This window comes from Aegilops tauschii, chromosome 3, assembly GCF_002575655.3.
Source record: "Aegilops tauschii subsp. strangulata cultivar AL8/78 chromosome 3, Aet v6.0, whole genome shotgun sequence".
Lineage (NCBI taxonomy): Eukaryota > Viridiplantae > Streptophyta > Magnoliopsida > Poales > Poaceae > Aegilops > Aegilops tauschii.
In genome coordinates, this window is record NC_053037.3 from 429310127 (window position 1) to 429380418 (window position 70292).

Below are 70292 nucleotides of genomic sequence, written 5' to 3' on the forward strand. Positions count from 1 at the left end.
CTACATCCGTTTGTCTTCTTCGTGGACTCGTTCTTCTTCCTAACGGGATTTTAGGCAAGATGACCATACCCTCGAAATCACTTCTATCTTTGCTTGCTAGTTGTTCGCTCTATTGCTATGCCGCGTTACCTACCACTTGCTTATCAAGCCTCCCAAATTGCCATGAACCTCTAACCTTTTTTTCACCCTTCCTAGCAAACCGTTGTTTGGCTATGTTACCGCTTTTGCTCAGCCCCTCTTATAGCGTGTTAGTTGCACATGAAGTTGAAGATTGCTCCATGTTGGAACATGTTTATGTTGGGATATCACAATATATCTTATTTTAATTAATGCATCTATATACTTGGTAAAGGGTGGAAGGCTCGGCCTTATGCCTGGTGTTTTGTTCCACTCTTGCCGCCCTAGTTTCCATCATACCGGTGTTATGTTCCTTGATTTTGCGTTCCTTACGCGGTTGGGTGATTTATGGGACCCCCTTGACAGTTCGCTTTGAATAAAACTCCTCCAGCAAGGCCCAACCTTGGTTTTACCATTTGCTACCACCTATCCCCTTTTCCCTTGGGTTCTGCAGACTCAAGGGTCATCTTTATTTTAGACCCCCCCGGGCCAGTGCTCCTTCGAGTGTTGGTCCGAACCGAGCAGCCTGCGGGGCCACCTCGGGGAAACTCGAGGCCTGGTTTTACTCGTAGCTTGACTTATCCGGTGTGCCCTGAGAACGAGATATGTGCATCTCCTATCGGGATTTGTCGACACATCGGGCGGCTTTGCTGGTCTTGTTTTACCATTGTCGAAATGTCTTGTAAACCGGGATTCCGAGACTGACCGGGTCTTCCCGGGAGAAGGTTTATCCTTCGTTGACCGTGAGAGCTTATAATGGGCTAAGTTGGGACACCCCTGCAGGGTATTATCTTTCGAAAGCCGTGCCCGCGGTTATGTGGCAGATGGGAATTTGTTAATGTCCGGTTGTAGAGAACTTGACACTTGACTTAATTAAAATACATCAACCGTGTGTGTAACCGTGATGGTCTCTTTTCGGCGGAGTCCGGGAAGTGAACACGGTTTTTGGGTTATGTTTGACGTAAGTAGGAGTTCAGGATCACTTCTTGATCATTGCTAGCTTCACGACCGTTCCATTGCTTCTCTTCTCGCTCTTATTTGCGTATGTTAGCCACCATATATGCTTAGTGCTTGCTACAACTCCACCTCACTACCCCTTTCCTACCCTTAAGCTTAAATAGTCTTGATCTCGCGGGTGTGAGATTGCTGAGTCCTCGTGACTCACAGATTCTACAAAAACAGTTGCAGGTGCCGATGAGACCAGTGCAGGTGATGCCAGCAAGCTCAAGTGGGAGTTCGACGAAGACCTTGGCCATTACTGTGTTTCGTTTCCTATTGATCAGTAGTGGAGTCCAGTTGGGACGATCAGGGATCTACCATTTGGGTTGTCTTCTTTTATTTTGGTTCTGTAGTCGGACCTATGTGTGTACTCTGATTGATGTATGATTTATTTATGTATTGTGTGAAGTGGCGATTGTAAGCCAACTCCTTATCCCATTCTTGTTCATTACATGGGATTGTGTGAAGATGACCATTCTTGCGACAAAACCACAATGCGGTTATGCCTCTAAGTCGTGCCTCGACACGTGGGAGATATAGCCGCATCGTGGGCGTTACAAGTTGGTAATCAGAGCCATCCCCGACTTAGGAGCCCCCTGCTTGATCGAATCGCTGGCGTTGTTGAGTCTAGAACAAAAAATTGTTTTGAGTCTTAGGATTATATATATCGGAGAGTAGGATTCTTTTTACTCCTCAGTCCCTTCGTCTTTCTGGTGAGGCCTCCTGACGTAGAAGTTTTGACTCTCCTCAAATTTCACTAAAAAAATTTAGGATCCCGCGGGTATCTTGGAATCGTTCCGATGGTTTTGTGACGAGAACATTGTTCTTGGTGCCTCCTGACATTTAGGGGTTGTGGCAGTGTCCCGGGGAGTTGAGCTCCGAGGTGTTGTCGTCACAATTTTATCGTTGCAGTTCTGGAATACCTGAGTTTCGCCGACATCGAAAATCTCTTTTATGCAGTAGTTGGTGAGATCACCTCGACGCCACCCAGTACTGGGGCGGGAGTTCGGAAGTATTGCCATAACTCGTATAACGGATGCTTTTCGAAGGTTGAGGTAAATGATTTCCGAAGGTTTCTTGGTTATGTGTTGAAGGATGGATACAGCTGGATCTAGGTATTGTTAGTTTGGGTGAGATATATTGTGTCCCCTGTATCCCCAACACCCGATTGCATAACCAGAAAGTTTCGGGAGTTTATAAGTGGGAATTCAAGTAGCTCCTAGGATATCTTTCCGGCAGATGCATGATATGAAATTGGGGTTCGACGTCTAGTGGTCCGCCTTTCCACGGTTGGTTTTATAGTGGTCTCGTAGTGTCTTAAAGAGTCCTTGGCTATGCCGACTCGGGGACGCTTCGTATGTCATGTGCACTGCCTTGTACATGATGGTGTTGTACGATCGAGCCCGTGTGGGCCCCACCACGAAAACTTCGGACGAAATCTCTATCATATGTTTGTTCCGACTTATTTCCTAAGCCAATCCTTTGTTTTTGTTTTAAGTTGTGGTATTCGAGTTGCTTCATTGTCAAGTGTTGATCCATACCTTCCCTAAACGGTGTTCTCATATTTCTATGGGAGTGCTAATCCTTCTTGATCTTTGAGGTTGTCATGTCAACTCTTTTTCCAACCGGCGTGCTTCTCTTCAAGTGGATCCGATCATGTCAACATTCGCGAGATTAATTCTAAGTTTTTTCTCAATGGTGTTTATTCCATCTGCCCCAAGTTGCCTTTGTTTTCCCGCCCTCCCACCCTTTTTCGTCAAGGACTCAGATTTCTTAATCAAGTATACATTTTATTCATGTGAAGTCCCTTCATTCTTTTCAATCAATGTTCTTACCCGGTGCTTCTCATGAAGATGTTCTTCAAGTTTATCATTCTTCATTCTCGTATTCTTTTCCGGTGGATTCAATTGAAGCTTTCAGTGTTGATTATAGCCATTTTCTCCTTTCAAATGCTTTCTCATGCCGGTATACCTCTTAATCATCCACCTCTTGCTATTCATGTTTATCTGGAGTGCTGAAGGTATCCCAGAGGATTCATGTTTCTATTCTTAATCCTTTCTAGCTATTTCGAGGTCTTACCTTATTCAAGCCATTTAATTGAACCGGCGCAATCTCTCTTTTAAATCGTTCAATGGTGTATCTTTTGAGTGGGCCCTAACCCACAGGTCTTTTCCCAGGATCTTACCTAACTCTTCTAATTCTTTCCGGAGTTATTCTCAAATTCATTGCAAAGTTTGACGTAAGAATCAATTATCATCATTCATATTCCTTCTCCAAGATCGCTTTAAAATTCTTTTCATTGTTGATTCAACCTTTCTATTCTTCATGGTTCCGGAGTGCCTCAACAATTCATGGTGGTGTTTCTCATCATCATTCTCAACATTTCAAGATCAAGGTAGATATTTCTCCTAAATCTTGGACCGTTCTCTTGAAGATTCATGGTTCTAGCTTGATGCCATCCTCTCATAATTGTTTTCGATTGTGAGAATTCTTTTCACCTACTCGGAGCATTTCAGAAGTCTTTTCAGTTTGATTCTCCGGAGCCCATCATCTCAGAATTATTCATTCCAGCTTTCAGCTCTCGTTCTCCAAATCTTACCGGTGCATCATTCAAATATCCTCTAATCAGTTCATGATCTCTTCGTTCTCATGTATCTAAATTCTGTCAAGTATCTTTATTCGTTTTCTAATTCTTCCCGATGAATTGCGCCTTTGCTACTTTCATTTTCTCAATTCTTACGGTGGTTTGTTCAAGAAGTCTCTTCCGTTGTTATCGTATCAATTCATTCGTTCTTTTCCAAATTCTCTTCCGTTGTTACCGGTGGTTCGTTGAAGTCCTTCTCAAGTTTGCGCTATATCTATCTTAATCTTTTCTACGAGAATAAGTAGTATGCCAAATCCGTTGCTTGTCATCAATCTAAATTGGTGAAGGATACGCGTAATGTAATTCTTATTCTTGTTTCCTCCAAGTGATTAATTCCTTCTTCCGGAGTTCGTTCATGATATCAAATTCTCGGTTCCAAGTTGTTCATCTTTTCTTTCCGGAGTTCCAAGTTTTCCGCACTATCTCGTCGCGAAGATCCATCTAAATCATCGCAAGGCTTCACCTTGTGTTATCAACTTCTCTTTCATTTTATCATCCTTTTTACCGGAGTTCTTCATGGAGGCTCTACATGATGGTTCATCAAGGATGCCTTTCATTCTCGAATTGTTCTTCAAGATTTTTCTCGAAGTTATGACCCGCCAAGCTATACTCTAAAATAAACATGGTGCTCAACACATGTTTTGTTTTGTGGAGTCCAAGCATTCTTCATCTTGCATTCTAGAGTGCAATTCGTTCTACCTTATCATTTGAGGTGGTGTTATGTCATTCTTGACAATTTGAGTTCGTGTTTCATGATTCACATGTTGTCAAGAATGAGATATTTTAAATCCACCAATCTCTTCGTTGGATTTATCTTGTGTCATGTTTCACCTAAAGCCTTCCCTAAGGAATGTTGCTAATTGTGGTGTCTAACAATGATCCAAGTTTTCTCCTATCCTCTCGGCGAGAGAAGATTTCATCTCTTCGTTGATCTCAAGCAAGCAATTGTTTTCGTTAGTGGCAAAATTTCACCTCATAATTTTGAGAAGTTTTTCCATAAGTCCACTACAAGCTTACTCGTTTCGTTGTTGGTTTTCCAACAACTCCGTTCAATCCTACTTCGTAAGGATGCTCTTTAAAATTCATTTATGGTAGGAGATGTTGGTTTCATTCTTTGTTCTATTCACTCCAACTATCTAACTATCATGCATTGTTTCCGGAGGCTTTGTGATGTTGCTCTCTTCGACCAATCATCTTGTTTTGTCAAGATCATGTAATTTTTCCTTTCTTATCCGTTTAGCCGGAGTGTCGTGTTTTCATTCGAGTTCTCTCATCTTATCAAGTTTTGTCTCCTTCCTCAACCGGAGTGCTATCTGAAATTTTTCTTACCCCTTGTGCCATTCTTTCATTAGTTCCGGAGGCAATGTGTTGTTAATTTCATCGAGTATCCTCTCATCTTGTCAAGATCATGTTCAATTCCTTCCATTTACAGTCGGAGTGCTGTCCAAATTATATCACTCTTATTCCTTCTCTATCTTGTTTTAACCGGAGTGTTGTCATAATTGATCTTTATCGTTCCTTGTACATCTCGTTTCAACCGGAGTGCTTGCATGTACTTCTCGTCCATTATTCTCGTCATTCATAGCTTTGCAAACTCCAAGGTTCACATGGAGTTCCTTGTTTCTCTTTCCTACCGGTGTGCTTTCATATTCCTTTTGATCCGTTAAGCTCTTGTTTCATATTCTTCAACCTACAAAGGTTCTCGCAATGTTCCTTGTTCCTCTTTGATAACGGAGTGTTTTCAATCTCGTTCATCTCCCTTGTATTCTCTCTTTTCGTTCGTTCAATCTCTCAAGGTTCGTGGTTTCACTCGTTTGTCAAGAAGCAATTTGTTTTACCTCTTCCTCTCCCGCTTCTCTCCGGTGCCATCCTAGATCTCGGGACGAGATCCTCTTGTAGTGGTTGAGTGTTGTAACGCCCCGAGACCGACGCTTCAGAAGACTTCCATATTTTTGTGATCACTGTGTGTTTCATTTGTGCTTGCTCTTTTATTTTTTGCATTGCATCATGTCATCATGCCATCATGTCATTTAATTTTTAAAACTCAACTAAATAAATTGCATAGATTTTTGATCTATTTAAATCGAGGGAATTCACATGGTGATTTCTCCTTATAACGTATCCTCCCATTATTAGGGAGCTATGATAAATATTCCATCCTTTAGGAATAAACCATAAAACACTTACAGTTTAAGTTCCATGCATTTTCTACCTCAATTCCTTGCCTCAAACTTTGCCAACAATTCTTATCTCATTTATCGAGGCTCTTCCAAAACTCTCAACATTTTTGGATCTACCAAATACCCACTTCCTTCCTACACTCATTTGAAAATAATTCAAATGAGTTTGAAGTCAACTTCACGCCCATGCTCACTTTCTATTTTTCTTGGAACAAGCACATTTTTATGAGTCCGGGAAAATTATCCCCTTGCCCAAACTCTCCTCCTAGCCTTTCTTTTCTTCTCCTTTTTTTTGCTTTGCTAAGAGATTAGAGAGAGAGAGATGCAGCCAGCCCACCAGTCTGCAGCTCGGCCGAGTCCGCAACGCCGGCCCACCTAAGCCCAACCACACCGATAACCCTAGCCTGATCCCACCTTGCTCCCATCGATCTCCATCTCCTCTCGTTCTCCCACACCGCCGCCACTCACACACACACACGCATCGAGCTAGGGGAGGAGCCCCTCGATCCGCCCCTTCGGCCCCAACCCCGGATCCTGCAGCCCCGCGCTGTCCATCTCGTGAACCGCGCCGCCCCATCGACCTGCCTCGTCCTCGCGTCTCCCTTCCTCGTCCAGCACCCGAGCTCCTGGAGCCCGAGCCGTCCCCGGGCGCCTCCTCCTTGCCGCTTCGTCTGTCGCCGAGCAGGAGGTCCGCCGCCTCGACTCCTGGTCCGGCCGCCATCGGCCGCTCCCTCCCCGACCTCTGGCCTTGTCCAGGCCATCCCTGCCGTCACCTCTCCAGCCGCGTCGACCCGCTGTCAGGCCCGTGCTCGACCCCAGCCTCCTCTGCTTCGCCTTCTCGCCGGAGATCGCGTCCCTGCCATCTTCTTCACCTCCTGCCCGAGACCCACGTTCGGCCTCGCCATGGTTTGCCTGCACCGTCCGACAAGGACGTCGCCCCGCTGCCTTCTTTTGTCGCGACCAGGATCCCCCTCCTCGCGCCTCTGGTCACCTCGCCACCCCTTCACCCGTCTTGTGCCCGCGTCCACGCAACACCATCTCTGCCACCTCTACGCACCTCCGGTGACCTCTCGAGGCAGGGCCTTGACAAGTACCTCGATGCCCCTCCAGATGTGTCAATGCCTCTGTTTGACCCATGTACAACTACACGGTGATGCACCAAGTACCCCCTCGGATCGTCAAGTTCGACTACACGGAACCGCCAAGTACCACTACGATTGCCGTGTACATCTACGGACGCCAAGACCGGAAGAACAAGTACCCCGACAACGTGTGTAACTCTATCGTCGACCCCGTGGACGTCAAGTTCCTCGCCGTGACCCCGATCCTCTATGGAGTGTGTACGACTACGAAACGTGAACCACTACTTCCACTACCGTCGCCGTGTGCCACTACTTCCACGACGACCACCCCGAGAACGTCTACTTCCTCTACATCGCACCCACTCGATCTGCCCCGAAAACGCACGCTTCGAAGGTATAACCCCGAGGCGACGCTCGTGAACGAATGCATGTGTGTTGTATGAGATGCTCGTGTTTGCACCGTGTCCGAGAGAGGTCTTTGAACGTTCCTCGTTTGCCATGCCGCCGTCCCGTGGGAACCCGGAATACGGGAGCACCCCCCCCCCATCCTTGCATGACACGCTCACACCCACTTCTTTTGCACCGGTATCTCCATGAGCTACCGGAACCGATATGTTGCCGTGGCATCATTTTTGGATTCGTTGCCGTGGCACCCCTTTTCTTCCACCACGGTGACAAATGCTTCATAACATGCTTATGTCACCATTTTCATAAATTGCATAAAAACTTGTAAATGTCATCTGCATCATGATAACAACATTTAAAATGTTTATATTTGTTGTTTCCATTAAATTGCTAAATATGCATATGGGGATTTTCCGGAATTGTTGTTTGTTGTTCCGGCCTCAATTAAACTTGCCTAAATAGTTAGTTTACTTATGCTTCACCTCTTGCCATGTTTAATAACATTTAATATTGTTGGGTACATAAATGAGAGAGAACTAAATAATTGATGTGGTGTTTCTTCAATATGCAACTCGTTGCATATTGAGCTCCACTTAACTTGTAGTATTGTTTGTGCACTTTGCCATGCCATGCCTCTTTAAACCGGACATGCATCATACTTGATTGTGCATCATGACATGTGTATGTGGTGGTTGTTTACTATGCTGTTTGTTTCTTTCCGGGTTGCTTCTCTCGCTAGCTTCGGTTTCGTTCCGGAGTTGTGAGGATTCGTTCGACTACATCCGTTTGTCTTCTTCGTGGACTCGTTCTTCTTCCTAGCGGGATTTCAGGCAAGATGACCATACCCTCGAAATCACTTCTATCTTTGCTTGCTAGTTGTTTGCTCTATTGCTATGCCGCGTTACCTACCACTTGCTTATCAAGCCTCCCAAATTTCCATGAACCTCTAACCTTTTTTTCACCCTTCCTAGCAAACCGTTGTTTGGCTATGTTACCGCTTTTGCTCAGCCCCTCTTATAGCGTGTTAGTTGCACATGAAGTTGAAGATTGCTCCATGTTGGAACATGTTTATGTTGGGATATCACAATATATCTTATTTTAATTAATGCATCTATATACTTGGTAAAGGGTGGAAGGCTCGGCCTTATGCCTGGTGTTTTGTTCCACTCTTGCCGCCCTAGTTTCCATCATACCGGTGTTATGTTCCTTGATTTTGCGTTCCTTACGCGGTTGGGTGATTTATGGGACCCCCTTGACAGTTCGCTTTGAATAAAACTCCTCCAGCAAGGCCCAACCTTGGTTTTACCCTTTGCTACCACCTATCCCCTTTTCCCTTGGGTTCTGCAGACTCAAGGGTCATCTTTATTTTAGACCCCCCCGGGCCAGTGCTCCTTCGAGTGTTGGTCCGAACCGAGCAGCCTGCGGGGCCACCTCGGGGAAACTCGAGGCCTGGTTTTACTCGTAGCTTGACTTATTCGGTGTGCCCTGAGAACGAGATATGTGCATCTCCTATCGGGATTTGTCGACACATCGGGCGGCTTTGCTGGTCTTGTTTTACCATTGTCGAAATGTCTTGTAAACCGGGATTCCGAGACTGACCGGGTCTTCCCGGGAGAAGGTTTATCCTTCGTTGACCGTGAGAGCTTATAATGGGCTAAGTTGGGACACCCCTGCAGGGTATTATCTTTCGAAAGCCGTGCCCGCGGTTATGTGGCAGATGGGAATTTGTTAATGTCCGGTTGTAGAGAACTTGACACTTGACTTAATTAAAATACATCAACCGTGTGTGTAACCGTGATGGTCTCTTTTCGGCGGAGTCCGGGAAGTGAACACGGTTTTTGGGTTATGTTTGACGTAAGTAGGAGTTCAGGATCACTTCTTGATCATTGCTAGCTTCACGACCGTTCCATTGCTTCTCTTCTCGCTCTTATTTGCGTATGTTAGCCACCATATATGCTTAGTGCTTGCTACAACTCCACCTCACTACCCCTTTCCTACCCTTAAGCTTAAATAGTCTTGATCTCGCGGGTGTGAGATTGCTGAGTCCTCGTGACTCACAGATTCTACAAAAATAGTTGCTGGTGCCGATGAGACCAGTGCAGGTGATGCCACCGAGCTCAAGTGGGAGTTCGACGAAGACCTTGGCCATTACTGTGTTTCGTTTCCTGTTGATCGGTAGTGGAGCCCAGTTGGGACGATCAGGGATCTAGCATTTGGGGTTGTCTTCTTTTATTTTTGTTCCGTAGTCGGACCTATGTGTGTACTCTGATTGATGTATGATTTATTTATGTATTGTGTGAAGTGGCGATTGTAAGCCAACTCCTTATCCCATTCTTGTTCGTTACATGGGATTGTGTGAAGATGACCCTTCTTGCGATAAAACCACAATGCGGTTATGCCTCTAAGTCGTGCCTCGACACGTGGGAGATATAGCCGCATCGTGGGCGTTACATGTAATCCTTGTATTTCTTCTTCTTTGATTCCTTTTCCCACTGAGGACAATCTTGAATGTAGTGTCCGGGTTTCTTGCATTTGTGACAAAGCCTCTTCTTGTAGTCACTGGATGAGGAGTCATTGCTCCTTGAGGGTCTTCCAAAGCGACCACGTCTTGAGAACTTCTGGAATTTCTTCACGAGCAGTGCTAGATCATGGCTCAGTTCTTCAGGATCACCAAGGCTGCTGTCAGAGTCTTCATCTTCAGACTCAGAAACTACCTTGGCCTTCAGTGCACGTGATCTGCCATAGCTCGAGCCATAGAGATCTCTCTTTTCAGCAAGCTGGAACTCATGAGTATTTAGCCTCTCAAGGATATCAGCGGGATCAAGTGACTTGTAATCAGCACGCTCTTGTATCATCAATGCCAGAGTATCAAATGAGGAATCAAGCGATCTCAGCAGGTTCTTCATCACCTCGTGGTCGATGATGTCAGTGGCACCAAGCGCTTGAAGCTCGTTTGAGATGTCAGTGAGGCGATCGAAGCTTTGTTGAACATTTTCATTGTCGAGTCTTTTGAAGCGGTTGAAGAGATTGCGAAGAACATCAACTCGAGAGTCACGCTGTGTTGAGACTCCTTCATTTACTTTGGACAGCCTATCCCAGATAAGCTTAGCAGTTTCCAAAGCACTCACTCTTCCATACTGTCCTTTGCTCAGATGGCCACATATGATATTCTTCGCTTGAGAATCGAGTTGCTTGAATCTCTTCACATCAGTAGCGTTCAGTGAGGGTGAGACAGAGGGAACACCATTTTCCACAACATACCAGAGATCGTTATCAATTGCCTCAAGATGCATTCGCATCTTATTCTTCCCGTAGGGGTAGTCCGTCCCATCGAAGGTAGGACACCCAGCAGAGACCTTGATCATACCTGCGGTCGACATAACTAAAACTCCAGGCGGTTAAACCAAAATCACACAGAACAAGGGAGTACCTTGCTCTGATACCAATTGAAAGTGCGTTATATCGACTAGAGGGGGGTGAATAGGCAATTTTTACGAATTCTTCACTGAGGAATTTGTGGATGAGTAAATTCCTTAGCGAAGAACTACTTGCAGCGGAATAAGTACTCAAAAGTATGCATAGCAGAACACAAGCATAGTCATCATGATGAAATGAAGACAAGCACAGAGTACAGAAAGCGTAAACACAGGATAACACAGGATGAAGACAAACAGACTGAGGAAATTGAACTGAGGAAATTAAGAAAGTCTTCAGTCAAAGTCTTCAAACACAGATATGAACAAGCATACAACACAGTAATGAGGAAATGAAAGAGTTGAGAAAAATAGAACCAGTAAGCTTGGTGAAGACAATGATTTGGTAGACCAGTTCCAACTGCTGTCTCAGTTGTACGTCTGGTTGGAGCGGCTAGGTATTTAAACCTGAGGACACACAGTCCTCACCGTATTCTCCTTCAGCTAAGGTCACACAGACCTCACCCAATAACTCGTGGTAAGTCTTCAGGTGACTTCCAAACCTTCACAAACTCGGTCACTCGGCTATCCACAATTTCCTCTTGGATGCTCTAGACCATGACGCCTAACCATCTGGAAGAAGCACAGTCTTCAAAGGTAACAAGCGTCGGATCCACGCAGGATCAATCTCTTCAGTGATGCTCAATCACTTGGGGTTTGTACGTGTTTGGGTTTGGGTTTTCCTCACTTGATGATTTTCGCTCAAAGTCCTCGGAGGATGGGATGCTCTCAATTGACAAGTGTCAGTTTCTCTCGAAGCAGCCAACCAGCTAGTGGTTGTAGGGGGCGACTATTTATAGCCTAGGGAGCAGCCCGTCATGATAAGACATAAATGCCCTTCAATGATATGACCGTTAGGTGGGTAGATATTTTGGGACAGCTGGCGCATAGCATAGCAACGTCGGAAATTTGAGTATCAAATTCCTCAGGGCTATCATGTTCCTCACTGTGTAGGCAATCCGCACTGGCGAATTCCTAACTCCTCAGTCAGAACAAATTCCTCAGCGACCAGAAGAACTTCGTCTCTGTCACTGACGAATATGACTGAACTGTATGAGATTTCCAATGGCTTCACTCGAAGGGATAAGTAGGTGTAGGATTTTGAGTTGAGCATCACATGGAGATCTTTCCTTAGTATTTCCTCGACCCCCTTTAACAGTACGATGTTTTCTATGACTCAAGAAAGAGAAAATGAAACTACGAAAACAAAAAGTCTTCACGCTTCATGTTCCTCAAGTGAATACCAAGTCTTCAAGGTCACACCAATTTCTTCACTTTTAAAGTCTTCAGAAAGTCTTCAGAAATCCAAAGTCTTCAGCCGAAGAACCTCATTTTTAGGGGTCGACTTTCTCTGTAAATACCAAACTCCTCATAGACTTATAGACCTGTGTACACTCACAAACGCATCAGTCCCTTAACCTATAAGTCTTCAATACACCAAAATCACTAAGGGGCACTAGATGCACTTACAGTCGACGAGAAGAATACTTCAGGGGCCCATGGTCCTTCTGGTAGCGCAAATACTCCGGCAGTAGTATATCTCTTGCATCTCTAGTCCATCGCTTGAGCACATGTTTCGGAGGGAGCTCATGCAGTTTTAGGTGTATCATGACCTGGCGAACCAGCAACCAAAAAATGTCAGTTTCATGACCTGACCAGCAACACATGTTTTCGGAGGGGAGCTCACACAGAAAATGGTTTGTAAAATACCGAAGAGGAGATATGACACGCACCTTAAGCGCATGACTGCAAACCATTCCATAGTGCTCAAATGTTCCACACTCGCACCTGAACTCATCGATTGTCTCACTCACGGAGATGACAAACTCATTCTTGCACCACTTTTCCCTTGACTGGAATTTTATGTGCCTAGCAATGTACTCCAATTGGGGCTTGACTTCTACTAGATCATACGACCCACACACATACAATGCTTCACCAAATTTCTCAAACATTGTTCTGGTGTAAACCTGCGATGCATGTACCTCGACTGGGATATTTTGCTTCAGGACAATCCCCCAACAAGTGACAACCTCAACAAGACGAATTTAGATTCTAAAAATCTGAGCATTTCAAAAGCAGATAGATTGATAGAAGACTAATCCAAACTCACTAGTTTTGTCCTTTTCTCCTGGTAACTTTCTTCTGAGTTGTCGTCAAATTGCATCTTCTCATATTGCCGGATGAACAAATGCATGGGGCAGCCTGGTGGTACATACCCTTTCAGAAGGTGGTTTGCGCTCTCGCTTCGCTGCATACTTGTCATCTTTGCACAGAACACACCCATGAAGTATGGCTTCACCCACTTCCCCCTCACTTCATAAAGCTGGGTTAGGAATGCATTGGTCTGGAGGCCATATTTTTCAATCATGCATGCCCAACCCTTCTCAAATTCATCAATACTAACTATGTGGTGGACTAGCTTGCTGAATTCTGGCTTGAATTCACTTCCCTTTGCAAAGCAGTGCCCCAAGGCTCTCTTTTGCCTTCTTCAGCACGTGCCATTTGCACCACCGATGTGCAGTCCGCGGCATGACATCGCCTATTGCAATTTCCATCGCGCGAGCTTGATCTGTCCCAGCCACAAAGAAATCAAGTAAGATCATTACAATTTTATACATCAAGCACTCTAACAAATTATATCAATGACAATGTTTTTTTTTCTTTTTTTGTATCCAATCATGCATTACCTGTTAAGATAGTTTTTGGCTGTGACACACCAACTTTGACCCTGCGAACAAATGACACACCAACTCATCAGCGGATTAAATCCACTGAAGGACACAAAATAAAGTGTTGTCCATGGGCACACTGCCCACACAACTTGCTGGTATACATAGCAGAATCAAGAATTTTTGCTGGGGATATAACTTGCTAGACATGTATGTGTTTCTATGCTAGTAGCAGGGCCAGATTCAGAAAAAAATCATTTTAACAACCCCCAAAAACGGCAAGCTAGCATCGTCCATTTCTTTGGTGTGCGAGACCAGCGTTTTTTTGTGATCCGAGGCATCAGACATGTCTCGAAAAATCGTCATAGCATGTTCTTTTTTATTCCTTTATTCTGAACATGAAATCGCCCCTGCTGTGACTGATCGCTCATGTGCTACACAACACAGGTAACCCTCCCAAAAACGCTTTTCAACGTTCATGTTGCTTACTAATTTTCAACATGATGAACTGGCTAGAAAATTCAAAACCGACCAGACGAACAACTTTTGTGCAACAAAACTACGAGCAAAAGCTGATGATGCATATACTTCAGCAGAAAATTAATCGACATTATCTAAAACACAAATTCACCTCCTGGTCCAAGAAGATTGGTTTGCACTCGACACTCCCACGCCATCTTCGTCTGGATCCTGGTCCGCGGCATCAGGGACTATATTTGCACCGCCTATCTCGCAGGAATCGCCCACCCTTCGTTGCCAAGATCATACGACGCGCACCCCCCATACCAGCTCCTTCGCCCCCTTCATAATCCATCGGTAGAGAAGAAATCAAAGCCTCCTCGCATCCTCTGTTCCACTTGTGCCGCCTTCAGTCAGTTGCTCACCGGCAACGAGATCCCTTAAGCAAACTCTGCTGTCCAACCGCGGCACGAACCTGCTCAGGCAAACGAGAGCCAGCCAGATCTGTTTGTTAGAGGAACAAGTCAAGTCCCGCAAAAAAAGAGGAACAAGTCAAGGGAAACTCCAATCGATGGAATTCTAGCTCAAAAAATACATCCCGTAGCGAGAACTTGAGCGAGATTTAGGAATATTACCCTGCTGCAGATTCCTCGAAGAAGAACTCCATGCCGTCCATGGCGGGAAGCGGCGCTGCCGCCCCCCGCCCCGCGCGGTGCCGTCCACTTTCTGGGGCCCAAACACGAACATGCGCCGCTTAATGGTCGACGCTGCTGTCGCCGAGCGGGCCCAGCAACCACACATTTATTTTTCTCACCAACCAACCTCGCCAGCGCGCGAGGTGGGCCAAATTTGAAGCCGCATGGACCGAACATCTTGTGCGTGCACGCTAGTACAGAAATCGTAGGCCCATGTACAAAGCCGAAACAGAAATAGGCAGCACCGTTGTATTTATACCAGACAGAAACCAGATAGAAACGGTAAATAGAAAAGGAGCGGAGGCCACGCATCGCGACGCCCGAACGAACGACGCAGATACCGGCCTCTATGCAGCTCGTCCACCAAAACGCCCCTCTCTGGAGTAGAAGGCTAAGAAAAAACTAGTGGAAAATAGAACACTCGAAAGAAAAATAGTGTAGAAGCCATGCAACAGACTGACATGTATATGCGGGTCTGTTTACAAGGATGCACATAATAGGATGCATTTCAACCCCGTTCTAGTTCTCAATCATTTCGTGGCATCGGATGTGGCTGAACCATCTACAAAGCTCTACCATCAATAAAAAATTGTTTCACCTGGGAAAATTCGTTTCTGAGCTCGGGCTCAGATGCTCTTGAAATCCAGGCCTTCTACTCTTCCCGAGATCAGCGCTGTATGTTGTATTATGTGCTGTATCCCTTCGGTATGTTCATTGGAAATGAATTTGGGCCAGCGCATTTATTACTGGTTGGTATCGTCATTTGCCAAAAAGAGGTTAATCCACTTCATTCGCCAAGTGATTGATCTTCGCTTCGCTTCGCGGGAACAACAAAAACCACCATACTTGTGGCCTTTTCCACACCCTACATGATATCTGACAATACTCGCCTAGACCAAATCACAGCAGTTGCTTGGTGCCTGTCCGGTGTCCAAAGGGACTTGTATATATGCCAGTGAGCTGAAAATTTGCAATTGAGCCGTTCCAACAGGATGGAACTGGAACAGATGGGGAGCCGGTATAGCCTCCTCCAAGCAACGAGAGCCAAATCCGTGATAGTCATCGTCACCATTTGCGTTGATAAAGATAGGCTACCAACGATTTAATTGAAGAAACAGGAATACAGGATACAACACAAGATCAATGTATTTGTATAACTAGTCTTAGCTCTAATCCAGGTGAAGTAACAATCAACCTGCAGGTGTTCTAGTGACGCCAATAAGGTGCACACGCATAGAAAAACTGGTAACTTGACAAGAAATGAAAGCACATGTGTGGTATGACAGGACCTACACAGTGAACAGCTATGTACCAACACAGCAGAGAACAACAACGAACAATGAAGACGAAGGACAACATCTGCAACGTCGCAAATCTACATATTGGATACCTGCGGCAACATCACATCCATAACATGGCACCGGGTACAAGGCCCCCCAATATGTAACTTGACTGAAGAGGGAACTTTCTCCACGATGTATCTCTTGACGGCACCGAGTGCTTTATGTGCTTCCAAGATAATACGCCGGCTTGTGGGCATGCATTTACCGGATTCTGGGGCAGAACACCTAACAGACTCACCAACTGCATCCGCACCAAATATGCAGTCCAGTGTGAGGCTTTCAAGTGACGTTGCATTCTTGAGGATATGACATGTTAGCTCAACTATGCTCTTTGCGGAGCAAAAGCCATCGATTTGCACCTTCTTGAGCCTCTCATGCCGCCTGTGTTCAGGAATCTGCCTCAGATGTGAGGAGGGATCCTCAAAAACCGAATCATGCCGCATGTCACTCTGATCTACCTGCATAGCATCGAATAAATGCCAGTCAAATTAAATGTCTCCACGGCAGATACTAGACACCTTTGCAGCGTGAACAGTTAACTCACACTTAAGATGAAACTCTCCAAGACAGGACAAGCATCCAGAAATGAAGCCAAGGATAAATAATCATAGGCAGGGGTAACAGCCCCCTCACCATCCTCACCAAAGTAGATATTCAAGTGCTTTATGTGGATGAATTTGTCAGCTACCATTGGGGTACTAACCCTCTGCACAAAGATATCTCGAATTAATCATATTCCTTCCTACGAGTCATAAACACTGGAATCTAATGATGTGAAGCTTCAGAGTATACCTCACAAAACGAGTATACAGTAAGAGTCTCAAGATGTGGTGCGATGAAAGGTAGCTTAGTGATAGCATAACTCACAGCATTGGGCGCAAATGAATACCCCACCCTTAAGTCTTTTACCTTTGATGATTCTCCAAGCACGAGTTGTACTGGTTCACCAAAGAAGTCAAAAATGGAGAGGTGCGGAGCTGTGCTCTTTATCACTCTCAGCTTGTCGCACTGAGACACAGTCAAGCAACTAAGCCGCTCCAGCCAGAATGGTATCTCCAGGCAGATTAGCTTCATGCAACAGCTGACTTCTAACTCCTCCAAAGCAAAACAATTGGAAATAAGATGCCCCAACTCATCCCCCGTGATACAAACTCCATACAGATGCAGCTTTGCCAGGCTTCTCAAGCAATCAAATCCAACCGGGGGGCGGAAGGCACAATTGGTGAGGTAAAGATACCAGATTGAGTTTCCACGCCCATCAAGTAGAGCTGAACACGGGAATTCATACATTTTCCTATGTTTCGTAGGCAGCAAAAGTGTGACTTCTTCAATCCCTGGTGTGACAGCTTTCTGGAGCCAACTATTTAGATGACAAGTGTCGACATTGTAATGATCACGGATTACAAACTTGAGTATCTTCACACCGGTGTCTGAGTGATTTTTCAGAATATGATCAACTCTGCTAGTGAAACCCCTTGCTATATCGATATTTTGGCCTTCCTTCTGTTTCAAGCCTAGTGTTTCCTCACTGAATATAAGCTTGGGGTGGCATCTCCAGGAACATAGAAATGTGCGAGATACACAGGCAGAACGGGCAGAATCACGCAATGGCATTAGGGAATGTATAAGGCACCAGATATCCTGCACAAGCATGGAAAAAATAGTTGATCACTGGGATTGTGCATTTTTTAACAAATAATAGTGGGATCATACAGAGAAATTTTAAATCCCAAGTGATCTGCTCGCACTTGTACAAAATGTGCTGCACATGGAGGAAGGTAAGTGCATTGTAAGTGCATTGTAATGTAATTGTGGTAGATAAGTTCAGCTCGTGCCAAGGTTCCTTTTCTATGTAAGAGTAATGTAGGTGGCTTTCACACTTCGTAGCAATTTGTATGATCAACTAGTATATCACTAAGAAATCAATATTGTTGGATTTTTCCCCATAACCTATTCTTTTTTTTCGACCAATTCCATAACCTATTCTTTGAACAAAACCTAGAGTAGCCAACTACTATAGAAGGATTAACCACATCTTTCAGAAAGATCTGTAAAAGTACATTTTATCCCGTACCTCAGGTAGATTGGGCCATGACCATGTCGACGTATCACCACCCTGTGAATGATCATCTTGTTGGCAGAGCGAGTCCTGCTTATCTGGGCTGAGCTCCGGCCACATCCCTGTCGGGCTTGAAGTCGATCTGCTGATGGGCGAAACAGTAACTGTACGATCCGCCTCCGGCGATTCAGAAGGCGACAAGGGCGGCGCGGGGGGCGTGCTCTTCGGCGAAGCGAGACGGGAGGGCTCCGCTCCGACAGAGCCCAGGCCCCTCTCCACCTCACCGGAGAAGGAGGCTTTTGCCCCCGGCGGCCAGGGATCACGGTTTTCCCCGCCGGCTTTCACCTTGGGTGATGGAGGCGCTCCCAGAGACGGCCGGGGCTGGAGGTCTGGGTGCTCCGGTGTGCTCGTCGCCGTCCGAGGAGGGGCGGTCTGCGGGAGTGCTGGAGGAGATGCGGCAGCAGGAAGCTCTGCGTCTGCCGCTGGCATCCTCGCCGCCGGTGGCGCCCTAAGACTCGGGAGTTTGTCGTGGTGATGGGCCATATCCAGATGTGGACATGTTTTTTAGGTGAGAATGTGGACGTGATGTGGTCGATCCGGTGCTGGACCGTCCTAATCCTGGGCCTGGGCTTCGTAACTTTTTAAGCCCAGACTAAGTGGCCAAGTGTTTTGTCTCAATCTGTCTCGAAAAAAAAGTGTTTTGTGTCAAAGAAAACAAAAATCTCATTCTTGTTTGGATTTGCAGGCTAGCACCAGTGAGTGATTTTATTTTATTTTTGCAAGAGAAATTTTCAATCTATTCATCAATCATTTCAGTACATAGCACACTAGAGGTAAAACAAATTACAACTAGGTCCATGGAACAGCGAGTGCTATCTCGTCGAGTCAATTCGAAATGCAACTGCCTGCATGCCTTTCGCCTTTTTTCCTAAACTGTGCCGTCATGATGTTTATTGGACGGTTACCGTGGATATAATATCTTATTATTCGAGAGATGCAAAATCATGAGGTTATTCAACAGTTACCGTGCCGCAGGTGTATATTCTGTCACGTAATCACCTACAATTTGACACACGACCTGAAGCTGTCGAACCTTTTGAGGCACAAATGGCCTCATGCAGATGAATTACTCACCAATGACCACAGGTTTTAAATTCTGGCAAAGAAACATTCAGCCACTCAGTTTTGAACAGAAGCGGAACTTTCATGCTTCAACTGGGAGGAGGGGTAATGTATCACACACAAAGTATTCATACATATGCAATAATGCAAGCGACAATGCATGCTGTAAATGAAACAAAGGAGTACAACAGAACTTAAACATCAAAGTGGAGTGAAACTATTTGGAAGAAAAAAATCCCTACTTATTTCCTCGTCGATTAAAAAATCCGGTCGGTATGTCTCGGTTGATCGAATGATTATGGTATAGACATAGATAATTATGCATCTGTTCTGTAGTAAAAGTTCAATCTAGAAACATTATACTAGTCTGATACACACAAAGGTTCAACCGTTTCAGTGACATATGCCACAGCACAGCTAAAATGTGTCTGGAAATGACAGAATGTTTCAGCCTATAATTTGGTATAGAACTAGCAGAGTAACAGTGAAAAAGGGATGCTACTCGATCGAATATGTCCAATAGGCGGATAGTCAACAATGGCCAACCAACCTAAGCATCTAGAGGCTTCACTTCAGGGTACTTTTGCTGTAGAAGAGACATTCCATTCCACACAGCTGAAAAGCCCAGCACAAACAGGGTGTGTATAATCTGCATATGCGTCAGGTCCACCACTACTACATACGCTGATACGCCTGAAGGGCATCCCATCATCCTGCAAGTAGAGTGAAAATGATATCAGTGAAACATTTCAATGGATCAGCTATAATAAATAATAAAAATGGAAAAATGCAACAGACAGAGGCACGTTTTTAAGAATTGTCTCTGATGCTTCATAGTCTGGTAAAAGAACATATACGTAAGAAATGCAACGGATATCAGTGCTATTAATTGTAAATATGCAATGGTTGATTTCAATAGTAAAGAAACTACGTACTCCCTCACTCCCAAAATTCTTGTCTTAGATTTGTCTAAATACGGATGTATCAAGTCATGTTTTAGTACTAGATACATTCGTATCTAGACAAATCTAAGACAAGAATTTTGGGACGGAGGGAGTATGACATAAATAACGAGTTACAAAAAAGAAGTATGACTGGGGAAAAGCATTGTTAGTCCCTTCTAAAAGTCAAATCTTCATTTTCTTTTACAGTTGAGTGCAAAAGAAGTGCTAAGAAAGCGCCACATCATTTCAAATCCTTTGTGCCATCCAATAAGCATTCAATGAGTCAAAATGTATCCTTCAAGTTCAGAGTGTAAGGCATATAAAAAAAAATTCTAGAGAATTCTCCTTTACAGACTAGGCTATACCACAAACTTCTATAATACTCTCCTTAAGAGTCTTGCATCAAACCGCCATACGCTTTCTCTGCATATTTATGAAGTAAACACAATTCTGGGTACTAAAATTAAGCATAAATTGTCGATTGTTCTCCATTGTAGACCCGTAACATGCAAGAGGGTTCATCATTTAAGTAGTCATTCTCCATTCTAGCCATAAATGGACAGACTCGCACAGGGGCCACTATACTGAATGGTCCTAAAATTCTAGCAAACATACACCACTAGCATGACTTGCTATGAAGTGTGGCTAACCAAAAAGTTAGCAAGAAGTGTGGAAATGCTTGGCAAAATGTTGAACCTATGACATGGGCCATAGGAGTATTTAAGTGCAGCAAGCCACAGTCGTAAAGATGGCAATTGGGCCCATGGTTATGGCCGCCTGTGGGCAACCGACCCGAATGGGTAGGGTATGCGCTGTGCTCTTTCCCCATGGGTTGTATCCATGGGTAACCCGATTAGTAGTGGGTAGGGCAGGACTACGAGTATGTGCCCGTGGGTTACCCATGGGTCACCCGATTAATACTAGTGCTTAAATATTTTTATTTTAATTTTAAATGACATGTGGACATTTTGGTGAAGATTTGTTTTAGGGTAAAATGCATCTATCTTGCTTTGATTATTGCTTGAAAGAAATCAACCCATAAATGAACTAAATGCTACCTAAGTAGCTTCAACGGAGCAACACGTTGGCCAGTTGGGTTGCTCGAAAGAGATAAACCCATAAATGAACTAAATGCTACCCAAGTAGCTTCAACTGAGAAACACGTTGGCCAGTTGGGCCTCCAAAGCTAGCGTGTGCATGTGTTTTGCATGCACAACGGCAAGCAAAATATGCAGCTGGTCAGCTGCTTTAGTACCACCTCGCCTAATCGAGCACACGAGAGGTGGAGTTCTGCAGATATATTACTATATGAGACTAGAAGAAGAACCAACAATCATCTGTTCAGAAGTGCATGGCACCAAGTATTGGGCATGAAGTAAAAATTAAGAAAACTACTAAAAAAACGGTGGGTGCCCAATCAGTTTGGGTGACCAGTCGGGTTGCGACATGGGTGCCATTAAAAAATACATGGATAGGGCCGTGCATAGGCGCTGGACCTGATGATGGGTTCACGCACGGGTCTGGTGAACGTCGCCCCGACGAAGCCTCATCCGATTGCCATCTTTACACAGTTGCAGTGCAAACCAAACATGGACCTATATATGTAGTGCGCGGTGTGCCTAAAGTTAGGAGTGGCAAACATCGGCTGGGAACCAAAAGTCCCGTAAAGATGACAAGACCGCGCGAGCATTATTATCTGTCCTATCTAATCATAACACGACCTCCAAAAACCATAAAAGATTATTAATTCCCAGTAACCACCTGCCTAATACTCGAGAAATTGCATCACAGCAAACATGCCAGCAGGAACAGAAAGGAACTAAAACAGACATACGAATAGCTGTGGTAAGACCAATTCAACAACCCTGGACTTCGAAAAGAACTCATATATTGTGCCTTTACCATGCCAAAAGTGGCACATGAGCCATATCAGTGCATGGTCCAGCAAACCAACAGAATGGCAGTAAAAATAAATATTATATAAACATTAAATCCTTTCCTGTCAGTACACTAACCAAAATACGTATGCAAAACAAATGCACCCGGAAACCCTGATCACCCAAACCATTCGTCTGTGACCTGTGCCCATTACCATTACTCTCTGTTGATTAAGGAGAACAAACTAAGCATTTCAAGTTATGCTCACCATAAAGCAAGCTATGTTTGCATAATACCCATAGTTATGGTTATGTCAATCAGGCTCTTAGAACCTTCCAAACTGTGGAGAAGCAAAACATTGGTGCCAGTTGTAATACTTAGTACAAAACTACAAGTTGGGCATTAGTAATATTAATAACAATAAGAATGATACAAAATTTGCCGGTGTTAGATTCAATAACTCACTGCCAAGCCTTCAGAATTGGGACCCATTAGAACTGGAGAGGCATGGAAAACCTTGCCACGTGTTTCATAACTCTCACGAACGAGAAGAATGTCAATGAGTCAAAAATCAATAATATTGCTAACATACACCCCAATCCTTTATTATTGAATAAATCCAGAACAGCATATACGCTTCCGGACATAGGTGGCGAACTTTAGAGATAATGATAAAATATGCGCGAATCTAGGTTTCACTCTATGCACTTCGATTTTGGCAAGAAAAAAAAGGTAGTTCCACTTAAGGAAACTGCATTGATTCCTTCCAGATACTGCAATGCTACAGGACATCAGCGCTGATCTAAATAGTCTGGCAGTAATGATGTGCAATAATCATGTGAAGTGATAAATTACCTCCTAGAAAGTTAAACTCTGTGAAGCTCAGAACGAGTTCATTTCAAGGCTGTATGTCCGCCGCTTGAAAAGCACCTTTGCCGCTGTTCGATATGGCTCCTCAAAGGCATCTGAGATCCAGCTAGCTCCTGCCGGACCAGCAGCCTCAACCCCTCCCCCCTCCCTCAGCACATCGTCACTTGGTCTGATCGCCACCAGCGTGGCGCCCTTCAGCAGTACTCCCCCGGGAAGTTCAATATGTGGAGCATACCAAAGTCTCATAATAAGCGCTGGCATGAGCGTGCGGTGTGAGTTGCCAGAAACCGACACAGGCCGCACTCGCAGCTCCTGTAACTGCTTCTTGTCCATAGTGAGCACACCCTGCCCGTCAGCATCCGTTAGGTTCAAGCTATCAAGCATTTCATGATCGGCGATGATTGGCTGCAGCAAGTAATGCCGAGCCGATGCAGCAATCAGCGAGCTGATGGTCCAGACGACGCGGAGCTTAAGGCCCCCATTAGTATGAAGCGACTCAGGGATGCTCGCCAATTCTTCAGGCTCCCTGTTGTCATCGAGAGATGCAGCCTCGCTGTCCGCGGCATCAGGGGACGACATTGTTGGCAGCAGCGGCTTGGACGACACAGAGGACGCGCCGAGGATAACGCAGCTGCCGAGGGTGGAGCCAAAGTCGGCCTTCCACTTGAGGAGCACGCCGTCGTCAATGCCGAGCTCGCCGGTGGGCAGCTCGATGCGGAGGCTGCGAAGCTCCTTGAAGGAGCGGAGGACCTCGGAGGGCGAGTGGTGGGAGATGTCCCCGGCGGGCGGAGGCGGCGAGGCGGGCGGCGGGGCCACGGAGCGGCGGGAGACGATGGCCAGGGTGGGGGAGAGGATCTGGCCGAGCGCCTGGATGGGCCTGACGATGCCGCCGAGCACGAGGCGCGCGATGTGGGCGAGCGCGCCCCGGCCCCGCGACGGCGCGGCGGCCTGCGGGGAGCCGGCCGAGGCGGGGGCCGGCTCGTCGGGAATGACGCAGTCGACGCGGACGAAGACGGAGTCAACGAGCGGGACGAGGCCGTGGAAGCGGCGCGAGACGAGCGCGCAGCGGCCCAGCGCCTTGACGTCGCCGATGCGGTTGAAGACGTCCAGGAGCACCGCGTCGGGCAGGCGGTCGAACTGGTCCTCCTCCCCCTCCTCCGCCACCGCCTCCCCCGCCGCGGCCGCCGCGCACGGCCATCCCTCGCGCCCTTCCTCCATCCGCCCCAGCCAAGCCAGCCGGCAGCGCAGATCGGGATCCGGGGAGAGACGGGAGTGAGTCAGCCGCGGGTTGGGGGATTTCTGGTGGAAGCGAGCGAGCGAGTAGTCGGCACGGGGCACGGCACGGCGGCTGCGCGTGAGGCGAGGTCGGGCGCTTGGTCTTGGTTTTGGGTTGGGTAATGGGTACCCCCCTCTCCTTGGCCCTTGGGTGGTGGGTGCGGGCGACGACGCGTCACGTGTCGGGCTCGACCGCTGATCGCGGAGGTAATGCTAATGTGTGGATCACCCCACCACCCCACCGTGGTGTCTTTGTGGTGCGGGCGTTTGGACTCGCTCGGGGGAAGGGGAGCGACGCCTGACTGACCTTGCAGATAGATAGACGGTGGCTCAACCCGTCGCTCTCGCACCAAAATTCCGACGGCGACCCAATGCCAATGGGGGATGGGATCATGACGTTTCCATGGTTGTTGACCTCGCGCCGCGCCGCCCGCGGTGCCGTGCAAGGAACAACCCCGCGGCCGGCTGACGGAGACCGGGACCGATGGCCCGTCGCAGGGGCCTCCGGAGCCGTCCGATCCTGGAGAAACGGACGGATCAGATCGACCGTACGTGCGGACGTAAATGGCTTCCTAACTCATTCTCAGCCTCTCAGGTGTTTTGGGGCGATCGATGGGAACGGGATCTCAGCGGTGACCTGCGCTGATAATGACGATTAAACAAAGCGAAGAAGCGGAGGCATTGTCAGAGGAAACAGCTCGATATATGGATCGAGGAGCTTACTGACAAGATGCGCTGTGCGAGTGGCGGGAGCCAGGCTGCAGCAGCGGGCACGCGAGGAATCTGGCCGCGGAACTGACGCCGCCGCTTCGGCCCCGATCGTCGTCCCCGCTGCACGGCAGGGCGGGCAACGTGGCCTGGGCCGCTAGCTAGCGTGGCTGGTCGGTGGTACGGGGAGATCGATGGAAGCTTCGGCGTCAAGCGGAGTGGATTTTATTCCATACGCTAATCAAGTGCGGTAGTTTGGGCTTGAGTGTGTTTCAGCTTTCTTCGTGGAATGGATACACGGCTTGCATCCATGGTGTTAGGGTGTTGTGCACTCGTGTGACGCAACGCCACGGCGACCCAACAGCACGCATGTTAGGAATCCCCACGAGCAGCTATTCCTTTCCTTTTTCGTTTTTATTTGAAGAAGTACGATTAGGTATTAGGGTAAGAGTTTAGGGATGCAAGCAGTATGTTAATTTTACAGCTAAGATGAGCTAATTACAAACTTATTGATGAGTTTTGTGTTCGGAATTTAGACAGTCAGAAATAGCATCATCATAAGTACTGACATGACAAATCACGACAATTAGAAACATCTAAGCACATACATATTAACACATATGGACCAAGGACACGTGTCAACACAGAAATATTCAAGGCACATGAGGGCATCAGAAACTCCGGTGCAACAACATCTTTGGTCATGATGGTGAAGACAAGGTGGGTCGCCCGTTGTAGAGGAAGTAATCGAAGCATGCGGACGAACATCGATGATGTAGTCAAAGTTGAGCGAGCAATCACGTTGAAACGCTCCCAAAACCTTATCACCCCTCCTTCGGTGCAGGTTCTCAAGGGACGCATTTCGGAGGGCTGCTCTCCCGGACTGTTAGAGATATATTTGGGTTACATGTATTTGGTAGTTTAGGATTCCTACCTTATCTCTAGGAGAGGCGTCTTGCCCTTCAAGTCTTGTACTCAATATACTCGCCCTCGAGGCTCAATAATACATCCATCATATTTCGCAACAATCCCTCTCTCTCCCTTCTAACATGGTGCTTCGTCAACTTCGTCTTCGTCCGTCTTCGCATGCCCGGTGCTGGCAACATCGACGCGTGCCTTCGTCTACGACGTGTCCCCGGTTTTGGCACACCCGGTGGGACGCCTCGTCAACACCATCATCCTTCCGGCGCACCACTACCTCGTCACCACTGCGCCCATGACTAACTCGGCGCCTCCTTGCGCCCGCGGCTCCACGGCGACTCCCTCGACACCGGCTAACCCGACTCGACATCGACCACGGTGTTCTTCGCACGGCTACCTTGACCACAGCTACACCACCCTATGCTCTCGGCTACTTCGACATCGGCACAAAGGGCTATCATCCGCTTGAGCAACTCGTCGGCTTCCTCTACAGTCAACGCGTCCACGACGCGACACCGTCCATGACGCTCCCGCTACGACTGCGGGGGGATGTCAGCCCGTCGGCTGCTATTCTCTCCAGTCTGACTGTCCGCGACGCTCATGTTGTTCGCAACGCTACCGCTACGACTGTGGGGGATGTTAGAGACATATTTGGCTTACATGTATTTGGTAGTTTAGGATTCCTACCTTATCTCTAGGACAGGCGTCTTGCCCTCCAAGTCTTGTACTCAATATATACTCGCCCTCGAGGCTCAATAATACATCCATCATATTCCGCAACAATCCCCCTCTCTCCCTTCTAACACGGACGATTGTGCACCCAATTGTCGGGATGGAGTGATCGAAGAAGCAACTCAGCACAGAAGAAGTCGAAACGTGTGTGTTTAGTGCGGTCTATTGTGTGTTTTTCATTCTACGTAGCCTCTCTCCTCTACATAGAGAGGACGCGGTGGGAGAATGAAGAGATATAACTGCCACATGGTGGAAGAACTCTAAGGGTAGAAAGTGTGTCCACAACGAGCTCGAGTATTGACACTTTACCAGAACAAGGCAGTGCACCGTGGAGCAAAAATTTAGGTCTTCCAGCAAGGCGCATAACATTAATCCAAACTCGAACTCGATTCATAAACACGACGCGTGTTGCATGGCGTGGCGTGAAGTGAAGTGAGTGAACAGATGCATTATTGCTCTCTTTTTCTCATACTACAAGCAGTAGTAGAACAACCCACCTTTTATATTGGCATTTTTTTTTACTCCAGTAGCAGATTATGGTATTAAACTGGTTGAGATTTCTAAATTGTAACTGGTTGAGATACAAGATTAGTGAGCCGAGGTCCAGAAAATCTAACATTTTGTTGGATGAGTGAGGACGCCGTTTGCACCCCTACCACGTGAGCAGTTATTCAATCGTCTTTTTTCGGAAATAGAGACAAAAGCTTTGCCCCCATCACATTAATTAAGGAGAGTTTTACAAAGAAATAAAGTGCACGGGCTCATACATGATCTACACTCACGACATCAAATAACTCAAACACATAGTGCCCGCTATCGCTCATAATCGAACCTCCTCTTTAATCTTACAAACAACAACACATGGCATAAATGAGATATTTTCTAAATACTCTGATAAACCACAAGTGTAGGGGATCAATTGTAGCCTTTTTTTTATAAGAAAGAGTGTCAAACACAACGAAGAACTAAATGTTGGATTTATATTCTTTAAGATGCATTCAACCACTGATACAACCCTACGTATATCAAACGTTTGCTTTACTTAGAAACACAAAATAAAACTACTTTGCGTTTATAAAAGGATAGTTTGCAAGAAAGTAAATAACTCGTAAATAAAAGTTAGTTGCTACAAAATAAATGAACAAGAAAGTAAAATATAGCGAGTGTGGTGAAGGAAATATGCCCTAGAGGCAATAATAAACTTATTATTTATTTCCTTATATCATGATAAATTTAAAATTTGCCAAAAAAGTATAATGCTTGGTCGAACCGAACAAAATTTAAAATTGAAAATTCTGAGCATAAAAGCGACTTAGCTGGTTAATGTGCTCGGTGTCGATGCACGGCCCGAGCATACGGTGGGACAAGGTCCCAGCCCCCAAGCCGGTCCCGAGGTGGCGGAGCGAAGAGTTCGGCACTCCGAAGTGGCGACATAGCACGGCCAATGCAAGCCCGCAGTGTGACGCTGAAGTTCCCGCCGTGGGTGAATGAAGTGATGACGGAGCCCTTGGTCTAGCCGAGGTGACGTGGTACGTCGGTACGCAGAGGTGACAGCGCTGCCCGATCCGGATCCTTTATCTGTGCACAGAAAATAGTGCAAGCCGGAGATAATAGGAATAATAATAAATTTAAAAAAATGTTGCATAATTAATAATTTATGCAAAGTGAGTAATAAAAGACATATGGCCTGTGTGCCGAACACTCGATGAGGTAGAGCTCTCTCAACGATGCCAAAGTCCCCGAGGCAACCGAACACGTCGGTATGGCAACACGACCAACAAGGTGATCACGCGAGCCGATTTACGCCGATTGGGACGACGGCGTCGGCTTGCCGAAGAGACCACGTGACGTAGTCGAAGTCCATTACCGAACCACCATGTGACAATCGTTAATGCGGCCACCATTTGATAGACCTGCGTACAAATGATGGAACAAACCAGAGTAATAATTTCTTGGGAAAAATAAACCCAAACAAGCAAAAATTATTAGGATACATAGCACCTGGTTTATTTGTTGTAGCAATCCGAAGAAAGGTGACTCCCAAAATTGGGACTCGATCCGCACACCCATTGCCTGATGGGCGATAAAGCGACGGCATGGCGATGCTGGCGAAGATTGGCTTGCCGAGACAAAGCCCTCGGTCCAGCTAACGTGACGAAGCTGGTCGGCTGGTGACGCCGAAGTCACCGGAGTATGTTGATGAAGAAACAGCCAAGTCCCCGGTCCAGCCGAGGTGACGGAGCAGGTCGGTGAGGAGACGTTGCAGCTACCATGTCAGCCGAGGTGTTGAAGCAGGTCGGCGTGATGGACACCGGCTTGAAGAAGCAACAGTGCGGCCATGCTGACGCAGGTCATGACTTGTGACGCGGTCAATGCCGGCTTGATGAAGTGACCATGCGGCGATGCCGGTTTGCCCGCTCCGTGTAATCCGTGGGGCAGCGATGTTGGTGATGATTTATCCTTCCTGATGCCGAACTCTTGTTCGGCTTGCCGAGATAATGATCGAAAAAGTTGAGCTCGGCTCAACAAAGCGGCGACGTGTCTAGCGCAAGTCGGCAGCCGTGGAGCAATATTGCCGGACTGGTTTGACACCAGCGTGATGGTGAAGATTACCTCGGAGGAGGCTTAAAATTTTATGGCTACGTGTTTAAAAACAACGCACAATACCCTAGAAAAAAATTACTTCAAAAGGGTTGTCCAATATTCCGTTCATGAAGAAACATGAACTCGGGCCAGATTCGTATTCGCGTAGAAAACAGATCCAAAAATTGGTCCACTCATCGGAAGGTTCCCGGAGTTTGAACCGTCGGATCAAGCTAAAATTTGGAGGGGTAGTAGATATGAGAATTCCTCAGCAGATGAACGGTTGGATCTTTTAAAGGACCTCCGAGCTGGGCTCTGGAGACCACGCCCTAAACTCGTCCAGATTTGACAGGGCTCTGGTATATCGTAGATTGCCAGAGATTCCTCCATCGGAACTCGACAAAATTTGGCATGGTTGTTTTACACTTAATTTCGCACAATTCCACCGAAGGAATCGTCAAAGTGATGCTCGAGGAGGTGGTCGCAGCGGATACAAGTTTGCTGTTCGGAAAAAACAGCACGGTCGCCCGAGGGCAATGTTGACGTTGAGCCCCCGAGCTCCATGGATGATTCTTCCATGATCATGATAGAGATCGGAGTTGATGTTGATGAAGGCCCTCGTCCGAACATGATGATCGGAGGTAGGGCACAGTCCTTGGTTAAGCCAAGGTGGACAGTCGAGCCGGCGACAAAAGATGCCGACATCGACCATAAAGCTCGGCTCCGATGCGTAGATCGCGCCGAAGATGATCCGAATTCCCATCGCCCCGTGGCGACCGCCAGCAGGCTCTCAATGAAAGCACCAATGTCGGTTCAATATCCGGCGTATCTCGTAGTAGGGGTCCTAAGCTAGGCGTCTGGGGGCGATGGTAACATGGACACGGGGTTTTACCCAGCTTCGGGCTCTCTTGATGAGATAATACCCTACATGCTGCTTTTGATTGTATTCATATGGGTGTAGTATAGAGTATATGTATCTACCACGAGATTGTAGTAATGGATATGATATTGTCTATTGACTAGCCTGGCCTCGGTTTATATATACACCGTAGGCCTAGGGTTTAGAGGAGTCCTTGTGTTGGGCGCCAAGTCTTGTAGAATCCTCCTTCTATACGGCATGGGCTGTCTGAGCTGGCCCAATAGTGAACCGCCATGGGGGTCTTTGGCCCGATCCAGCTGGTCGGGAGACGACGTGGATAGTACCCCCTAGTCTAGGACACCGTTATCGGGGGCTACACCCAGTGGGTGCGCTAGCGCGCCCCCACTGAAGATTGCAAAAATGAAGAAGCAAAGTCAAGAGCGTACCCGGACAGACGTCTGCATCGCTGCCATCTTGCTCCTCGCCTTCAGGAGGGTGGCACTGTGGGTGGCAAACTTGTCCAGGACGTCCTGCACTGCGAGGTTCAGGACGGCTGTGCTGGCTCCTGACGGCCAGCCAGGCGAGGCGGAGCTCGTGGCTTCGGCGTCAGCCCCCTGGAGGCTCGCGGCCCCGGTCTCCACCGGCCTCGGCCAGAGGCCGCTCGCGCCTAGCACAGGTGCAATGGGGAGCGCGCTGTCATGACCTGGCTCGTCGCCATCCCAGCACCGGCCAGTAGCGTCTCCGACCCTTTGGGGCGGCTGTCGCTCCGTTCGCCAGCACCCGGCGCGCACTTGGTAACCTCGGCCTCCGGGACTACGGAGTCGGTAACCACCTGCTCCGGCGCCGCCTGGTCAGCTCTGGCTACTCTGGCGCCGCCTGGTCAGCTCTGGCTGCTCCAGTCGCTGCCTGGGCCTCCACCACCGGCGGCTATGGCTGCTCCAGATTGGCAGCCTCCGAGATCCCACTACCGGCCGGCTCCTCCGCAGCCTTGGCGTCGGTCTCTGCCAGCCCCTTGGTCGCTGCCTCCGCCTACAACGTCGCTGCGGCTTGGGCCTCCATCTGGGCTGACGCTGCGGCTCGGGCATCAGCCTCCGTTCGCGCTGCGGCCTCCCGCTCCTCCTGCGCCTTCTGCGCGTTCCTCTCCGTCGCCTCCTGAAGGGCGGCGGCCGGGTCCACGCGCTGGGCCTCCTTGAAGGAAATATGCCCTAGAGGCAATAATAAAGTTATTATTTATTTCCTTATATCATGATAAATGTTTATTATTCATGCTAGAATTGTATTAACCGGAAACATAATACTTGTGTGAATACATAGACAAACAGAGTGTCACTAGTATGCCTCTACTTGACTAGCTCGTTAATCAAAGATGGTTATGTTTCCTAGGCATTGACATGAGTTGTCATTTGATTAACGGGATCACATCATTAGGAGAATGATGTGATTGACTTGACCCATTCCGTTAGCTTAGCACTCGATCGTTTAGTATGTTGCTATTGCTTTCTTCATGACTTATACATGTTCCTATGACTATGAGATTATGCAACTCCCGTTTACCTGAGGAACACTTTGTGTGCTACCAAATGTCACAACGTAACTGGGTGATTATAAAGATGCTCTATAGGTGTCTCCGAAGGTACTTGTTGGGTTGGCGTATTTCGAGATTAGGATTTGTCTCTTCGATTATCGGAGAGGTATCTCTGGGCCCACTTGGTAATCCACATCACTATAAGCCTTGCAAGCATTGCAACTAATGAGTTAGTTGCAGGATGATGTATTACAGAACGAGTAAAGAGACTTGCCGGTAACGAGATTGAACTAGGTATTGAGATACCGACGATCGAATCTCTGGCAAGTAACATACCGATGACAAAGGGAACAACGTATGTTGTTATGCGGTCTGACCGATAAAGATCTTCGTAGAATATGTAGGAGCCAATATGGGCATCCAGGTCCCGCTATTGATTATTGACCAGAGAGGTGTCTCGGTCATGTCTACATAGTTCTCGAACCCGTAGGGTCCGCACGCTTAACGTTCGTTGACGATATAGTACTATGAGTTATGTATGTTGGTGACCGAATGTTGTTCGGAGTTTTGGATGAGATCACGGATATGACGAGGAACTCCGGAATGGTCCGGAAGTAAAGATTGATATGTGGATAGTAGTGTTTGATCTCCGGAAAGGTTCCGGAATCCATCGGAAGGGGTTCCGGATGTTTCCCGAAATGTTTGGGCACGAGAACACTTTATCTGGGCCAAATGGGAAAGCCCACGAGGTTTTTGAAAAGCGCAAAAGGAAGTTTTGCGGAGTCCAGGGGCCAGACGCCAGGGTCCCTTGCGTCTGGGTCCAGACGCCGGGAACCCTGGCGTCCGGCCTTGGAGTCCGAGAAGGACTCTTGCCTTTCGGGTGAAACCGACTTTGTGGAGGCTTTTACTCCAAGTTTCGACCCCAAGGCTTAACATATAAATAGAGGGGTAGGGCTAGCACCCAAGACACATCAAGAAACACCAAGCCGTGTGCCAGCTACCCCGTCCCCTCTAGTTTATCCTATGTCATAGTTTTGTAGTGCTTGGGTGAAGCCCTGCGGAGATTCTTCTTCACCAACACCGTCACCACGCCGTCGTGCTGCCGGGAACTCATCTACTACTTCGCCCCTCTTGCTGGATCGAGAAGGCGAGGACGTCATCGAGCTGAACGTGTGCTGAACGCGGAGGTGCCGTACGTTCGGTACTTGATCGGGACGGATCGTGAAGGTGTACGACTACATCAACCGCGTTGATAAACACTTCCGCTTATGGTCTACGAGGGTATGTAGACAACACTCTCCCCTCTCGTTGCTATGCATCACCATGATCCCGTGTGTGCGTAGGATTTTTTTTGAAATTACTACGTTCCCCAACATGTGGAGTAGTGGTGGTAGCACGTGCGGAATTGTCCATAGGCCATTGGTTACAATACTAGGCGATAATAATCATTTCCGTTTTATATGTGCAAGAGGTCTTTACTAACATATTGTCCATACTTGAACTCATACATACTTATGATTGAAAGGCTTAACAAGCATAGAAAATACTAAAGATTCATTAATGTAAAACCCAATCCGAGCATTATATATTGGTCCCCTTCATTCCATATATGTAACAATTCATAAATTTAATTTAGGACACGGTAATATCTGTCACTCCAGCCGTCCTATCCTAAGCAAATTAATCACATAATGCAAAACCCTTAGGCGTGATCCATACATGTGCGCAAATGGTGGATACCAAAGGACAACCATAGTAGATCACCACTTATGCCATATGACAAAAAGAATCTACTCAGACATAACGGAATGCAAGAAATCATTGGATAATAATTAATAGCATCTTGGCCGGGGGTTTTAACCTCCTTTTCAAAAAAAAATTAATAACATCAAATACCATGTTTAAGTAGGGGATTACAAAGGTTTGCGAAAGAGTGGTCCATTATATAAAGAGGGAGTAAGGTGATGGAAATGTTGATGAAGACGGTGGAGTTGATGGAGACCATGGTTCACATGGCGGCACTCCGGCCCCACCAGAAGAGAGGGGAGAGGACCCCTCCTTCTTCTTCTTCCTTGGCCTCTCCCCTAGATGGGGAGAGGTTTCCCGCTTTGGTCTCTGGTGCTCATGGCTCCCGGAGGGTGAGAGCCCCCCCTGAGATTGGATCTCTCTTCTCTCTATTTTTGATATTTTTTGTGTAGGATCGCCGTTTCTTAAATCACCTCAGGTCTATAACTTTGATTGGGTTGAAATTTTAAGGGAAATTTTGATATTTTGGGATATTTCTCGCGATCGAAGGAGAGGTCAAACCGGCCTAAGGAGATCACACGTGGTATGTGCATGTGTCGCCCCTGACCGCGCCGAGGGGGTGCATGGCCACCTAGTGGCTCCCCTCGCACCCATCTTCTGGATGGTGGAGTCTTTTGTCCTATTTTTTTTAAGTTTTTCCATATGTTTCTGGCTTTGAAAATTGTTCATCTAAAAAGCCAAAAAAATGATAGAAAACATGAACTAGCATTTGTCATCGGATTAGTAGGTAGTCCAACTAAAAATGATATAAATTGCCCCAAAAGTATGTAAAAATGGTATAAATATAGCATGAACATAACAAAAATTATAGAGACATATCACACTCTCTCATTGTGCTTATTCCAAATCTCGCGTGATATGAAGAGGAGGGATGTCATTCCATTCCTCTTGCTACTGATGCCATTTTGGCCATTGATATTGGCCATCGAGCACCACCAATCCATGGGAAGAAGGAAAATGTTCCAGTTCAGTGTAAATAACAATCATTTCGAGCCAAACTTTAATCACATCTCGAACGCGCCTTGTGGATCTATGTTTGAAGAACATGTGCACCACATATTCTAGTTCACGGTTGCACAATTGGCATAGACAACAATTTGGTCAACCGCGTTGTGACTACTCCTTTTTTGTCTAGAATGTGATCCTCTTTCCTTTCTTTGTAGACTACTGAAAAGCTTCGCCTTCTCATGAATTAGTGAGTACCCATTTTATGTTCTTGTGTTCAGACTAGCTAGCCTGAATGAGATTGCTCTCACTATTCAATGAAGTTTATATATCGATATACATGGTTTGAGGCAGATTGATGCAAATGGTTCAAGACAGAGAGAGACAAAGATGGAATTCAAACCCGATTCTCGTGATGAAACTGACACCTCCTGCACAAGGAGTTCGATAGGGTTGCATTACTTTAGTACATCCCGCTCACGGTAGCTTCATATTGAGAGCAGAGCTCCTAATTGGTGCCTTATGTGCCAGTTAAGAACTGACGCTCACGCACCTCCTACTCATGGGCCGGCCCAATAAAACATGGCGAGTGCTGGCTCCATTACTAGATCGCTAGCTGGCGGAAGCTAAATCTGCAGATCTCGAGGTAGGGGATCTAACCTAGGCGTCTAAAAGCGATGGTAACAAGAACACACTATTTTACCTAGGTTCAAGCTCTCCGAGGAGATAATACCCTACGCCCTGCTTGTGTTTATTGCGATGGGGTGTAGTACAGAATACGTATTAACCAAAAGATTGTAATGTGTCATTTACTAGCTTAGCCCCTCAGTTTATATATGTACCTGGGTCCTAGGGTTACAAGATACTAGTTGGCTACATACGAGAAGCCAAATCCAGCGTCTTGGAGTATACGTCAAGCCTTCTCGATCTTCCTTGCAACGTCATGGGCCGTCCGAAGTGGCCCAAGACGAAACCGACATGGAGGTCCTTGACCCAGCCCACCAGGTTCCGGTCATTATGATGAGAGGTCCCTTAGTCGGGACACCGTAAAGTTCCTAGTTCGCTTAGTTTTTTATTTCCATGGTTCTCGGTTTGGTCAGTTTTTAGTTGACCCGCCGCTGTTAACAGTTGACCAGGGACCACGTTGACCAATGGCTTTTCAAAAAAGTTCACGAAATTTTAAAAAAATGTGAAAAAATAATCATGAATTTGAAAAAAATGCATGCAATATTTTTCACACATTAGAAAAAATTCATAATTTTGAAAAAAATGCAAAAAAAATTAAAAACACTATATAAAGAAGTTTGTGAATCTAAAAGGTTTACTAATTTATTTATTTCTCAAAAAAACTGAGAAAAAATTCATGAAATTTGGAAAACAATTCATGGAATGTGGAAGAAAATCATGAATTTGAAAAAAGTTCATGGATTTTAAAAAATTGTGGATGTGAAGAAAGTTCACGTATTTGAAAGGGGAAAACGTTCAGGAATTTAAGGAAAAGTGTTTATCTTTTTTTAAATATTCTCAAATTTGAAGAATCTGTTTGAAGTTTAAAAAGTTCACATATTTTAAAAATAAAAAAAGTAAAATAAAATATTACCAAACAAAATTGTCCCAATCATAAAAAGAAACAAAAAACTGGTTGGAAGCTTTTAAAAGCTTACCATAACCGTTGAGGAAGCTTCCCAAAACCATTTTTTAGAGAGCTGCTTCCCCCCTTTTTTTGAGGGGTAGAAAGAGGTGCTTCCCCAAACCAGTGACCGAACTCCACTCAAACTCAAATACTTTTAAATGGGCTGGCCCACAGAGAATCGATCGAGGGGGCCTATTCTTCTACTTTTTCAGGTAGTCGATGGCTATTCACAGCTACCACCTTAACACCAAAGAAGAGTTCGACCCAATGCTTTATTTCTATCTTAGTGAATCCAGATTCGACATTAAAAGTGCCAAGTTGCATGTGTTAGAGATATACTCCTTCCGTTCTTAAATATAAGTCTTTTTAAAGATTCCACTACAAACTATATATAGTTGTATATTGACATGTTTAGAGTGAAGATTCACTCATTTTGCTCCGTATGTAGTCTGTAGTAGAATTTCTAAAAAAAATTATATTTAGGAACGGAGGGAGTATTTAGCATGTAGAGATTGCCTGGGAATAGATAGGTATTGTTTCCATCTTATCTTTAGGAGGTGTCGTACCTCCAAGTTTTGTACTCAATATATACTCGTCCTCGAGGCTCAATAATACATTCATCATATTCCGCCAATCTTCTCTCTATTCCCTTACATGAAATGTTTTTGCCAATTCATCTGAATACCCATGAATTATGCTGGGCCCGCCCCCGCGTATCATATAAGTTACTACACAAACTGTCATGTTTAAACATTGCTCGACCACAATTCAATTGAAATACAGCTTTTTTCTACAATGTTTGAAAGATTTCAAACACCACCGGTCGATGTTTTCCGAACTTATTTCTTTTTGTGTACGTACATATATACCCCAATTACTGACTTATTATTCCATTGTAGCATGAATGGGTGCTTACATGTCCATAAGGGCGAACGATTTACGAGGCAAAGGTGACGACAGGCCCGGCGACGTTGTTGCTGCGGAACTTGGAGACGGCGCAATCCGTGGAGAAAAGACTGGACGAGAGATATTTCGGCGCGCCGCCCATGATGGGCATCTTGGCGCTGATGTCCACCTTGTTGACATACTCCGGCTGGTAAGTCTGGCCGAGCACGCCGTCGACGCTCTTGGTGAGGGAATGGAACTTGAAGCCGAGGTCAAGGTGCACGAGGCTGTCGCTCCCGGTCTTGCCGTAGCTGTGGATCTGGGAGTCCTCCTCGGTGATCGGCACCGCGTTGACCGAGATGCTGAACACGCCGTCGAGCTCCACGATGACGGCGTTCACCGTGTCGGTGCGCGTGACGGACAAGGCGGGAAGGGCCTTGGAGACCCACCGGGTGTTCTTGACGGTCTCCACGTCGACGGCCTCGCCGTCCAGCATGATGTGGATGTGGTCCTCCTCCTCGTCCCAGACGGCGGTCTTGCGAGCGCCGACGTAGAGGCGGTGCTGGCCGAAGCTGACGCCGATGGCCTGGATCCACGTGAAGCTGCGCCTTATGGCAGGGTTGTGGTTACCGATGAAGTGGGCGTTGATGTGGAGGGCCTCGTCGGAGACGATGCAGAAGTCCTGGTCCTTCTTGCCGTGGAAGTAGAAGGTGTTGCCGTCCCCGCCGGTGAAGCGAGGGTCTCCGCACGAAGTGCCCGGGACGAGATCGCACACTATACATGCAACGCGTTAGCGTCTGAACTGACGTCTCATTCTCAAGATCAACGAGGCCGGCGTAATGCCGTCGGGAACAGCTAGCTTACCGCAGAATGACATGCAGTACTTGCAGTAGGCGAGGCACTTGTTGGGGCAGCGGCTTGGGCAGGACACGACGCACGGCGTTCTGCGCCTCTCGGGGCAGGTGACTGCGTACAGGCGCTTGCTGCTGTTCTTGGGGATGGTGATGGTCTGGAACGTGGCCTTGGGCGGGAGCTTGATGGGCTGACCAGTCTCCGAGGTTTGCGCCGAGGCCACGCCGCACGCCAGCGCGAGCGCCACCAGGAGGCAGCAGCCTACCGCCAGCTGCTGACCCATGCCGCCGCGCCGCGCCATTGCCGCGACGATCGAGCTCGTGAAGTGCTAGCTTCTTCGATCAAGTGTGTGTTTGTACGGCTTTCGATGGTTGTGGTGTGCGTTTGTGTGGCGCCTAGCGAGGGATTCTTATGGGAGAGATGGAAGTGGCGTGGTAACTTTAGCGAGGGAGCTTAATTGGAGGCGAAGTGGCTTACTAGCGAAGTGGCGTAGGGGAGGACAAAGTGACGCTGTGACCATACATGCTTGCTGTTGCTGAAATCAAGCAAGGGTCGTCGGCTCGGAGCGTGGGCGCGCATGCATGCATATGCATGGCACTCCGTTGTTTCGCGTGCTTTGACCAGCGCAAAGTCTTACTTTCCGGATGTATATCAAGAACGTGATAGCTGAGCTACGCTGCTGCTTTCTCCGGAAAGATTTGGACCAAAGTTACACATGGACCCAAGGATCCAGCTAGCATGCATGGTGGTCAGCTCAACCGGAAATCTAGATACCACCGGCACCAGTTTATCACTTCCGTCACCGAAAGTCCCACCCGGCGAAGGAACTCGATCAGCCGCCCGCATGCATCAATGGCCAAGGTCAACTATAACATTCCTCCATCAGAACACAAGACTTACGCGACTCAACATGTACTTGAGTACGTGGTTAGGAGGACTCTGATATCCACAGCCCACCAGAGTTCAAGTTCTAATTTAGAGGAGGGCTTGAAGACATTTTGCCACCAAAGGGATCCAGAGGAGCGAGCAGTCGAGGAGTAGATCAAGGATAACATTTTTAGGCAACATTAATCCAAGGAATGCCAACTTTTTTTAGAATTTGTAGGGGTGCTTCATAAGGAAGGCATCATTTTGAACAGAAAGATCCACAATGTCGAGCCCTGAACCTTTCAGACATGAATTTTTCCTCAAGCCTTATCTAGAGCATGTGTAAAAGTACTTGATAGGCCCTACCCAAAGAAACATGTACTCAACCATAAGCAACTGTTGAATAAGTAGAACATGGTGAACTATCGGGGAGGGGGCAAGCCCACCCCCCACCCCCACCCCCGCGCACACTTGCTAATGGTATCATATTTGAGATGGGCCCTAGGCTGCCGTACATTTTCCCATTGCCTAGGACATCCCATGTATCATAAAGGAGAGACTGTATGGACTTAATTCCAAAGAAAGTGTCCAGCTTCATCCCAATCCCAATGACCATGTCCAGTCCTTTCTACATCGGTGCTTATTACACCATCGACATGTTCATCGGGACAATTATCCCATTTGTCTGGGAGTGGCTGAATCGCAAGGAGTTGATGACTTTGTGGGAGCGATTTCTTTAGGTCTGATCTATGGTGATGGTGCCGGGACTGTTCCTTCTGCGATATTGTCGACCCTTAAGATTAACCATTCAACATGCATGATGCACGTGTACGGATTGTATATTGATGGTATTCTATATACGGATCCATAATAATTAGTGGTCATTTAGCCCTGATGGTTAAGTCCTTTACTTGGGTTTGAGATCCTCTGCATTACTACAAAGGTGACATTATTAGCTCCCATCTCAACTGGGCAACATATCTAACGGTCATAATCGTTATTGTATCCATCTAAGCTTCCTCAACACAACGACCGTTCCTTCTATCTGTCGTCTTAGTTGCCCTTCCTGACACCTCACCGTCTACGAGGCCCGCATCAGAGCTACACGACAACGCAGAAAATGCCACAGAAACCGACCTGGTGATTGAAATTGCGAGTAGATGAATGTAACCACCAGAGAGCGGTGCGCCCAATCCATGGACAGACCCAAGTGCAGGAAATGCCATTGAATGAGAGAGAGAGAGAGAGAGAGAGAGAGAGAGAGAGAATAACAAGTAGTGTTTATGATTAAATTGTTGAGACCCACTTGCAACACAGGCGCTAATGCACCCACAAATGGATCCATAGCATATCCAGGTGCTCCATGGCCACATGAATGAGGCCCTCTTTAGAATGGTCTACAGACTGCACACAACTTCTGCTCAACGAGGTGCTCTGCCACTGCATGCAGCTCCAGGTGTGCTCGTGCTTGCATCCGTTCTTTTCGCTGCTCCCGGGTTCTTCTCGTTGCACGGCCATTTGATAAGATCGATTGCCTCGGCAGCCGTTGGATGAAGCCCGAGACAACCGTTCAATCTCTCCCCCGTGAGCATGAGCGTGCCAGCCTTTGCAATAAGGCTCCTGTTGCACTCATTGCTTTGCAACATGAGCACTATTGCGCTCCCCACTGAACCATTTATTTCTTTTGAAATAATGCATATGTTGCGGTTGCACCTATGTTGCCATCACAATATACCATTCGTTTTTGTTCGCAACATGAGCCATGTTGCAGAAGCGCACTGCAGCCATGATTGCAACATCACACATGTTTCAAACACATAGCCCCCGCTACAGACCATTGCAAAAACACACATGTTTCAAAAACATAGCCCCAATTGCAAACCATTGCAACACCGCACATGTTTTAGAAATATATATACCCTTAGTTGCACATCTAATCGAGTTGATGTGTTGTCCCTTCCAACAAAGGAAGGCAGGAGGAAGGAGAGAGAGTTCGGGAGGGAGCCAGAAAGAAAGACCGAGACGTTTCTGGATAAGGCTCTGTGTCGTTTGCTTGGGGGAGAGAAGTGCTCCCAGCCACGAGATCGCTTGAGATCGGATAGCATACGATGCGGCCGATGCAGCCACAAAATTAGTCTGTTGGGTTTAAGTGTTTCCAAAAGAAAAACCTATAATGAGTTTTTTTTGACAGGATAGCCCTATGATGAGTTGTGATGGGTTGCTGTTGATCGAACGTATTTTGCTAGGGCTACCAACGCATTCCTTCGTAATATGCTAATCTCATGTATCCGATGCGTTATGGCCGAAAGGATAACCATTACTTGTTTTTATATATACTTGTTGAAATCTTGTTGCGAGGTGCATCGTGCTTTTCGTTGGATCAAATGTGGTTTGGCTGGAACATGCGCCATTGTTATCGTGCATCATTTACATCATGTTCTCATACAAAATATTTAGTTGCAAGCAAGCACATGTCTAGTTCACAAGCACACAGCGCGGCACCGACAACATGGATGGAAGAGTAATGCTACAACAAAGATGATTGACTGAGAGATAACGGCTGAAAATGGCCAATGGGAAGGAGAAAAAGCACTAGTTTACCTACGATTTACAATTACAAGTGGTGGGTTATATTCCTGTTCATTAGAAGTTACTATACTCCCTCTGATTACTAGTTTACCTATGCTCTTATATTTCTTTACGGAGGGAGTACATGATTGAGTTAATTACTGTTTTAGTACATAAAGTTGCAGCGCAGGTACAATGTTGTACAGTAACTTGCAAAATGACTCAACTGAGCTCCTAAACTTGCTCTGCGCGAACAGATAGATACTCCCTCCGTTTGGAATTACTTGTCGCAGAAATGGATTATCTAGACGTATTTTAGTTCTAGATACATCCATTTCCGAGACAGGTAATTCCGAACGGAGGGAGTACAATTTAGTCCGAAACCTGCCACGTCAGATGGGAGGCACGCGCCGATCGGTTTGGTATTATGCAGAAACCCCCACAAGTATAGCAATAACCGAACCCGCGGTCCTCTAGAGATCTGGGAGTAGAAAACTTGAAAACGACCCAGCACAAACCCCTTCACCTGTTCGGTTCTGATCGGCCTCTTGGCCTGTTTGTTTCTCATCCGCGGCGGCGACGGCGCTGCCTCGTTGGACGCCGCCGACGAGATCATCGTTTGATGGAGCCACGTCCTCGGGGCATTGGCGAGTTTCCGCCGGATTATGGTATGAAAACTCCTTCTGCTGTATTGGATTGGTCCTCTGTTTCGGCCTCCTTACCTCTAGGGTTTTGATGGTATTTGATCGGAGGTATTCCTGCCCGCGTGTGGTTGTTTACTAATGCGTATGGTTGATAATCTGGCATTTGTACATCTTTGTTTTGTGGTAGGACGATGCTTTTTGTTTACTGAAACGAGTGTTTGGTTGTGATGTTCAGAGTGGCAGGAAGTGGTTCCGCTGCTGCATTCGATTGTTGTTGTGTGCTAATATGTGATTAGTTTCATAATGTTGTGACTGAGGAATATATCCGGAAGATTTCATTACCCCGATAACATGTGAATCCAAAATTGTAGGGAAGTTTTAGAAGTCTATCACTGACGAATTGTAGGGAAAAAGTAACAACAGTTTTCAGTTTTCATATTCATCAGTAATTGGTTTGTTTCGTCAGATTTGATTAGTTTTAGAATTTTTGTTTGACAAAAGATACAATGGTTTTCAGATTCGATTTGCTTCACTAATTGGTGACTAAAATTATTGTTTAGTTTCAGAAGTTTCTTTGACAAGAGAAGCAGTAGCTTTCAGATGTGACAAAAGAAACAGCAGCTTTCAGATGTGACCCTAATGATTGCATCTATCCGATAGCTATGGGAATGGTTGAAGTAGAATCAACATTCTCATGGGAGTGGTTTCTGACAACAGTAAAAAATGATTTGAACATTGTGAACACTTCTCCATTCACCATAATGAGTGACAAACAGAAGGTATGCAATTATCATGTGTTCTTTTTGGTGCATACTTGCTGCATAAGATCACATATAAGTATTGACATGTGTGCATTGTTGTTAGGGCTTAATAAATGCTGTTGCAAAAGTGTTCCCAGATTCAGAACACAGATTCTGTGTTCGACATCTATATCAAAATTTTCATATGCTTTTCAAAGGTGAAACTTTGAAAAATGATCTGTGGGCAATTGCAAGATCTACTAATGATACAAAGTTCAAAATGAATAGAGAAAAGCTGAGAGAGGACAGCCCTAGTGCTTATGCTTGGTTGGATGGTAAAGATCCTACGCAATGGGTGAAAGCTTTCTTTAGTGTTTTCCCTAAGTGCGATATCCTGCTTAACAATATGTCAGAAGTGTACAACAGGTACATAATTTGAATTGATGCTAGAAAATTCATTTCAATTCCTATTTTTTATTCTTGTTATTTACTCACAGTGACTGTCATTGTAATGCAGCTACATATTAGAAGCAAGAGACTTTCCTGTCATTTCAATGATGGAATGCATAAAGAGTAAGATCACTGCAAGACATGAGGGCAAACAAAGGCAAGCAGTAAATAGTTGGAGCGGTAGGATCTGCCCAAAGATTAAGAAAAAATTGGAGAAGGAAATTGAGTTGTCTGCTAGCTGTTTTCCAAGTCATTCTGGACTTGGAGTATTTTCTGTGTTATCAGGGAACAACACTTATCTTGTGGATATTCATGCATGGACCTGTGATTGCAGGAGATGGCAACTGAGTGGTATACCTTGCAGCCACTCAATTGCATGCTTTAGAGAAGAGAGGATAGATCCAGAAGATATGGTCCACAAGTGCTACACCATAGAGACTTACCTGCAAGCATATGGCCACAATGTAATGCCTATGAGAGACAGAGCTCATTGGGAGCAAGTGGATGGACCTTTCATTCATCCACCAGTGTATAAGAAGAGGATGGGAAGGCCACCAAAGAACAGGAAGAAAACACCTGAAGAAAAGCTTCAGAAGGATGGCAGCATTGCTCTGAACAAGAAAGGTGTTAGTATGCATTGCTCAATTTGTGGGAAAGCAGATCACAATAAAAAGGGGCATCAGAAGTTCATGCAGAGAGAGATGGAGAGGGAAGCGCAAGAGCAAGAAGATGAAATAGAAGATCCTTCAATTTTAAATGTAACCATTTAATTTTGCATAATTTCGCCATTCATTTTCAAGAGTTAACTTATTTGGACAAGATTAATTTGCAGGACATAAGGCCACATGTGTTGGACTCAAGGATGGATCCTATGCATTTGCCTCTTAGCATGGTTTACAGAATGAGGGAAGAGGTAATTGTCGGATGCTTTACTTTGTTAACTGATGCATGTAAGTTTTCATTGTTCACTTCTGATTGCTCCTTGTGAATATTTCTTGTAGGAGAGAGTCCATGTCTCAAATGTCAGACCCCTTGGTCCATTGCCAGAAATTGCAAGATTTGTAGCTGATGCCAGGGACTCCATTCCTGAGAGAAGATCAACTACTACTGCTACAACTAGGGGTAGGATAAGGGGAAAAGGCAAAGCAAGGGCACTTGATGAGGGAGAAACTAGTGCTTCACGCGGAGGCAAAACTAAGAGGGTGAGAAGAGGATCAAGCATTGCTACTGCAGGTCCAAGTAATGCAGCAAGAGGAGGTACAAGAGGGCCAAGCAATGCGGCAACAAGGGGTGGAAGAGGTGTTGCAAGAGGACCAAACAATGCAACAAGAGGAGGTGAAAGAGTTGCTGCAACATGGCCAACCTATGCCGCAAGAGGTGGAAGAGGAGGTGCTGCAACAGGTGGAAGAGGAGGTGTTGCATCATCTACATCTGCTGGAAATGGCTGGTGGCATCTACTGCTTGGACAAGATGGAAACACAACAAACAGTGCTATTCCAGACCTTAATACAAATGTGATTCCAGAACTGAATACCCAAGAAGTAATAAATGTGACCCAGAATGCACCTATTGGTCATGTGGAGTAGGTTGTTAGCAAAGTTCATGTGTGACTTTTTAAGCCCTTCCTTTTTTTCATGTGTGAACTTTCTGTCAGATTTATCCCTTTTAGGTTTGATCTTTAAGTAAGTGTTGTGAACTATCAGTCAGTGTTGCTCTTTCATTTCAGTCAGTCAAAATACTGTGAACTTTTAGTAAGTGTTGCTGCAAATAAATGACGTACTGTTTGGTGTCCATGTTGTTTTTCTGTTCAACTACACATGTTGTTTAGTCATCTATAACTGTTCTTTATGTAGAACCGTGCAAGTTCAGTTACTGCTGATGTACGTGTTGTTGTTCATCTATGCTCTTCTTTATCTAGTCGCTCCTGCTGTTGTTCAGTCAGTGTTGTTACATGCTGATGTATGTTCATTCACTGCTGCAGTATCTACAACAGATAGCTGAGATTTTTATAAATTTTGCTCTACTTATGTAGTTTCAGTCCAAGTTGGACATCGTTCACTGTCAGCTACTATGAAAATGCAAATAGAATTGCTTATAACAAGAAACAGCATGCCATGATTATTCTTCAAAATCTGCAAAATATTAAAACTTTGTTCACACATTGGATTCGAGACAAATTCTTTATTAATACAGAATTCCTCGCAACTGCATTACAACTCTCAAACAAACACCCTACAGAGCACATACACAATGGCAAATGCACCTGTACAGAGAATAAAACCAATTCCCTCCTCCATGCTTTTTATATTCTGCCTCATTGTGCCTTTAGCCTTGCTATCCTTCAACTCGCTTGTCCTTCTCCAGCAATGCATTCTTCAAATTCATGATTTCTTCCGCAGGCTTTGTGAATAACAGTCCTAGATCTTCCTTTCCATTCATCATCAACCCATTTCAAATATCCAAGGAGATTCACAACCCTTCAAAGCACACAATACTGTATATATCAGTGCAAAGTTTCAGAAGTGAGCCCATTAAAATCTTTTTCAGCACAACTATTTACACACCTCTGACGAACAAATTAGAAACCAACTCCCAGCGTCCAATCCTTCTGTACACACTCTAAGAACAGGGCTACGAAAATGCCCGCAAATCTCCTGCTAAATCCCACGAAAGTCAGGGCCATTTGCATACTCAGTGGCCATTTCGATTTGCCTATGCAAGAAATTTATGTTCTGCTCAGAGATCATATACTGCAGTATAACTGTAACACGAGAGCTTATGAATAGAAGAAGCACTCGTTGCAGCAGCCGCCGCGAGCGGCACCACCAACACAGCGACGAGCGTCACCAACAACGGCGCCGCGAACGCCACCGCGAGCGCACCCACCAACACAGCCACGAGCGTCACCACAACGGCGCCGCGAACGCCACCGCGAGCGCACCCACCAACACAGCCACGAGCGTCACCACAACGGCGCCGCGAACGCCACCGCGAGCGCCCCCGCCAACACGCCGCGAGTGCGAACACCAACGTCGCCGCCCAGCCCATCCGTCCACGATCCGCCGGCGAGGACGTCGCGTCACGGTGAGCCGCCTTGTGCCGTCCTTGCGCAGACATTGGGGTAACAACAGAGGAGAGGTCTACGGATTTCGCTGGGGATTTGAGGAAAAAACAGAGAGGTCGAAGATACAAGACAAAAGAGCTACGGGATATGGTTGGGCTAGAGACCTATTTACGGCATACAGCGGGGGGGTCCTGCAAATTATCCTAAACGTGGGCAAGTACCAGGGGCCGACGTGGCTAATGCGGACGCGAATTGTGCATCAGTGAACCCGCAAAACGAGTTTAGGGGGCAAGATGAGTCATTTTGCAACTTGTTGTATGAAATTGTACCCGCACTGCAAGTTTGTGTACTAATAGGGTAATTAACTCTACATGATTTACAGGCGACAACAGAAGGTGATCAGCACTTTGGCATTGGCGCACAAATGCAATTCAGGATGCAATTTGCAACGGCTTTCAACTACTTAATGGATATAATAGTGCATGCAAAACTACATGGTTAGCATTAGATTCTTGTTTATCTGTTATTTGATTTCAGTGTAAGCAACATCTAGACACAGTTAAAAAATATCTTAGGCACGCTTTCCACACCCAAGATATGATTGGTATATGAAAGAATGGTTCCATGCAGAAAATCACTTGCCAAACGGCGACCACAAAGCAAAGGACAACGCAAGAGAACATACCACATTCTTGCATGAAAGCACACTCTTAACATTAAAAGCAATGAACAAGGACAATGTATGAACCGAAAATCGACAGCTACTAAATTCGCCAAACCAATGTTTCGGCAGCGATAGAGGCGAGAGCGACAGAATCCCTAACTTCCCAGTTGCGAACATACAAAACGCCGTAGAGAAGAAACTGTTTTCTAGTACCATGATGTAGTGATGTACTCGTACTACACAAGAGCAGATAATTCTGCCTGCAGCTTGGGACTCCCAAAGATCAGAGCTCAAAATGACCAAAGTAGCGTGCTTGTTTCCTCTTTATAAATCTGGATATACTGGAGACGTCGCCTTGAATAATCGTCCGGCCATCTTCCATGTAAATAGCACCATCTGCGTATCTGAGTTCTTCCAGCCGATGAGTCACCCACAGTGCCGCAACCTCCCCACTAGCAGTTACAGAGTTCCTCACCGCCTTGACCACGCCCATCTGCACTTTCATGAAACCAAGATCACCAAGATTACAATGCCCATAACAATCAAGTATAACTACAAGGTAAGAGTAGGCCTGCTAAGTGGTAACTACCAGTCAATCAAAAAGGATGATAACTACTCCCTCTGTAAACTAATATAAGAGCATTTAGATCACTACTTTAGTATTCTAAACGCTCTTATATTAGTTTACGGAGGGAGTACATATCAGAAACAGGAAAATATAACGATTTCTTATAATTTCAACAACCAGCAGAGGATTTTCCATACATAATACAGTGTAGGTTAGCCATAGCTTCTAAGGCATATCAACCACACAACAAATGCGACAGAAGCATCAGAAAATTATATGTAATATAGTCCAAAATCGTAATGTGTCTATGAGAACCATGGCTACACCAATTTTAATGAACTAAAGACTGTTGGGAGCTTTAGCGCAATTGCCAAACTACAACTCCAGTTCGAAATGGAATGCTAACTGAAGATTGCTCTAACAAAGGTACCTCGTGATCATATATCTTAGTGCATCTTATTAAAAACTAAACATGGATAATCTTAATACCTGATCATATTCGTCCAAGAATGTGGTCAGCTCATCCAGCAGTAGTACTTTGGATGCTTCAGCTAAAGCACCAGCAATGGCAACTCTCTGTTTCTGCCCACCACTCAGAGTTTGGATTGGCCTCTGTTTTGGATGAAGGATGTTTGTGAACCTTGTGCAGACAATAGTAGATTATAATCCAAAATGTGCATGTCAGCTGCCTACTTGAGAGTAGCTCAACATTCCAACTGCATCCAGAGACTGTGACACTCTTGACCTAACCTCATCCAATGAAAGATTGAGCTTACCAAGACCAAATGCAACATCGGATTCCACCGTGGGCATCACAACCTGCATCCAAAAGACAGAATTCAATATGCAGCAGAACTTCATTTAATTTGGGACAATTGCATTACTAACAAAGCTCTCAAGAATCAACAATACAAACATTCTGTGAATTCAAAGCCACTTGATAATGCGTTCTGGCACAATTGCAGGTAAAAAATCATCAAAGAACTAGTGATAACCTGGTGATCAGGATTTTGGAAGACATAGCTGAATGGCCTATTAATGTGCACTGTACCAGCAGAGGGATTTTGAAAACCTGCCAAAACCTACAAAAGAACAAAAAGTTAGCATCCCATTGAGGTACTAGTAGTACGAAAATCTATCAAAGTTTTGTAGTCCAAGTATGCAAAGAGAAAGAAAAACTTGCAAGCAAATAGATTGATTCAAAAACCAAATTTTGTATCAGTCTGCTTTATGAAATATATTCTAACAATACCAGAACAGATTATGCAACTTCTCTTAGAATACTCCCTTACTACTCCTGTCATAATTTTTATTCAGGTTGAAGTTGAACATATATCCTGAGAAATGTGAAATTACCATGTCGATCTGGTGTTCAGTGCTCCAATAGTCGAATGTACTTGATACAATACACTCAATATCTGATGCATGATTGCTCATTTACACGTGAAGATGCTGGTAGTTATGCTACAGGATATATTTACTATCAGTAATCACATTAAATTTCCTGTTGGTTCCTGATGGTGGCTGACATTTTTTTTTCTCAAGCAACTCGAATGACCGCAAACTCAGCAAATTCTGAGCCATTCCTAGGTCGCACAGACCCTTATCTCGGTGCTCAAAGGAAATCCGGGACAGTCCAAAGATTCAATGGATACCATTCAGCATTTTGATTTCTGATAAAGTATGCATGCTATGCCTAATCCTCCAAAAATATCTTTTATGAGAACTGAATCAAACACGACCAGATTGTGCTTGTGGTATCGTATTCACTCCATGAGTTGGTTCTACACACTAAGAAGAAAATTCTCTTTAAGAACAGACCAGCTACTTAACCATGGGTCTTGGAATTGATAATTTGCATGCTGTATTTCGGTCAATGGCCTGGTGAGCACAGCTACCGCCGGTCTATCGATAAAAATGCGCGTGGAAACAAGCACCAGAGTAGTAGTTCAGAAAAAGATAGACCTTGAGGAGGGTGGACTTGCCGCAGCCGTTGGGGCCGAGGAGCATCCAGAGCTGCCCCGGCGGGACGCACAGTGAGCAGTCCTTGAGCACCGGCAGCACCACCCCCCGCCTCGTCGTCACCGAAAATCCCACCCCGCGGCCCTCGATGGCCGGCGGGGACGGCGGAGGGGACGCCGAGGCGGCCACACGGCGGCGGATGGAAGGGGGGGCGGTCGGGGTAGCTCGCCCGGCGGCGCAGCAGGGTGGGCAAGGGTAGCAGCAGAAGGGGACGGCGCCGCCGGTGAGGCTGTGCGCCATCGTCGGCGAGGGCGATAAGAGGTGATGGGCCTGGGCCGGTACACTGGGCGGCTAGAAAGAAGATCGCGACCAACCCACCCTTCAAGCTACCTAATCGGCCCACAATCTGAAAGCCTGTCCACAGAAGAGGAAAAATGGATCCGCCATCCTTCTTCACAAAGATCCCGTGGGCCGACCCCTCAAGAAAAAAGATCCCGTGGGCCGTGGGTGGTTACGATCTGACTGACAGCCGCGGCTGACGACTGTGTACTTCCTTTCGCTGCCCAGTGTCGTACATGCGTACTGCACAGGCGCCGCGCCACGCCGCGCCGCCCCGCACATATACACCCACGCGGGCGCGGACGCAGATGCAACGAACCCCACCAGATCATCATCGGCGGCCAGCGCGCGATGGACATGGGAGGAGGGCACGCCATGGGCACGGGCATGGGCGGCGCCGCCCCGGCGGCGGCGGCGGCGCACGGGGGCATGCGGATGCACTACATGCACATGACCTTCTACTGGGGCAAGAACTCGGAGATCCTCTTCCACGGGTGGCCCGGCTCGAGCGGCGGCATGTACGCGCTCGCGCTCCTCGTCGTCTTCGCGCTCGCCGTGCTCGTGGAGTGCCTCTCCTCCTGCCGCTGGCTCGAGTCCCGCCTCTCCTCCCGCGACCGGCCCGTGGCGGCGGGGGCGGCGCGCGCCGCCGTGCACGCGCTGCGCGTCGGGATGGCGTACGTCCTCATGCTCGCGCTCATGTCGTTCAACGTCGGCGTGCTCCTCGTGGCAGTCGCCGGCCACGCGGTGGGGTTCCTTCTGTTCAGGGCCGGCCTGTTCGGCGGACAGGCGCAGGTGGAGGACGGGGCCAAGGACTACCTGGCGCCGGCGGCGTGCTGCTAGGTCTTCTTATCCGTATGCATGGGTTTGGAAATTTTGGTGGTGTGATCCTGTTAATCTGGGTGATTGCCATCTCACTATTCACAACCGTTCTTGTTTGGTTACATCTTGAATATCGACCGGGATCAACTTTTTTGTTATTTGATTGAGATGCTGGATTTAGTTGTTCGTGTAGTACTGTCTATCTGTGATGGCCAACATGCATGTGTTTGCACGCGAAATTGACGCGCAACATCAGGATATTTGTTGTGCTTTCGTGACGACGAACAATTGCTTTACGAGCAAAGCAACAAAGATTTTCTCGCTTTCATGGAGAAGAACCAGCCGCTTTTCAGGGCAAAACGGCAAAGATCACCAAACCCTAGGGCTGCTAGGGCTCGACAAGAAGTAACGATGGAAAATAGATGTACGTGAAAATAGAGTTTGTATTGATAGATCGATTGCCGGGGTTTTTTCAATCGGCCATGGCCTTACATATATACGGCACGCTGGACTTGGCGTATTAGATTAAAACTCTGAAGTCAAAACCCACTAGGACAATGCCCTATTTCGGTTGTTTACAACTTGCACTAGCGGCCCAAATTAACATGTCACGTACAAATCCTCCTGGGCCTACAAGGAAAATAGTGAAATATTTCGACCATATCGCTAATCATACTAAATAATACACTGGCTCTAGTTCTAACCATGTCACGTAGATATACTCTTGTATTTACAAGGAAATAATAAAATACTCCGGCCGCGTCGCTATCATATGCAACAGTAATTAATATGTACTAAGAATACTTCTTAATCTAGTCCATGCAAACTCCATACTTCAGCTTAGCATACGAGGTTGGTTAAGAGACATCCATGGCAGCAGTATGCTAGTTCAACCCATTCCTGAAATCTGGTCAGCCTTATGTAGATAGCTGCAATATTGAAGCTATACATCAACTGATTAGTTGGATCAATGATAAAATTAATTTGGCCGATACTAACTAGCCAAATTACATTGTCAACACATGCTCCCTGTTTTTGATACAATTGTATTGACCAAAAATACAATAGCAATTACCGTAGGATGAAATTGATCACTTCACCGACCATATTACTGCTCTGGGCGATGTCCAAAGATACATCGGCCAATTTTTTTTCTTAGGGCGATATCTTGAACAATATATCGGCCAAACGTGCTCAAGCCTCGTGCCACATGCTAGGATAGTACTTTTTCAAATATTTTCAATTAAGAGCTTTGGACAACTTCTCTTCCTGCAAAGATTGTACAAAATATGAATTTTCAGGAACAATCTCTATGATTTTGTACGGGCCTTCCCAACTTGGCGACCATTTGCCGAATTTCCTATCTTTAGTTCCAATAGGTAAAATCTTTTTCCACACTAAATCTCCTATTTGAAACGATTTCCCTCTCACCCTTTTATTATAAGCCTTGGCTACTCTTAATTTCTCCTTCAATTTCTCGCAAGGCTCTTAATCTCTCTTCTGAAATTTCATCTATCCTATCCATCATCAATTCACTATAATCTACAGCCAACAAATCATTTTGTCTGGCCACTCTAAGAGCTTGTAAATTAACCTCTATAGGTAACACCGCCTCTTGACCATATACCAAGACGTACGGTGCCACTTGAGTTGCTCCATGTTTAGATATCCGATGAGCCCATAAAGCTTTCGAAAGTACCTCATGCCATCTTTTCGGATGCTCCTCAATTTTCTTGTTTATAAGCTTAATTAAAGTTTTATTGCTAGATTCGGACTGTCCATTAGCTTGAGCATAATAAGGCGACAAATTTAACAATTTAATTCCTAAAGATTCGGCAAATTCGTGAAATTGATGAGACATAAAAGAAGCACCTTGATCGGTAGTTAAAGTTTGAGGAATACCGAATCTATGAACAATATGCTCTAAAACAAAATTGATAACCTCTTTATGGGTCATGTTTTTCAAAGGAACTGCTTCTGTCCATTTAGTAAAATAATCTGTGGCTACTAGGACGAAGCGATGTCTTTTAGAAGACGAAGGATGTATTTCACCAATAAAATCTAAGCCCCATCCTCTAAATGGCCACGGCCTAATTATGGGATTTAACATAGATGCGGACGCTAACTGTACATTACCAAAATTTTGACATGCCTCACAACCTTTATAGTACCGAAAACAATCCTCTAGCAAAGTCGGCCAATAAAACCCCGCTCTCTTTAACAACCATCGCATTTTGTGAGCCGACTGATGTGTTCCACATATTCCTTCGTGCACCTCACCCATAGCTATTCTAGACTGATCAGAATCCAAGCATTTAAAAAATAACCCATCTATTGTTCGGCGATACAACTCATCGTTAAACAAAGTATACTTTAAAGCTTGTCGCCGAATTTTTCTATCTCTCGTTTGACTTGGATCCTTTAAATGATTAACTAGAGGAACTCTCCAATCACTTGGGTCTAAGTTATTTGCTAATTCGGTCGTTTGTGACTCATGCATCAAATCTGCACTACACTGTACAACTAATTGTTCAACTGTGCTTGGCCCAAGTGCACCCTATGGCAAAGTATCCAACATTATAGACTCAGCATGCATCGGCTTTTCTAATATAAAAAACATTCCTTTACTAATGTGATAACCGGATGCTTGATGTGCTAAACAATTAGCTTTAGAATTTTCTTCTCTGGGTATATGATGGATGGTGAACGTATCTAGAGACTTAATTATGTCCAAACATCGGTCCAAATAACTATTTAATAACCCATCAAAATATTGAAATTCGCCTTTAATTTGTTGTACTACCAGAAGCGAATCCCCAAAAGCATCTACATCCTTTACACCCAGTAAACCTTCGTACTCAGCTTGGTTATTAGTGCAAGGATATTCCAAACGGACCAATGTATCATAAACAACATTATTAGGTGAAACTAAAACATTACCGACGCTTTGCCCGTCCCTATAAACCGATCCATCAAAATAAAGCTTCCATGGACACACACTAACATAATTAATATTTTCATCATCTTTAATCCTATGGTCAACAATGAAATCGGTAATAACTTGACCCTTCATAGCACGCAACGATTCGTATCTTAAATCATATTCTATGAATGCGTAAGCCCACTTTCCAATCCTACCACTAAGAATCGGTTGTTGCAACATATACTTAATGACGTCGGCCTGGCATGCTACTACACACGTACTAGAAAGAAGATAAGGCAGAAACTTGGTACATGCATAGTACAGAGATAAGCATAACTTTTCAATAAACACGTACCGACTTTCGGCGTCGAGCAAACGACGGCTTAAGTATGCAATGATGTATTCTTTCCCGCTGACCTCTTGCGCCAACACTGCACCGATCACCCTATCTTCTGCAGCAATGTACAGCCTGAACGGTGCACCGGACTTGGGCGCCCGCAATATTGGAGGATTCGACAAGCATCGCTTTATATAATTAAAAGCATCTCGTTGCTCTGCCCCCAAGTAAATTTGGCTTCATTCTTTAGCCGAAGTAGAGGAACAAACGATTCAATTTTCCCTGCATGGTTAGATATGAATCGTCTCAAGTAATTAATTTTTCCTAACAACTTTTGCATATCCCTTTTACACTTGGGTTCCTCCAAATTTCTAATTGCCTCCATTTTCTTAGGGTCAATCTCTATGCCATTTTCATGAATTATGAAGCCTAAAAACTTACCAGCCGACACGCCAAAAGCACATTTGAGTGGGTTCATTTTTAATCCATACCGACGCATCCTTTCAAAAGCTAATCTTAAATCGGCTAAATGATGATCAAACCCATCCGATTTAACAACTATGTTATCAATATATATCTCTAGTACAATGCCTAAAAGATCATGAAAAATTAAATTCATAGCTCGTTGGTATGTAGCACCGGCATTTTTCAACCCAAATGTCATAACGACCCACTCGAACGAACCAACAAAACCCGGGCAACGAAAAGCAGTCTTAGACATATCTTATTCGGCCATAAATATTTGATTATAACCTGCGTTACCATCTAAAAAGCTAATCACTTTATGTCCCGATGCATCATTAATAAGCATGTCGGCTATAGGCATAGGATATTCATCGTTCGGAGTAGCCTTATTCAAATATCTAAAATCAACACAGATTCTAATATTACTAGTATTTTTCTTTTCCACGGGCACAATATTAGAAACCCAATCTGCATATCTACACGGCCGAATAAACTTAGCTTTTATCAACCGATCAACTTCTTCTTTGATGCGGTCATACAAATTAGGATTGAAACTTCTACGAGGTTGTTTATGCGGCCTAAAACCAGATTTAATAGGTAGTCTATGTTCTACTAAATCTCTACTCAAACCGGGCATCTCAGTATAATTCCAAGCAAAGCAATCAACGAATTCTTTAAGTAATAGACATACCTTGCTTTTCTGATCGGCTTTCAAGCTAGCTTTGATAAATGTAGGTCTCGGAATACTTCCATCACCAATATCAATTTTTTCAAGTGGATCAACCGATGAGAATCCTTGTCCAAGCTTTTCCATGTCACCAAAATCTTCAATTGTTTCATGCATATCGCTCTTTCCGAAACATACTCCTCCGTGCGTCTTTGGAGCCACTTAATACTATCGTCTTTATTCATCATTTATATAGATAAATCATTAAGCCGAGCTACATTAGCCGGCTGCGCATTTATAGGTACAAAACCATCTCTACCAATACTGATATAATCATAGTCCGACAAATCCCTACCGGTCAAACATCACATCTCACCGTGTTGCCAATCAACTCACGCATCCGTCAAAGCAATGCATGAAGAATTGTCGGCCTCAATCACCTCCACATCATCATTAACCCACTGAATTAAGCACTGATGTAAGGTAGAAGGGATGCAACAATTTGCATGAATCTAGTCGCGTCCCAACAGAATATTATATCGGCCTTTGACATCAACAACAAAAAATGCAGTCGGCAAAGTTTTGCTTCCGACTGTGAGCTCCATAGAAATAACACCCTTAGCTTCAGATAATTCTCCTGAGAACCCGCTAAGTCCCATATTGGTCTTCATTAACTCACTCTCTTTTCGGTTCAGCTTAGAAAATACCGAAAAGGGCATAATATTAACACCTGCATCGCCATCAACAAGCATGCGACCAATAGGCTTACCATCGATGTGACCTCTGATAAATAATGGTTTTAGGTGCTAGCCATGCTTCTCTGGTTTCTCAAATGTAGCATTCTTTGGGCCAAGAACAAGTTCAGCAATTTCAGCCTCGGGCGCGTGAAATTCAGCAGGGAACGCGAACACCATGTTAACATCCATATCAGTAGGTGCGTCACCGTTATTCTCTGAATTTTCAGCAACAATTGCGTCATCCATATTTTTATTCTCCTCCGCTCCGATGCGCTTCTCCTTCCAAGTCTTTGTGGATATTATTGTTTATCTTGATTGAACCATTTATCGTGCTTCTTCTCAGCTATCTCTTCCTTTATTGCCAATGTCCGCAGTCGCTGTACACGTCGTTTCTGAGTGTGAGTAAGTCCTTTTGGGCACCACTGCGGTGCTAGTTTAGTCCCTGATGCGACAGACTTAATTTGGCTGCCCCCCGGGTCCTTCGGCCTATACTGGCGTACTTCTGTTTTTCTGGCAAACATTTTATCTCTGGCCAAAAAACTTCTCCGCTGATCATATACGGTACTGGCATTAAATCCCTGGCCGCGTACATCGCCTGAGTCCCAACGTGTAGATGTACTAGTATTAGACTTGAAACTCCTCGGAGGCAAACTCTTGGACGTTCCTGTGCAACAATTCTTTATGACCAAATCAGTTTGTGTGCTAGCCGATTTAGGCTTCTGAATAGTACGTGAGGATATAGCATCTGGCCGTCATGCCCAGAATTAGTTTGCTTTTCAAATTGATTAGACTGGCCAGCTTGCCGCAACTTTACACCATTAATTTTTTCCTCTGTACCGAGAGCTTCTTTTGAGACACTGCTTGTTTCTGTACAATTGACAACACCTTCATCTGACTGGTGTTCCGCTATTTTCAGACCATGAGCAGCATCTAAATCATCTGAATTTGTTGCCGCTTTAGTTTCAGCACGCTTCACCGGCACCCACACGTGCTTGTGACCACCCTTATAGTTTTTGTCATCTGCATTGCGTACAGGTGATCGACTTCCTCGAATCTCGATGGCATTATGTGATCTAGCTTCCTCATTGAACCGAGCCCTTTTCTCATGCACGTTTGGTCTGAACATAGGCCTCGGCGGGATCCATCTCGGCTGAAAATAACCTGCTGGCCCTGTAAGATATGGCACCCAAGGATTAAACCCCAATGGAGGAAGCTGCGGATACAGAGGAGGTGCACAACCCCAATATGTTGGCTCCATTGCAAAATATGGCTGTTGGTCATACGCACTTCCTTGCCATTGCTCATGACCGCGAGGTCCAGAAGGAGATCTTGGACGCTTATTACCTCCGAGCCGATTAAACACATTGCTGGTCTTGCGTGAGGTATATTTTTCCAACAACATGCTAACTGCCGGCTTTGGCCTTGGAGCTTGTTTTCTTCTGCCATTAACTTTCCATACTCCCAGTTCTGGATTTTTTGGTTTGATCATCCTTGGAGGAGCATTGTTATCAACAACATTTTTCTCTCTTGCGGATTCGGTCTGATCCGACCGAATAAGCATTTTTTCACTCTCAAGCTCGACCACATTGATAGAAAAAGGGTCGCTGTCGAGCTTCATCTTAGAACCTTCTGTAAACGTCAATCGTCCTTCATTGATGGCCGATTGCACCTGTCGACGAAACACATTATAATCATTAGTAGCATGAGAAAAAGAATTGTGCCACTTACAATAAGCTCTTCTACCCAATTCTTCTGGAGGTGGAATAACATGACCCTCCTTCACTCTAATTAATTTATTTTGCAGTAACATCAAAAATGATATCACACTTGCTTACATCAAAAGTATATTTAATTTCGCCTCTTCTAGCAGGTGTAGGTTTCAAAGCAGAACATGCAAAAGGTTTTGACTTTGGCGCTTGAACCCATTCGGCTACACATATATTAACATCATCCTCAGTAGCCGAATCACTATCATAATCTAAGGCATTAACCGCATGGTTATCTTTCTCTTTATTTCTATTATCTTTAAACCGGCTATATTGTTTAATTTCCTTAGCCCGGTTTTCCTGCGCCAAAGCCTTCTGTAAAACTTGGTTAACATCTAAAAATTCTTGCCCTTCTAGTTTATCCTTAATATGAGCGAGTAGACCCGCAAAGGCAAGATCGGCCAAGTCCTTTTTGGCTATGGTCAAGCTGAAACATTGGTTTTTGACATCCCTAAACCTCCTAATATAATCATGAACATGCTCATTATATTTTTGCCTAACCATAGTTAAATCTCAAAGCCAAAGTTCTGTGTCACCGCTATAAAAATACTCATGAAATTTTTGCTCCAATTGTGCCCATGTTGAAATAGAATTAGGAGCAAGCGATGTAAACCAAGTAAATGCAGTACCAGATAAAGATAAAGGAAATAATTTTAGTCTAAAAACATCCGATGTGCCGACCTCGCTGCATTGTGCTAAAAATTGTCCTACATGCTCAAAAGTAGATCTACCATCTTCCCCCGTGAATTTAACAAAATCTGGAATTCTAAAACCACGAGGATATGGCGTCGAGTCAAAATAATCAGGGTATGGTTTTTGATATGCACGTGCTCTACCCTTAGTGTGACGCCCCCGATTCAATCGTACACTAATCATGCACACAAACGTGTACGATCAAGATCAGGGACTCACGGGAAGATATCACAACACAACTCTAAAAACATAAATAAGTCATACAAGCATCATAATACAAGCCAGGGGCCTCGAGGGCTCGAATACAAGTGCTCGATCATAGACGAGTCAACGGAAGCAACAATATCTGAGTACAGACATAAGTTAAACAAGTTCCATAAGATGGCTAGCACAAACTGGGATATAGATCGAAAGAGGCGCAGGCCTCCTGCCTGGGATCCTCCTAAACTACTCCTGGTCGTCGTTAGCGGCCTGAACGTAGTAGTAGGCACCTCCGGTGTAGTAGGAGTCGTCGTCGACGGTGGCGTCTGGCTCCTGGGCTCCAGCATCTGGTTGCGACAACCAGGAAGAAAGGAAAGTGGGAAAAGGGGGAGAAAAGCAACCGTGAGTACTCATCCAAAGTACTCCCAAGCAAGGATCTACACTACATATGCATGGGTATATGTGTAAAGGGGCCATATCGGTGGACTGAACTGCAGAATGCCAGAATAAGAGGGGGATAGCTAATCCTATCGAAGACTACGCTTCTGGCAGCCTCCATCTTGCAGCATGTAGAAGAGAGTAGATGGTAAGTTCACCAAGTAGCATCGTATAGCATACTCCTACCCGGCGATCCTCTCCTCGTCGCCCTGTTAGAGAGTGACCACCGGGTTGTATCTGGCACTTGGAAGGGTGTGTTTTATTAAGTATCCGGTTCTAGTTGTCATAAGGTCAAGGTACAACTCCAAGTCGTCCTGTTACCGAAGATCGCGGCTATTCGAATAGATAAACTTCCCTGCAGGGGTGCACCACCTTACCCAACATGCTCGATCCGATTTGGCCGGACACACTTTTCTGGGCCATGCCCGGCCGCGGAAGATCAACACGTCGCAACCCCACCTAGGCTCAACAGAGAGGTCAGCACGCCGGTCTAAATCCTATGCGCGCAGGGGTCTGGGCCCATCGCCCATTGCACACCTGCACATTGCGTACGCGGCCGAAAGCAGAACTAGCCCCCTTAATACAAGAGCAGGCTTACGTTCCAATCCGGCGCGCGCCGCTCAGTCGCTGACATCAGGAAGGCTTCGGCTGATACCACGACGTCGAGTGCCCATAACTTTCCCACGTAGTTGGTTAGTGCGTATATCCCAAATGGCCAGACACAGATCAAATACCAAGAACTCGTTAAGCGTGTTATTTTTAAGTATCCGCGGACGCTGACCAGGGCCAGGCCCACCTCTCTCCTAGGTGGTCTCAACCTGCCCTGTCGCTCCGCCACAAAGTAACAGTCGGGGTCCGTCAGGAACCCAGGCCCACCTGTACCGGGATGGAGCACCTGTCCTTTCAGCCCCCTCATCAGAATCACTTGCGGGTACTCAACGAGCTGACCCGACTTTAGTCACCACACGTGTCATGTATATAAAGTATATAGTATATACCCGTGATCACCTCCCTAGTGATCACGGCCCGATAGTATAGCGTGGCAGATGGACAAGAATGTAGGGCTACTGATGGAAAACTAGCATCCTATACTAAGTATTTAGGTTTGCTGGTAAAGGTAACAACAGTAGTAGCAAGGACAGGCTATGCAGCAGAATAGGATTAACCGAAAGCAGTAACATGCTACACTACTCTAATGCAAGCAGTATAGAGAAGGAATAGGCGATATCTGGTGATCAAGGGGGGGGGGCTTGCCTGGAAGCTCTGCAGAGGAAAGGAATCTTCGGAAGCGTAGCCGTAGTCGAACACCGAAGCATCAAAGGTCTCGGGGTCTATCGCAGTATCGGAGTCTACCGAAAAGAAGCAACAAAGGGGAAACAAATAAATAACAGAGAAAACAATAGCATCACAAAATATAACAAGGCAATACGCGGTGCCAGGGGTGAGCTAACGCAGGGATAGGTGATACCGACGAAGGGGGAAAACAATCGGGAAAGTATCCCCGGTGTTTCGCATTTTCGGACAAATGAACCGAAGGGGGAAAGTTGTGTGTTCGATATGCCAGGGGTGTGTGGCGGATGAACGAACTGCGTATCCTGATTCGTCTCGTCGTTCTGAGCAACTTTCATGTACAAAGTATTTTCATCCGAGCTATGATTTATTTTATATTAATTTTTAAAGGTTTAATCAATTTTTAATTTATTATTATTAAATTAATTTGAAATTAGCACTAGTGCATCAGCATGACGTCAGCATGACATCAACGGTCAACTGTGACCGTTGACCGGTCAAACTGACAGGTGGGGCCCGTTCGCCATTGTCTCAGACTAACTAAATAAGTTTAATTAGTTAGCTAACTGATTAGCTAAACTAACCATAATTAATTAAGTTAATTAATTAATTAATTAATTTTATTTATTTAATATATATATATTATTAAAACGTTCCAGGGGTGGGGGCCCCTTGTCATAGGGCCAGGGCCTTAGCGGGTCGGCTAACGGGCGCTTGGAGCGGCCACTGGGCACCCGCCCAGGTCGACAGGGGAGGGACGGGCGCTGGGCGCCGGCGGCCACCGCGATGAGCGGCAGCAGCGGAGCAGGGGGCCAGGGCTGCGCGTCGGCGGGGCGCATCGGCAGGGACGCCGCGGGACGGAAGCGGGGTGGCGGTCCGGGGAGCCGCCGAGCGACCAGTGGGCGCGTGAGGCGGGCGTGGCCGTGGGCAGCGCGGGGGGAGCAGTGGCACGGGGGCGCACAGAGTGGCGCGTGGGATTGGTCGGGGCGCGGCCTTGGGGTAGCAGGGGGAGGGGCCATGGGCGGGACGACGGCGGGGCGGCAAGCCGCGGCGTGCTGGGCTGCGGGCGCGCACGGCTGTGTGGCGGTTGCGGGCGCGCACGGGGCGCGGGCACGACGTGGTGACCGCGGGCGAGCGGCGATGACCGCCATCGATGGAGGCCGTTGAGGAGGAAGACGGGGACGGTCCGGCGACGGGGTCGGGGAGGCAACGGGAGGCGCGGGGCGTCGGCTGCCCGACTAGATCCACGCGGGGCGGAGGGTTGAGAAGGCGGGCGTCGGCGATGGCCGTAGGTGACGGTTCCTCGGGCGTGGGCACGACGGCGAGGTGGGACTCCGGTGCGGCAAGGGGTCGGGCGCGGGGTGCTTGGCGACGCTGGAGAACGAGAGCGGGTGGGGGTCTCGGTTAGGAGGAGTGGGGGGGTCCGTGCGGGAGGAGTGGGTGGTCGTGCGGGGCGACGGGGATGATCCCGATCCAGATCTGGATCGATGGGGGAAGTGGGGGGGGGGGGGGTGGTTGCCCTAGGGTTCGACCGGGGTGGGGGATATGGGTGCGGCTGGTGGGCCGGCCTGGTGGCCTGCAGGGCCGTGGCCCAGTGGGGGGGGGGGCTTTTCTCTTTTTCTTTTCTTTTCTTTACTATTTTTATTTTAGTTTTTGTTAGCTTAGTTTCTTTAAAATACCAAGTTAGCACCTAAATTAGTAACATCAAAATAGGCCACTGCCAAACCTAGTTTGGACCCAAAATAATTTAGTTTAATATTTTTATATTTTCAAAAGCAATTAAATTATTATTTTAGCCACTGTTTTTAATTAGTTTAGGGCATTTAAACACTATGTAAAAGGTTGGTTCCACCACCAAAACTAGTTAGGGATTATTTGCCACATGATGAACATTTTAGTTTTAATGTTTCAAAACTTTTGTTGTTGGCCCCTATTTCAAATTTGAATTTGGATCGGTTATGAACTAATGTGAGATTAGCAATAGTGATCGTGGTGACGTGGCATCATTAGCAGAGTATCACTGTAGCTTAATTATCCGGGCGTCACAATTCTCCTTCACTACAAGAAATCTCGTCCCGAGATTTAAGAGGCAGAGTAAGGGGAAAAAGTTTGGTTCCAAAATTCTAACGAATTCTTCTTGGTCTTGGTAGCTCTTCTCGAGGAGTTAATCACTCTCGTTGATGTCTTAATTTCTCGGCTTCGGGTCATCGTGATGAAGTCGGCATTCTTTCTTCGGGGGTTCCTTCGTACTTATGAATAGGTAACGGGGCAGATCGACAATGACAAAATGCTGTAAGGGTAATAATCTAGGATTAACCCATGAATGAGCATATGAGTACCTCTCGAGTTGAACAATTAAAACACATCGAGAGTAAAGTTCGAAGGTACCATAAGAAGTTTCAAGTGGATAGACAATTGTTCGTTGTTGGAAATAGAGTGTGAAAGGGGTTTGGAGCAACCGAAATAAGTATTGTGTTTCATACCAGAATTGATGATCTCTCGGAAGGTAGCTCGTGAATTACATACGAGGCCACACGCGAGGACAATCTTGGGAACAAGGAGTGCAAGAGAGTCAGGTTTCGATCCTGTGGAACTGTGGGTTATGGGCCCACCATGTGGGTTAAAAGTAGGAAGGCGATGACGTCTTACACGATCATGTAAACAAGGCATGTCAGAGGATAGCCTGTCAGTTATGTCGGCAACAACATCGATACCAAGGGCGAGGGACGAAGAGAACCATTTTCCTGCTCGTTGAACGAGGCGGACCAATAGGCAAAGTTCTCGTCCATCGGTGGTTACCAGAATGCCATCAACAAAAGCAACAGGGTCTTACTGACAGAGTTGTACATCGAGGTGTTTACATAAGCAGTAAATTATTACTGCTTAGATCATATAGATCACAAGAAAGATTAAACAAAACAATGGAAAGGAAAATATGTTTAAACACATATTTCAGGGGTATATCCTTCCCAAGGACAAGCAGAGCATTATATCCATGACATGATATAATGTAGAAAACCCTTTAGGTAAGGGGGGAGAAATTTCATGACATTACCCAGACAACGGTGTTTGGATAATTGAGCAAGAAACATTTAGCATTGGGCTTCAAATGTTTTTGTTGAAAATCGGAGTACCACAGGCATGCTTCGAGATAGCATTGTCATGGTCTTCAAGCAAAGGTCAGACTTTGGATACACAAAGGATCCATCATGATAAACTTATTAAATAAGGCATTCAATTTACTCATGGAAAAATGGTTAACCTTGTTAAAAAGGAAACTATAACACTAGGTCCTCTGGCCAGGGATGCTAAGCAAAGACACCACCTTACCGGGTTATGTAGAGACCAATGTTATAACTCTTGGAAATATGTCCCAACCATCATATCTGACCGAGGTTCAGATCCGATTGGTGTCAGGATACCTCAGACTCAAGATGCCTGAGAAGAAAAGGTTCAACACAATTTGACGAGAGGACATTATGAGATTCTCGAAAATGATCTATGGAAGCGAGTTCCGAAATAAGAGTTCATCATTAAACCAAGGATAGGATGAGGAGGTGGCTGATGGACTCAGCGACAATTCATCAAGATTTCCAACAAGATGGATTTCCACAATTATGTGAACAAGGAGATAACAATTGTCAGATCAAAAGATATAGTGATGTATGTTCGAGGAAAACATCCGCAATTAAACATTGGTTGACAGGTGCACCCGAAATATGGGATGGGTTGCACGATAAATGTTAGAACGACGACTTAATGATCAAAAGAATTAAAATGAATCAATCGACCATTCACTTCAAAGCAATAGGGTTGCTAAAAGTTTTGAATTCACACATCATAGTTCAATTGTCGGCATTCTGGTTAGAAACAACACGGGGACCAAGAAAGAATGGTGATGGTGAGAAGTATCACTATACCAAGAATTCTTAAGAGGTGGAGTAATCCTCACGACATTCTTGACATAAAAGATGGTAATACTCCAAGGTAAAGAAGAACAAATGCTAGATAGCAAGGAACTCAAGGTATAACATAGAACACAAACAAGTTTGTGTTGGAGGGAAGGCAATAAAGTGGTCGATGACAACACAAATCATCGAGGGCAAGGGTGGTATTTCTCATCATGAATTCAATTGATATCCTGGAAGAGCTCAGAATGTTGATGATCATGACACAATTGTCGAGAGGTTTCATGAAGATATAATCGCTCATCGACGACATCAAGCAAAAGGAAGGATGGAGCGAAAAGTTATTGAAACCACAGATACGACACAAACTCGGAATCAAGCTTGTTGTTTGAGGTGAAACGGTTAGACAAGGAAGATCGACGTAAGCTTAGCTCATCATCGAAAGTTGTGCTCTGGGAATAAGGACCAGGTAGCACAGTTTAAGCTTTAACATGACGATGATGATGTAGCCAATCGGTTGGGAATGACATCAGCGAGTACAACTCACAGGTAATAAGGATTACAAAGAGTAGTTGAACCGTAGAACGAACTCGATTCAGTTATTGGTGTTTCGAGTGACAAACAACTCAAAACCCGGAGAAAATTGGAATCATCGAGAAATAATAGTTGATGAAGAACTCACAAGAAGTTATGTAGTTCGGTGATATTCTCGAGATACCAGAGTGTAATACTTGACGGTAGAGCAGAGTAGACGGTGGACACGTGAAATGATCTGCAGAAGACAAGTACTTCATCTTGTCTGAGAAATGGAATCAAAGGAGAACAATCATGGTCGGAACCACGGTTGCAAAGGACCAAACATGGATACTAGATGAACCTATATCAAGGAAATAGTTATTATTACAAGAAGTTTCCATGATAGGATCTACATCGTGTCCATGGGCATGAACACTAAGTTCAAGGTCGACTCCCACTTCTTTAATGCATAACCTTTCATTCACTTCTCGTCTTCGAAGAAGTTGCAGTGTTGAAATTTTATCTAGCGAAGCACCAGAAGAGTATGACTCGTGAAAACTTTCGGGTTCACACGGTTTTAGAGAAGGTATAGGTTCAACCCATCGGGGCTTCTTAGAAACATATACCACAAACTTCAGGGGTAAATAGCTCAAGCTCGGAAGAAAAGCATGGTTGAGAAAGCAGAGGATACAATTTACCAAAGGCATTGTGTATTCGAGGAAGGGCTCACAAGGTTATTGAATATGAAGGACGTTGTCGGATAAAATTCAACAAAGGATCTGGTGGTCCATAAGGGATCTGGTGTGAGCATCGGTACTCAACCAGAAGAAGAAAGCATGTAAGGAGATCAGATGATAGAAACAACTGACTACTTCAAAGCTCATTTGCAAAAGAATTATGAATTCCAAGACAAGGGATCAGAAGCAATGCTCTGATTAGGGATGGATAAGTTGAATAGCCTTAGGGGTACAAACGACGACAATTTGATTGGTCGAGATCCAGCTCATGTTAAAAATGAAGTCTGAGCCGGAAGGATGAACTCTAGGATCTGATTGAGGATTGCGAGCATTCGCAACATATTGAATCAATGAACTCAAAATGATAACGACAAAGGATGCCAATAAGATTACGAGACTTATGGGATTAATCATAATGCTAGTAAGCAAGAATTTCAAGAGCATTAGGATGTCAAGGATTTTTAGAAGAACGAATGGTATTTCGAAGACTTATGTGAAATCGGGAATCAACTGTGGATGAACGGATACTTGATAAGTGTGAGGAATTATCCGTAGGGGTATTCATGCGGCAAAGATCTGTAAGGCAGTGGCTCAAGAGATTCTTAAAAGTCGAAGAATAATTCGATGCATCTTGTAATAACAAGAGCAGCTGGGAATGAAAGTAGGAAGGACAGGTGTAAGTATTTATCCATAGGGATGTTATCGGGGGTAGGGGATTGCAAACGCAATGAGCACAAGTTCTCGGGATAATATCGGAGAGTATCTTCGAAATCTTCTGGTGTAGCAAGCAATCATCTGGAGTGAGGGGCTCTCCGGGAGAAAGTATTTTCGAGAACCTAAAGTTAGTCTGTTTTTAGCAAAATCATTTAACCCAAATAGTAGAGAGATCAGATTCCCAGAGTATAGACGAGGAGTAAAAGATCCTAATACCACCCAATGGCGACGTGGGCCCGTAAGCCGCACATCCATGTTAGTAAAAACTTTTTCAATGACTAGACTCAACTTCAGCCAAGGAGTTGGAAAGGGGGATTCCTACAAGTAGTCGGCTCTGATACCAACATGTGACGCCCCCGATTCAATCGTACACTAATCATGCACGCAAACATGTACGATCAAGATCAGGGACTCACGGGAAGATATCACAACACAACTCTAAAAACATAAATAAGTCATACAAGAATCATAATACAAGCCAGGGCCCTCGAGGGCTCGAATACAAGTGCTCGATCATAGACGAGTCAGCAGAAGCAACAATATCTGAGTACAGATATAAGTTAAACAAGTTGCCATAAGATGGCTAGCACAAACTGGGATATAGATCAAAAGAGGCGCAGGCCTCCTGCCTGGGATCCTCCTAAACTACTCCTGGTCGTCGTCAGTGGCCTGAACGTAGTAGTAGGCACCTCCGGTGTAGTAGGAGTCTCGTCGACGGTGGCGTCTGGCTCCTGGGCTCCAGCATCTGGTTGCGACAACCAGGAAGAAAGGAAAGGGGGAAAAGGGGGGAGAAAAGCAACCGTGAGTACTCATCCAAAGTACTCGCAAGCAAGGACCTACACTACATATGCATGGGTATATGTGTAAAGGGGCCATATCGGTGGACTGAACTGCAGAATGCCAGAATAAGAGGGGGATAGCTAATCCTATCGAAGACTACGCTTCTGGCAGCCTCCATCTTGCAGCATGTAGAAGAGAGTAGATGGTAAGTTCACCAAGTAGCATCGTATAGCATACTCCTACCCGGCGATCCTCTCCTCGTCGCCCTGTTAGAGAGCGACCACCGGGTTGTATCTGGCACTTGGAAGGGTGTGTTTTATTAAGTATCCTGTTCTAGTTGTCATAAGGTCAAGGTACAACTCCAAGTCGTCATGTTACTGAAGATCACGGCTATTCGAATAGATAAACTTCCCTACAGGGGTGCACCACATTACCCAACACGCTCGATCCCATTTGGCCGAACACACTTTTCTGGGTCATGCCCGGCCGCGGAAGATCAACACGTCGCAGCCCCACCTAGGCTCAACAGAGAGGTCAGCACGCCGGTCTAAATCCTATGCGCGCAGGGGTCTGGGCCCATCGCCCATTGCACACCTGCACGTTACGTACGCGGCCGGAAGGAGAACTAGCCCCCTTAATACAAGAGCAGGCTTACGTTCCAATCCGGCGTGCGTCGCTCAGTCGCTGACGTCACGAAGGCTTCGGCTGATACCACGACGTCGAGTGGCCATACCTTTCCCACGTAGTTGGTTAGTGCGTATAGACCAAATGGCCAGACTCAGATCAAATACCAAGAACTCGTTAAGCATGTTATTTTTAAGTATCCGCGGACGCCGACCAGGGCCAGGCCCACCTCTCTCCTAGGTGGTCTCAACCTGCCCTGTCGCTCCGCCACAAAGTAACAGTTGGGGGCCGTCAGGAACCCAAGCCCACCTCTACCGGGATGGAGCCACTTGTCCTTTCAGCCCCCTCATCAGAATCACTTGTGGGTACTCAACGAGCTGACCTAACTTTAGTCACCACACGTGTCATGTATATAAAGTATATAGTATATACCCGTGATCACCTCCCTAGTGATCACGGCCCGATAGTATAGCATGGCAGACGGACAAGAATGTAGGGCCACTGATTGAAAACTAGCATCCTATACTAAGTATTTAGGTTTGCTGGTAAAGGTAACAACAGTAGTAGCAAGGACAGGCTATGCAGCAGAATAGGATTAACCGAAAGCAGTAACATGCTACACTACTCTAATGCAAGCAGTATAGAGAAGGAATAGGCGATATCTGGTGATCAAGGGGGGGCTTGCCTGGAAGCTCTGCAGACGAAAGGAATCTTCGGAAGCGTAGCCGTAGTCGAACACTGAAGCATCAAAGTCTCGGGGTCTATCGCAGTATCGGAGTCTACCGAAAAGAAGCAACGAAGGGGAAACAAATAAATAACAGAGCAAACAATAGCATCACAAAATATAACAAGGCAATACGCGGTGCCAGGGGTGAGCTAACGCAGGGATAGGTGATACCGACGAAGGGGGAAAACAACCGGGAAAGTATCCCCGGTGTTTCGCGTTTTCGGACAAATGAACCGAAGGGGGAAAGTTGTGTGTTCGATATGCTAGGGGTGTGTGGCGGACGAACGGGCTGCGTATCCGGATTTGTCTCATCGTTCTGAGCAACTTTCATGTACAAAGTATTTTCATCCGAGCTACGATTTATTTTATATTAATTTTTAAAGGTTTAATCAATTTTTAATTTATTATTATTAAATTAATTCGAAATTAGCATTAGTGCATCAGCATGACGTCAGCGGTCAACTGTGAGTCTGTGACCGTTGACCGGTCAAACTAACAGGTGGGGCCCGTTCGCCATTGTCTCAGACTAACTAAATAAGTTTAATTAGTTGGCTAACTATTAGCTAAACTAACCATAATTAATTAAGTTAATTAATTTAGTTATATAATTAATTAATTAATTTTATTTAATATATATATATTATTAAAACGTTCCAGGGGTGGGGCCCCTTGTCATAGGGCCAGGGCCTTAGCGGGTCGGCTAACGGGCGCCTCGAGCGGCCACTGGGCACCCGCCCAGGTCGACAGGGGAGGGACGGGCGCTGGGTGCCGGTGGGCACCGCGACGAGCGGCAGCAGCGGAGCAGGGGGCCAGGGCTGCGCGTCGGTGGGGCGCATCAGCAGGGACGCCGCGGGACGGAAGCGGGGTGGCGGTCCGGGGAGCCGCCGAGCTGCCAGTGGGGGCGCGTGAGGCGGGCGTGGCCGTGGGCAGCGCGGGGGGAGCAGTGGCACGGGGGCACGCAGGGAGGAAGGGAGTGGCGCGTGGGTGCGGCAAGCCGTGGCGCGCTGGGCTGTGTGGCGGTTGCGGGCGCGCACGGGGCGCGGGCACGATGTGGTGAGCGCGGGCGAGCGGCGGTGACCGCGGCCAAGATAGAGAGAGGGGGAGGGCGTGGCCCTCACCGGCGTTGCAGGGGTACGGGGGGGGGGGGGGCGAGGCTCGGTGGAGGCCGTTGAGGAGGAAGACGGGGACGGTCCGGCGACGGGGTCGGGGAGGCAACGGGAGGCGCGGGGCGTCGGCTGCCCCGACCAGATCCACGCGGGGCGGAGGGTTGAGAAGGCGGGCGTCGGCGATGGCCGTAGGTGACAGTTCCTCGGGCGCGGGCACGACGGCGACGTGGGACTCCGGCGCGGCAAGGGGTCGGGTGCGGGGTGCTTGGCGACGCTGGAGAACGAGAGCGGGTGGGGTTCTCGGTCACGAGGAGTGGGGGGTTCGTGCGGGAGGAGTGGGTGGTCGTGCGGGGCGACGGGGATGATCCCGATCTAGATCTGGATCGATGGGGGAAGTGGGGGGGGGTGGTTTCCCTAGGGTTCGATCGGGGTGGGGGATATGGGCGCGACTGGTGGGCCGGCCTGGTGGCCTGCTGGGTCGTGGCTCAGTGGGGGGGGGGGCTTTTCTCTTTTTCTTTTCTTTTCTTTACTATTTTTATTTTAGTTTTTGTTAGTTTAGTTTCTTTAAAATACCAAGTTAGCACCTAAATTAGTAACATCAAAATAGGCCACTGCCAAACCTAGTTTGGACCCAAAATAATTTAGTTTAATATTTTTATATTTTCAAAAGCAATGAAATTATTATTTTAGCCACTGTTTTTAATTAGTTTAGGGCATTTAAACACGATGAAAAGGTTCGTTCCACCACCAAAACTAGTTAGGGATTATTTGCCACATGATGAACATTTTAGTTTTAATGTTTCAAAACTTTTGTTGTTGGCCCCTATTCAAATTTGAATTTGGATCGGTTATGAACTAATGTGAGATTAGCAATAGTGATCGTGGTGATGTGGCATCATTAGCAGAGTATCACTGTGGCTTAATTATCCGGGCGTCACACTTAGGTTCTAAACCAGATTCTCTAAGTATACTAACAAGTTGATCTTTAAAATTATCATTGGGCTGTATAGAACTGGCTTGTGGAGCAGATGAAACACAAGCACGTGGCGGAAATTCTGGCAAAAAAATTGGAGCATGCGAAGTTTGAAGTGGAGACCCACTAAAATATGAATTAGGTACCGGCCCATACGGAACCCCGGTACCGACCGGCGGCAGTGGTGGTGTACTATATGCCACTGTCCGATAACTAGGCTGTTGCATATTAGAATTAAATCCAAAACTTTGGTTATTGTTATTGTGATTTTCTGGAGCCGAAGTCGAAACAATAGGAGCAGTAGTATTAGGAACAACATTATTAGCCGAACTACCAACA

At 46.1% G+C, this 70292-nt stretch overlaps 6 protein-coding genes and 1 long non-coding RNA gene across 9 annotated transcripts; 2 read left to right on the top strand and 5 right to left on the bottom strand.

Moving 5' to 3' along the window:
• Window positions 1-15803: 15803 nt before the first annotated feature.
• Window positions 15804-18737, bottom strand: LOC109740912 (uncharacterized). Of its 3 annotated transcripts, none has more exons than XM_020299971.4 (4): window positions 18144-18737; window positions 16862-17710; window positions 16614-16775; window positions 15804-16527 (listed from the first exon to the last, which is right to left on the bottom strand). In XM_020299971.4, exons 1-4 carry the CDS (start codon window positions 18669-18671, stop codon window positions 16102-16104), a joined length of 1965 nt encoding a protein of 654 aa, XP_020155560.1. In that variant the 5' UTR covers window positions 18672-18737; the 3' UTR covers window positions 15804-16101. The 3 variants fall into 3 exon arrangements, with proteins under 3 accessions (XP_020155560.1, XP_045090880.1, XP_020155563.1); XM_045234945.2 differs by having other exon boundaries at window positions 16979-17710; window positions 18144-18686; XM_020299974.4 differs by lacking the exon at window positions 16614-16775 and having other exon boundaries at window positions 16979-17710; window positions 18144-18687.
• Window positions 18738-19534: 797 nt separating this feature from the next.
• LOC109740890 (F-box protein At4g18380) lies at window positions 19535-24450 on the bottom strand. The gene is made up of 2 exons (XM_020299944.4): window positions 22928-24450; window positions 19535-19963 (listed from the first exon to the last, which is right to left on the bottom strand). The coding sequence occupies exon 1, from the start codon at window positions 24158-24160 to the stop codon at window positions 22955-22957; it is 1206 nt and encodes a 401-aa protein (XP_020155533.1). The 5' UTR covers window positions 24161-24450; the 3' UTR covers window positions 19535-19963; window positions 22928-22954.
• A 12222-nt stretch (window positions 24451-36672) lies between these two features.
• Window positions 36673-38092, bottom strand: LOC109740916 (uncharacterized). Its single transcript, XM_020299977.4, has 2 exons — window positions 37679-38092; window positions 36673-37588 (listed from the first exon to the last, which is right to left on the bottom strand). Exons 1-2 carry the CDS (start codon window positions 37965-37967, stop codon window positions 36867-36869), a joined length of 1011 nt encoding a protein of 336 aa, XP_020155566.1. The 5' UTR covers window positions 37968-38092; the 3' UTR covers window positions 36673-36866.
• Window positions 38093-41640: 3548 nt separating this feature from the next.
• Window positions 41641-44726, top strand: LOC109740898 (uncharacterized). Its single transcript, XM_040404268.2, has 6 exons — window positions 41641-41769; window positions 42306-42524; window positions 42610-42911; window positions 43003-43693; window positions 43768-43848; window positions 43937-44726. The coding sequence occupies exons 2-6, from the start codon at window positions 42408-42410 to the stop codon at window positions 44519-44521; spliced, it is 1776 nt and encodes a 591-aa protein (XP_040260202.1). The 5' UTR covers window positions 41641-41769; window positions 42306-42407; the 3' UTR covers window positions 44522-44726.
• Window positions 44727-45068: 342 nt separating this feature from the next.
• Window positions 45069-46117, bottom strand: LOC141042444 (uncharacterized). The gene is made up of 3 exons (XR_012205236.1): window positions 45731-46117; window positions 45500-45647; window positions 45069-45412 (listed from the first exon to the last, which is right to left on the bottom strand). It is a non-coding gene; the product is annotated as an uncharacterized lncRNA (long non-coding RNA).
• Window positions 46118-46688: 571 nt separating this feature from the next.
• Window positions 46689-49564, bottom strand: LOC109740913 (ABC transporter I family member 10). The gene is made up of 5 exons (XM_020299975.4): window positions 49197-49564; window positions 48227-48313; window positions 47925-48050; window positions 47721-47843; window positions 46689-47156 (listed from the first exon to the last, which is right to left on the bottom strand). The coding sequence occupies exons 1-5, from the start codon at window positions 49491-49493 to the stop codon at window positions 46947-46949; spliced, it is 843 nt and encodes a 280-aa protein (XP_020155564.1). The 5' UTR covers window positions 49494-49564; the 3' UTR covers window positions 46689-46946.
• Window positions 49565-49787: 223 nt separating this feature from the next.
• Window positions 49788-50543, top strand: LOC109740904 (copper transporter 3). Its single transcript, XM_020299958.4, has one exon. The coding sequence runs from the start codon at window positions 49884-49886 to the stop codon at window positions 50370-50372; it is 489 nt and encodes a 162-aa protein (XP_020155547.1). The 5' UTR covers window positions 49788-49883; the 3' UTR covers window positions 50373-50543.
• Window positions 50544-70292: the final 19749 nt, after the last annotated feature.

What these genes read in the sequence shown, in the direction of transcription:
- LOC109740912 (XM_020299971.4), bottom strand. Translation starts at nt 18,671, where the DNA reads ATGGCCCATCACCACGACAAACTCCCGAGTCTTAGGGCGCCACCGGCG. An exon ending in CATGGCCCAATCTACCTGAG is followed by an intron (nt 17,711 to 18,143) that starts GTACGGGATAAA and finishes ATGCTTGTGCAG; the next exon opens with GATATCTGGTGCCTTATACA. An exon ending in TGGAGAGTTTCATCTTAAGT is followed by an intron (nt 16,528 to 16,613) that starts GTGAGTTAACTG and finishes GATGCTATGCAG; the next exon opens with GTAGATCAGAGTGACATGCG.
- LOC109740890 (XM_020299944.4), bottom strand. Translation starts at nt 24,160, where the DNA reads ATGGAGGAAGGGCGCGAGGGATGGCCGTGCGCGGCGGCCGCGGCGGGG.
- LOC109740898 (XM_040404268.2), top strand. Translation starts at nt 42,408, where the DNA reads ATGGGAATGGTTGAAGTAGAATCAACATTCTCATGGGAGTGGTTTCTG. An exon ending in AAGATCCTTCAATTTTAAAT is followed by an intron (nt 43,694 to 43,767) that starts GTAACCATTTAA and finishes ATTAATTTGCAG; the next exon opens with GACATAAGGCCACATGTGTT. An exon ending in TTTACAGAATGAGGGAAGAG is followed by an intron (nt 43,849 to 43,936) that starts GTAATTGTCGGA and finishes TATTTCTTGTAG; the next exon opens with GAGAGAGTCCATGTCTCAAA.
- LOC109740916 (XM_020299977.4), bottom strand. Translation starts at nt 37,967, where the DNA reads ATGGCGCGGCGCGGCGGCATGGGTCAGCAGCTGGCGGTAGGCTGCTGC. An exon ending in GTACTGCATGTCATTCTGCG is followed by an intron (nt 37,589 to 37,678) that starts GTAAGCTAGCTG and finishes TTGCATGTATAG; the next exon opens with TGTGCGATCTCGTCCCGGGC.
- LOC109740904 (XM_020299958.4), top strand. Translation starts at nt 49,884, where the DNA reads ATGGACATGGGAGGAGGGCACGCCATGGGCACGGGCATGGGCGGCGCC.
- LOC109740913 (XM_020299975.4), bottom strand. Translation starts at nt 49,493, where the DNA reads ATGGCGCACAGCCTCACCGGCGGCGCCGTCCCCTTCTGCTGCTACCCT. An exon ending in GCAAGTCCACCCTCCTCAAG is followed by an intron (nt 48,314 to 49,196) that starts GTCTATCTTTTT and finishes GTTCTTTTGTAG; the next exon opens with GTTTTGGCAGGTTTTCAAAA. An exon ending in TCCAAAATCCTGATCACCAG is followed by an intron (nt 48,051 to 48,226) that starts GTTATCACTAGT and finishes TTTTGGATGCAG; the next exon opens with GTTGTGATGCCCACGGTGGA.